The sequence below is a fragment of the Lotus japonicus genome, chromosome 2 (genome assembly GCF_012489685.1).
Source record: "Lotus japonicus ecotype B-129 chromosome 2, LjGifu_v1.2".
Classification (NCBI taxonomy): Eukaryota; Viridiplantae; Streptophyta; class Magnoliopsida; order Fabales; family Fabaceae; genus Lotus; species Lotus japonicus.
In genome coordinates this window covers 76584596-76648938 of record NC_080042.1, presented here as the reverse complement: position 1 = coordinate 76648938, position 64343 = coordinate 76584596, and the positions used below count along the sequence as shown (strand labels likewise).

Genomic DNA, 64343 nt, shown 5'->3' with positions numbered 1-64343 from the left:
TCTTAGAGAAACCGAAAAGATTTACTTTAAATCTTAAGGGGAAAGTTTTTATATTAAAAACGCTATTCAACCCCCCCCCCCCTTTCTAGTCGTTTTTCACACCTTCAACTTCCGTTTTTTTTTTCTTCCTGAATAATATTGTTCTACATTTTCTGGGTTTGGTTGTTTAGATGGTGGATGGTGATGGTAAAGATGATGAAAGATTAAATTTAGCATTTAAGATTTTGGGTTTAGGGATTAGGGATTATGGATTATTAGAATTCTTGATTAAATTTAAAGTTAAAATGTTTAATTTTCTTTTTTTAATCCATGTGTATTTTAAAAAGGCTTAATTGCACTTTTGGTCCCCCAACTTTGGTCTTCCTGCAAAAATCGTCCCCAAACTTCAAAATTAACAAACAAAAAAAACGTCCCTAACGTATACACCTGGTTGCAAAATTGGTTTTCCGTCCAATTCCATCCAAAAACTAACGAATTCTAGAATAAAAATTGATAAAAAATAAGAAAATAAAACAAAAACCTAGAAATTGATGAATGTCCATCTTCTTCAAAGAACCTTCATCATCATCTTCATATTCTTCTCTAGAAAACCCAGAAACAAAAAAAAAAAAATCATCAACCCTACCCCAAACATCAATTTCAAATTTCAAATCAACCATCAATTGAAGATGATCATCTCACAAATTTGTTTAAAACAAAACTCAATCTGATAATCATCTCCATATTTATACCAGGCGAGTAATATGAACCAAATCCTCTTCATCTTCAATCATCATCATACATCCAAGAATAAACCAGAAAAAACATGAAGCCACCACAACAATAAAACACATCCTTCCTTTGTCCCATTATCAGTAATTCAGTATATCACCATGCCCTCTTGGCATCTACCTTGATCCAATTTCCTTCCATCTTGTTATTACAGTAACGCATCAATATCCAAATATCAAAATGTTGAAAGTAAAAACATTAACAAATCTGTCTTGTTTTTCTCATAGTTCAAGCATTAACAAAGAAATCTCCAATTCAATCAAACAAATCATCTCCGACGATGATGCATTTGCCAGACTCTACGCCGCCATACCCAAAATTGGAAGAGGTCAACATTATCTTAACAGCACCAGCTACAAAATTGATGAAAATTCACAAATCAAAATACCCAACAAATAATTCCTGCCTAAATTCAAAATAAAAAAAGAAAAAAAATAATGGGGTCAAAACCTATATTTCCAATTTCCCCAATTCAAACTCTCTCTCTCAGCCCGATGAAGTCCTGAGACCTTCCCTGACGCTGTGGCGACTGAGACCTGTGCCTGCTCCTTCCATTGTGGTAGCGCTCCGGCGACCTCTCGTGCCTCGACCTTGACAACCTACTGTTCCTTTATCCGCCTTGACCCTCCTCCTCGTCGTTCTCCGTCCCCTTTCTCTCCTTCTGCTCAACAGCTTCCCATCCAGAACCCCTCCCTCCGCTCCTCTCGCGCTCACGTTCGGGTTGAGCTCTCTTCAAGCGCTTCATTCATGGAGAGGGGGAGCGAGGAGCGTGGTGTGTGGCGGCGCTGGTCACAGCAACAGAGGAGGAGCGTGGCGGCGCTGGACACAAGAGCATGGCAGCGGCGCGATTTTGTGGAGGAAAGAAGGAGAAGAGGTGGTGGTTCTGTTGAGAAGGAAGGAAACGAGGTCAGAAGGGAGAAGGATGTGGTGGTGGCGGCACGGCCGTGTGTGGCGGCGAGGCCATGGGAGAGATGAAGGAGGTGGCAGCTAGGGTTTTGTGTCTTGGTAGCTTCTGCTCTGATGGTTAATGGGTTTTTGTTGTTGGATGATAAATGAATTTCTGGGTTTTTAATATGAAGATGATGAATGTTTTAGAGACTTAATTTTTTATTAATTTTTTGAGGAATATTTCGTTAGTTTTTGGATGGAATTAGACGAAAAACCAATTTTGCAACCGAGTGTAAACGTTAGAGACATTTTTTGCTAATTTTAAAGTCTCGGGACGATTTTCGTAGGAAGGCCAAAGTTGAGGGACCAAAAGTGCAATTAAGCCTAAAAAAAATATAAGGCACGTGGAATCAATGGTTCAGCAAAAATTGAGCCACATAAGTTGGTAACACGAGTAGGGACCTATTTCGATTAAAAAATTTCCATGGATTCGAAATCGGAAAAATAAATAAATCAGCGACTTATTTTCGTACGGCAGACAATTTCAGGGACCTCCAGAGTATTTAAGTCTATTATCATACCAATAATAAGACATGTTACTGGTGCGATGTTCTCCAACATTATTTTGAATCTCATCGTGTACACCACCATGAAAACACCAGATCAGAGACATGATAAAACGCAATATATGGTAAAAAGAGAGGCAAAAAAGCTAAGCAAAGTTGAGGGAAACACATGCATGCTGGGTGTCTCATTATCCTTGCTGCTGTACCTAGGCTTTTGCCCTCTCTTTAATGATTTTACTTTCTATAAGGTCTATTCTCTAGTAATATGAAGAATATTTAGATTCATAGAGAAGTATAATCAATATACAAAACATTTTAATTCCACTTTGGGCCCCTGATCTTTCACAAATGAGCGATCGGGGCCCCCGTGTTTAAACGTAGCAGTCAGGCACCCCAACGTTTCAAAAACGTGCGATCGGGGCCCTTCTGTTATGTTCCGTTAGTTTGACTAACGGAACTAGTGACGTGGATTTTCTTTTTCATTTTAATATTATTTTTTTACCCAAAAATCCCCCCCCCCCAGATTCTCTCTCAATCTCGACATCTCTCCCTTTCTCACTTTCTTCTCCATTCTTCTCCATTTTTCTCACTTCATCTTCTTCTTCATGGTCGCCGCCACTGCTCTTCGGCCAAGCCACCACCGCCGCGAGCTTCCTCACGCGAGCTCGCCGCTGGCCACACCACCATCACTGGGCCTCCTTCTTCTTCTTCTTCTTCTTCTTCTTCTTCTTCTTCTTCTTCTTCTTCTTCTTCTTCTTCTTCTTCTTCTTCCATGAGAGCCACCGCCCACCATCACTGCGCCTCCTTCTTCTTCTTCTTCCATGAGAGCCACCGCCGGTCACACCATCACCTCCTCATCATCCTCGCGCGAACCTAAAGGGCAGCCACCATGGCCACCACGTGGAAGCCATCACCACCACGAAAACCTAGGACCGCCGCCTTCAAAGTCCGATCTACGGCGAACCGCTCACGATCTCGACAAACCAACACCACCGCTGTGCTCCTCTCCTCGTCCGCAACAAAACCCACAAATAAATTTTCGATTCCGACGACCTCCGCCGTGAACCGCCGTGCGCCGCCGCCGGAGGCGATTTCCGGCGACTCACCCTCTTCTCCTCTTCTCTTTCTCTTGCTAAATTAGGGTGAAATTAGGGTAAAAAATTGGGGGGAAGCGTGTTTCTGAATTAGGGGGATTTTTGGGTGAAAAATTTAATCTTAAAATGAAAAAGAAAATCCACATCACTGCTTCGTTTGGTCAAACTAACGGAACATAACAGAAGGGCCCCGATCGCACGTTTTTGAAACGTTGGGGTGCCTGACCGCTACGTTTAAACACGGGGGGCCCCGATCGCTCATTTGTGAAAGATCAGGGGCCCAAAGTGGAATTAAGCCAAACATTTATATACAAAATAGTATTAAAGAAAATGGAAAATGGGATGTGATGATTTATATACCCTAGTGATAGAGGGCTCTGTGTATTACTCCCATGTCTAATGGAAGTTGACAGAAAAAACTAAACAAAGCTGTGCACGCCGCTGCCAGCACGTTACATTCTTAATTTTCTTCTACCTTTTTCCATTTCCATTAACAAAACAAATCACGCTTGTGTCTCTTGTCTTGTTGATCCTCTTCACTTCTTCACTTTGGCAGAACTTTCTGCAAAATGCGGAGACAAAAGTCATTTCGGATAAGGTACACAACCTTCATGAAAAGTAATTAAAGTACTCTTGGATGTGAATTGTTAACTAAATCAACTTTATACTTTGTCAACAAAGAAACTTTCTTTGGCATTAGCAAGTGTTATATATATATATAGATAGATATCTTCACAGCCAATTGTCATGAGACTAATTTTTTTGAGTCTCAAATATTAAGTTATACGCTTTTTAGTTCATTGGTTTGAATTTCTGATAACAACACAAAACTGATAAAAATTACATTTATGCTAGTTAGTTTCTTTAATTTTTCCCCGATGTGGGTTGTTCAAGCTTATTCATGGGCTGCGCCTACCGTGGGTGGTTTTGAAACTGACCCACGGTGGTACACTTTTACTATTTGTATGATAAGACAATACTAACCTTCATTCTTAAATATTTTCCATGTTTATCCTTCACCTAAATTCTTTCTTCTTCATCTTTTTTTCATTTGTTACCACCGCCCCTTTCTCTCCATGTTCTTCATAAAACAACCAATCTTCAACAACCATGCTGCTCCTCCCACCGCCGCAAAACCACCCCAAACTACCCAGAGAAAGCAACGGGAAGCACCTGGGTTACAGAGGGGTTCGAATGCGGGCATGGGGCAAATGGGTATCCAAAATCCGCGAGCCCCGCAAGAAGAACCGGATCTGGCTCGGCACATTCGCCACCCCGGAGATGGCGGCGCATGCTCACGACGTCACTGCTCTCACTCTGCCATGCTCAACTTCCCTAACCTCGCAGGTTCATTGCCCCGACCCGAATCCCAATCGCCTAGAGACAATTTTGGATCTGAGTTTTGCTCTTGAACCCTTGCAATTTCGTATCTGGGTTTTGTCAATGCGATTTTGGATCTGGGTGAGAATTATGGTGGATCCATGGTAGTTGGATGAGGGCTAAGTGTAAGAGCTTCAATTTTTCATTTTATGAGTGGATTACCAACCCACGGTATTGCTTGGGAAGCCTACGAGCTGTTAATTTATTTTATATGATGCCTGAAGTGCTGATCTCATGGAAATTGAAAGGTTTTTTATGTAGTGGTCTTGCTTGTACAGTTTGGAATGCAATTGAGTTTATGGCCAGAATTCACAAACTGAATAATGCAGAACTGAAGGTCTGTCAGAGAAACTTGCATCTAGGAAATTAAGTATGCAAGGAGTGTTAGTGGTCTTTATGCCTACTGTAGCTTCGTTTTGTGATGTTGCTGAGATACACTCTTTGGTTTTTGGGGGTTGCCAAGTAGAAAAATAGGTACTGGACTTATGTTAGTTTGTGGCTCAATTATTTCCTCTGTTTTCTTAGTGTGGTGATTTTCTGGGAAGTTTGTATATTCTCCCTGTTTTTTCTGTTTTTCCTTCACTGTACTTACCATGGGTTGAGGTACCCTTAGTACCTCCTCAATACAATTTTGCTTACCTAAAAAAAAATGGTGGATCCATGGTGGTGGTGCTGGTAGGCTGAGGGAGATTCACGGTGGAAGTATAGTGGTTCAAGGACGGTAGTGAGGTTGAAGCAAGTATGGGAAGGGGAAGGGTATTTTAGTAAAGTTAAATATATTTAATTAATGAATTTTTATTATTATTAATTGATCTGGACCGTTCAAATAAAAAACATTAAATCTAACGGTGAAAAATTGAACTGAACGGTAGGCAAAACCTTATTCATGCATTCAATTCAAGCTTCAATCTTTGGTAAATTGAAAGTGAATGAGAAAGTTACAACTACACGTCTAAAAGAAAAGCTTGATTGGACTTGTTCACCACTTGAACTTGATAACTGCATCATTGGCCCCTCCAATTTCCAACCCAATCACGCCTGGTCTCCTTTCAATGGCAAATTTTCCCTATTCAGGTTGAGCACATACATAATTTTTGGCACTTTGTACTTACCAACAACAGTTGATTTGATCAAGTAACTACATCATGTTTGGATCAGATTTTTTTTTTCCCAAAATCAATTTTGAAACTCTAAAACTACTCACAAAAATTCTCTCGAGAATTGATTCTGATAAAAGGATTTTCACACCTATACTTAATATTGCGCCTCAGGAGCGATCTCTCAAAACTTATCATTTTACCATCTTTTGTTTGTTTTAAATTGCCGAACAAAATTACGGCAATAACAGATTTGAAGTCTTCATATCGGCATTGCAACCGCATTTGCAACCACATCAACATGCATCTGCCCGTAATTTCACAATACAACAATAATATCAACTGTGACCGCAATCGTAATTTATAATTATAACCTGTCTTTGGTCCACCGGTGAGAAACAAATTATGGTTCTTTTTGAAAATTCTTGCTTTTTAAGCAGTACATGTGGGGGGGTTCATGGCAGCAAAGCATCCACTCAAGACCACTCTTTCCTTATTTGCTACAACTGGCGAGGTACAGGGTCATGTGTTAACCCCATTGCCAACAAGTGTCAATAGCCCATTGCTATCTTCCACAATTTGGCCTAGTGGTTTTCAATTAAACTACAAATCTACAATATCTAATAGAATATGATATCCAATAGCCCAACTAAAGGTACACTGATTTGATGGACTCATAGTTGTTGATCTAGACATAGTGGCAGTAACCAGCACCATCACAAGTTGGTTCTATTCCTAACTCAATCACAACTCACACGCCCTTTGAACCAAATGAAACTTTTACTGAGACAACACAGTGACCATCCACTATAGGACTTTTAACTTGTATGATGCCTAACAAGAAACTTTATGGCAGCTTAATCATAGTGTCAATAAAGAAAAGCAAACCCTGTATTTATCTACTGTTAGGCACGGGATCCCCGACACCACATGCAGTTTTGTTCTTATTTTGGATTTAGATTCATTGCAGTTAAAGTAATCATAAATTTGGTGTGGAGATAATTTGAGCCAGTGGGTTAAAATTAATGACTCGCTCAAAATTTGAGTGCGTTAATCTGATTTTGATTGAATTTCTCTAATTTCTTAACAATATGAATTTATGATTTTTCTGACGACAAGAAATCCAAATTAATTATAACATAGACAACAGGTGTACGTGTTTGATTTGAACTTTAAAAAGATTACAGAAATTTATTTCACTAAGAAACATCTTTGTTAGCTACATTGTGTTGACTTGTTACTTAATCAGCATCATCATTAAAACAATCACTTGTGACAAGTGAGTTGTGACATTCTATAACTAGATTAATTCTGAACCCCATGATTAGTAATGTGCTATAATTTTTTGGAAGACCAAAGCCCAAAGGTAAAGCATAAAAAGAAGTGTAAATGGCCACATCATTGAAATCTCCCTTTAAAAAGATGACACAACTTCACTAACAAGCTAGAAGGTTCTTGTTCAAACTTCTAACCAAGGAAATGGATGTAGAGAATGTCTTCCACATGACTGGAGGAGTTGGCAAAACTAGCTATGCAAAGAATTCCTCATTACAGGTTCAATTCTTTCTCTCAACCATAGTTTCCTTGTTTTGGTTTAAAATTGAAATTTTACTTCCTTCTAATCATGTTTATCTCTTTATTCTGATTTTGACAGAAGAAGGAATCTGATAAGGTGAAACACATAATCATACAAACAGTTGAGGAGCTTTACCTTGCAACCACTCCCAAGAGCATAGGCATTGCTGATTTGGGTTGCTCCTCTGGACCCAATACTCTTTCAATCATCAAAGACATCTTTCAAACCATCCAAAACACAAGTCAAAATATCATGCATCACTCTGAAGAGCTTCGTGTATACCTCAATGATCTTCCAACCAATGACTTTAATTCAATTTTCAAGGCCTTGCCTGAGTTTCAGAGGTTGCTTAGGCAGGACAGGAAAGATAATGGGGTTCCTTCCATTTTCATGGGAGGTTACCCTGGTTCATTTTATGGAAGACTATTCCCAAACAATTACTTGCACTTTGTCCACTCCTCCTACAGTTTACACTGGCTTTCAAAGGTAATGTTACTACATTTCTTGTTTTTTCACACAAATGTCACTTGCACACTCCATTTTCTTCTGCACTATCCCTGCTTCTAGACTCCGTTTGGAAGAACTTATTTGAGCTTATCTCATAGTATAAGTGTTTATGTTAGTGTTTGAGATAGTAACCTGTTTAGAAGAGCTTATGTGAACTTATCTTATAGCATAAACTCTATGCAAATGTTTGAGAGAGCTTATGTAAATAGCTTCATGACTATCTATAAGAAGTTCTCAACATATTTTAATAAGATATTCACATTAGTTTATAAATAAGAGCTTAAGCTTACATGTAGCATATTTTCAGCTTATTTCATAAGTTTCTCAAATAAGCTTATGAATAAGCGCTTATGTGATAAGGCTTAATTAAGTTGTTTCCCCAAACACGCACAAGTGTGAATAGTTTATTACCTATCTATACATTGTTTTGAATTTATTTTCATAAGTTGTTCAAATTAGACTGAATAAGAGCTTAACATGTAACTTAATTTCAGCTTATTTCAATAATCTTCTCAAATTAGATTATGTATAAGCACTTATAGTCATAAACGCTTAATTAAGTTGTTTAACCAAATGCACCCTTAACTGTAGATATTGGTGGTTTATTTCATGCAGGTTCCTCCAGCACTTTATGATGAGGAGAAAAGGCCTTTGAACAAGGGATGTGTTTACATTTGTGAATCAAGCCCTGAAGTGGTACCCCAAGCATACTATGAGCAATTTCAGGAAGATTTTTCCTTGTTCCTCCGGTCGAGGTCAGAGGAATTAGTTGTGGGTGGAAGGATGGTGCTGATTTTTCTTGGAAGAAGAGGGCCAGAACATGTTGACAGAGGCAACTCTTTCTTCTGGGAGATTCTCACCCGGTCATTTGCTATTTTAGTCTCACAGGTACATTGCTAGAGGACATGTTATTGTTGTTACTTCTGTTTTTGTTATAAATAATAACAAGTTGGAATTCAGCACTGAAAGGTAAATTGAAGTTCAAAATAAGTATCCATTATAGAAACAACTACAGAATCTATAGGTGAAGAATAATCTGTTATGTGGATGTTTTATCATGTTACCATAGTGTTTAAGTGGCTTTTTGCATGACCTTTATTAATTGGTTGCTGTTTTTCATAATAATTGATAGTCTATCTTAAAAGATTTGGGTTGACATGAAACACTATCAACAAAATGATTGTGCTTGGATTTTAATTGGTGATCTTTGATGATTCATAGCATGTTTGTTTAACTGTGTGAATCCTGTTTAGATTCCTTTGGTAGGCAAATCCCACTTTTTGATGCACAAAAAACATCAGAGCAACATCATTTGAGTTTCTTTAGGTTCTGTTAATAGTAAAGTATAAACAAACACATCCTAAATTGTCACTTGCTAGTTGCTAGGATTGCTGTTACAAGCTCTCATGTCTCAAATAAGAAACTATACATCTTCCATCTCCTAAACTTAATTTCATGTAAGAAAAAGTAAAATAGGACTACATTTAGATATATGCAACCACTAACGCACATTAACAAATACTTCAAGAAATAAAGTGAACATTACTTTATTTATAAATTGAGATGAAAGTTTCTTCGCATTACACTCAACATATATCCACACACCATAAACAATAGATCATAGAGCAAGTAAAGGCACTAGTCAATCGTGTATGAATCTTTCTACAACTGATTGTAAAGTCATTATCAATTATGTGGAATAACTTCTTTGAGTAGTTTCCAGATTACAAACATTCTTGATTCTGAGGATATAAAAGCAGATCCAAACATGTTATATTGTTTTGTTTTCGTAACTTATAATCTTCTTTTTCTATTATGTAGGGAGAAATAGAGCAGGAGAAGCTTGATTCCTACGATGTGCATTTCTATGCACCATCAAGGGAAGAAATAGAAGAAGAGGTGAGGAAAGAAAGGTCACTGAAGCAGGAGAGACTAGAGATGTTTGAGATGGACAAGAGTGAGCAAGGGACAGAGGTTGCAAAGGCTGTGAGGGCCATCCAAGAATCAATGATCTCCAACCACTTTGGAGAAAGGATCTTAGACAGTTTGTTTGAGAACTATGCTAGACTGGTGGATGAAGAAATGGCTAAGGATATAAAACCCGTTACTTTTGTGCTAGTTCTTAGTAAAATTTGAATGTATAGATTAATATATGTATCACCACAAATTCCCAGAGGCTATTTTAGTTCGCAGTAAGTGTTTAAATTCCAATCACTTAATTGGTTAAGAATCTGAAAACTGTAACATGCTGTATGAACATCAAATTAGTCAAATGGAATGGCATTTCCTTGAAATATTTGAAGCATATACCATTTCTTGAATACAAGTTTTTCTGTTTTTCATTAGGCTTTCGAGTCATTTGACATAAGAGCACATTATCGCCACTAGGGGTGAACATGGGCCGGGTAAATCCAATGAACCCGCTCAACCCAATCCGATCCAATAGAAAAAATGCGGATTGGATCGGGCAATCGGGTAAGTCGGATGGATTTTACTACAACCCAACAAAGTTCGGATCGGATTTCGGATTCAGTTCAAATCCATCCAACCCAACCCAGAATCCATACATATAATAATAATTTTTATAATTTTACTCATACTTAGAGTGCTAGTATCCAGTGATGACTTTTTAAAACTTTGAGACTTAAGTATTTGTAGTTATTTGTCATATTTGAACTTAGAGTATTTGTTCGTAGTTATTTGTTACATGTTTATATATAGTTATTTGGCATGTTGGAGACATCTAAGTTCTAAGTGTCATGACATGACATTTAGTGTTGTTTTTCACTTTTTAGATACTATTTATATTAGATTGTTTCATGTCATTTGGTAATGAAGTTTTATGTTTTCATGATATTTGGCTATATGTCATTTATGTGGTATTATTTCTATAACTTTTTGTGTCTTTTTCATGCTATTTAGTATCTATCTATCTATCTATCTATCTATCTATCTATCTATCTATCTATCTATCTATCTATCTATCTATCTATCTATCTATCTATCTATCTATCTATAAACTATATAAAGGGAGAGTTTTTGCAGCCTTGAGGGCAAATCAGTCATTCAATACAGTAATACACATGAGTGAATATCTTTCCATGGACATATATGTAAATTTGAGAATAAATCAATCTTAACCATTGATTATTTTCTAGATATGCAATCACAACCGTCTGTTTCTTTCCCATCTCCACTCTTACGTTTCAGTCGTTTCAACTTTCAAGCAACACTTCCTCTCCTCTTGCGCTTCCGCCGTTTTAAGCTACACTTTCTTGAACTCCCAAACCTCACTCTTTTCCCTCACCACGCACCCATTTTTGCTTTCACCCATCAATATTCTCCGCCATGACGGCTGAGCAGCCGCCTGAGCCGCTGATATGGTTTGCCACGGTGTTGTCAGCCCGCTCAATTTTGCATCCTGAGGAGTAGTCATGCTTCAGAACACGTCTTCTCCGTTCTCCGCTAGGGTTTATTCGTTTCCATTCTGCTAGGTTTCGAGTCGCTAAATGGGTGAAGGTTGTCGTCCCCCGTGCGTCGTTCTGAATATGGCTTCCTTCACCGGGAAACATTTAGCAAGGCTTATCTTCTAAGCAAAATACGAAAGGTTCTATTTTTTTTGTTTTCTATTTCAATTTCATATTCAAATTCTCTTCTCCCTCAAGGAATTGCTAAGATCAGTATGAATTGTAGCTAGATTTAGGGGCATTCTTTCATTTCATTACGCTCTGTCCAATGCCTCTATCGCATAGTGGACATAATTATTCGTTTAGGCCATGCTTTGATATGTAATTTTTCCATCTTTTCTGCCATTTCAATTTGTTACTGCCATTGATGTGTAAATAAGGTAGCTGCAGTGGTTTTCCATCTTCCTTGCTTTTGAAAGTTCTGTTGAGATATTCCTAAATGTGTCCAACTTTTTAATTTTTTATGAATTCTTACTTTTTCTTTAACGAAACCATTACTCTTACGCCTCTCTCTTTCTGTCTTGAAGTGTGGAAGAACAAGTAAGAATACAGTTCATTGGAATCCATCCATTTGTGACCCTTTGGCTGGGACAAGCACTTGGTGGAAAAGCTTTCGCGAAAGTAAGTGCTTCATGTTGTTTGTGATACCATATGTTGAAAGCCCTTTGTAGTTTCTATTTTCATTCTTTGCTTTTCATACCATATCTAGCAAGTTAGTTCATGATAATATTAATCTGTGGACAACATATAGTGGTAATAATAATGTCAACTTCATTATTATTTTTTTCTAACAATTTCTTTCAGGGAGGATGTTTCAGTGTTGTTAACACTCTTGCTATTTAACCTCTTCCAGCATTGATTGCCATTTTGAACTGTTAGTTTATTTCTCTTCTGTTGTTGTTTGTTTGTTTTTTATTTTATTTTCTCTTTCTCTAGCTGGGTAGTTTTTTTTTTTAATTCCTTCTCTATGTGGCACTTGCATGTTGTTATTTCTACGAAATCAGGTTAAACATAACATCTCTATGACTATTATGTGAACTGGATCATTTTGAATTTTTCGTTTAGCCATTTGCAACCGTAATTTGTTTCTCTTTTGCTGCTATTGTAACATTTTTATTCAAATCATAAGGTTATACTTCTATATTGTGATGTCACAGATACTTCTCTTAAAGCATAGAGGTGAGAAAATATAATTGGGGCCTTTAGACTGCAGGCAGTGTTCTCATTTGATCAATTACTTGGAGGTCAGCAGCACTATCTCTAATTACTGAATTAGTACTAAATACTTTATGTATTATCAATCCGTTTTTACATCAAAGTAAGATGTGCATGGTCTAGGGAATCAATGGAGTGCCAAAAATTAAGAATGGTTATAATCCTGCCACTTGGATGTTGGAGGTTACGTTACATGCACAAGAAGCAGCTCTTGGAGTTAACTTCGATGAAATATACACCAGAATCCCATATCCATGTCATTGGATATCCATAATGGAAAACTTGATTTAGATGTTTGGAAGCAAACACTGCTTTTTAAGCTTTTGTTATTTTCTATGGTATATATCTACTCCTGACATGTTACTTTAATGTTGTATTTGCAGGCAATGGAATTTCTCAAGTCACTTGAGGTATGACAGTCACTTTAATACTCAAACATGTTGTTATCTTGGAAGGTAATTTTACTGCTGCAACTTACGCTGACACACTATAAGAACCAATTGGTCACAAATTCAATGTTTTAATCAGACTCACAAAGATATCTAATAAATAAGTTATATTAAAGGAGATGATTGTTTTCTAAAAAATATAGACATTAGTCACAGTATAACAAACTCAATTTTGATTTGGTTAGTACTAATATCAAACTCATCTTTTTGTTATTTTGATTTCCATTCTATTGTTTTCATGCTAATTCTTTGTTTTGGTTATGTAGCTCGGGATCCAGATGGTGTTCTATTGAAGGTTGAGATTTAATCTCCCTGTCACATTGATTTGATATTATTTAAAAAGGAAGAGCCTTTCAAAAAGGAGGTATTAGATTCATCGATTTTTATTTTGATTTCCATTTTATATTATTGTTTTAATGCTAATTATTTGTTTTGGTTATGAAGCCCAAGACCCAGGTCGCATCCAACAAGAAGAAGCCCCAAACGCGGTGAATGTATGTATTTTAATATGAGATTTCGCTTGGTGAAACTTTTAACTTTTAGTATAATTTTGTGTAGAAGCCTCTTAATAAAAGTGAAGCAGTTGTTGCTTCTAATGTGTTGGATAATAGTTTTGCTTTTGATCCAACCCTCAACAAGATTACAAGAAATGAGGGGGGCCTATATGGAGAATCAGAAAATCCTGCAACTGGGAATCAAGAAATAGACATCATGGAATCTTTTGACCAAGATTTACAACCAACCCAGAGAAGACTAGGCTGGAGGAAGCAGTAACACATGCATATACCGCTTTCAAAGTTTACTTGGTAGGTGTTTATTCTTTTGAAGGGGTTTACTCGATTAAATAGTTAATCATTATCACATCTGAGGGGGGAATATACATGTTTATGAGAGGAGAAATAGGAATGTTGCAAATTGTAAGAAGGGAATAGTAGTGGATGGTGTAACAGAATGTTATCATGGCAGCAAGGTATTGGAGAAGGCAATTATACAATAAGTAGAGTAGCATAACATAATTCTGGGAGTAAATTGGTGGCTTAGGATAAGAGGGGAATGTGTGTGTGTATCAGCTGTGATTGTTTTCTCTTATTTCTGCGTTATTTTTATTCAGTAAAAAGGAGAGGGATAACTATAAAGATGGGGAGAACGGCAAGGGGAAAGATAAAAATAGAGAGAAGGAGAGGGAGATAAATCAAGATAAAGAAAGGTCAAGAGATAAAGGAAGTAGAAAGACCCATGAGGAAGATCATGAATTGAGTAATGTTGATGATAAAGTTGACTGTCCTGAAAAGAGAGATGAGGAGGTTAGGTATGACATAGCCGTTGCTTTAGCTTGGCTCATTAATTTTTTTAATTTTTTTGCAATGTGAGATATGGTTTTGTTTCTATGTAATTAGTAGTGTTTGCTCAAATTCAGGTGTTGGTTTAGTTGAATTAAAGGGATAGGGATAAGGCAAAAGGAAAGAGAGAAAGAGAAGCATACAGATAGAGAAAAGAAGACAGAAAGCTATAGAGATGGGGAGAAGGACAAGGGGAAAGATAAAATTAGAGAGAAGGAAAGGGAGATAAATCGATTAAAAGAAAGTTCAAGAGATAGAGTAAGTAGATAGACCCATGAGAAAGATCATAAATTGAGTAATGTTGATAAGTTATGATTCCTTTGCTCTTTTTAAATGGTTCCTTTTCTCATAGGCTTATACCACATAGTACTGTTATGCCATAACTTAATTTTAACAAGAAAATGTATATATCCGCTTAGTCGCTTACAGTCTTTTACTAGAATTTGATATTCATACGCTTTTTATTTCTCGATATTGATCTTCTTTTGTTTGTTGACTTAAATTATAGAAGTTAGGTTGCTAAGTGTGTGTTTGGAAAACTTCTGCAGATCCACGTTTGGCCCTGATCCACGTTTGCAGAAGCAAGAAATAGTTGCTTTTGGATTTCTGGATCCACGTTTGGCCTCTCCTGTAAGACCCGGTGATTTATTTATGTTTTGTATTATTGAAGAATAATATAAAGTACGATGTTTTATTCGGTAAGGAGAAATTACTGATAAATTGTTACTATATCGGCTGTATAGTAATTTATTACGTAATTAATTATTACGTAAGGCGCGAGTAGTCGATATGCATGCATGCACATGCATGAAATTCGAGTAGTGCATAGAATATGCATAAAAGGGAATTTTCGAGACTTATATCTATTATATTGGAGGAGGAGATTTACTTATTTATTTGTTAAGTAAATATAAAGTGTTTTGGAGTTTTTATTTAAATAATTTTTTTAATTGGATTTAATGTTATTTTGGAAATAAGAAAAGAAAAAAAAAAGAATTGAAGATATATTTTCTTCTAGGGAGTGGCCGAAACTTTGTTAGGATAATGGTTTGGTTTTTCAAATTTGAAAATTATTTCCATGTGTTTAGTGTTTTAATAATAAAAAAAAAAAAAACAAATATCCTAACAAACTAGAAGGGGGGGACGGCCAAGGTTGTTAGAGGGAATTTAGGGGAGTTTGTTACTTGCTTAGTGGAAAAGTAATTAATTTGAATAAAAATTAATTAAAATTATATTTTTGCCCTTGGGCTTGGGCTAAAATGAAGGGTTTTATCGTATTTTTACCTCCACATCCTCCACTATAAATAGGAGTCTCTAGTGAAGGGAAAATCACAACTCAGAGCTCTCCAAATTTTTGTGAGTCTCTATCTCTCCCTCTCCAGAGTTCTTCTTGACCTCTATAGGAAATAATTCCTATAGTAACTAAGCTCTGCTTCCTTCGGGAAGTAGTGAACTCAAGTATTTTTTTCTTCTTGTTTACAAGAAGAAGAGGAAATATTGTTTGGTTTTAGGGGATGGGGTTCGAATATTTGAAGGGGGGAAATGATGCTCCTTTTTCCTTCAAATTCTAACCCTAGTTTGTTGGTCCGTGCAGGTTCGCGCACGGAAAGGTTAGATCGAACGTACTCGATCTCGCGTGGAAAGCGTAGCCAAGGTGAGGGCACTTCCGTCTAGAGAAGTCTTACTGCTTTCCTGCATGTGAAGTTGTATGCGAGTGTGGTTGATAACATGCTTAGTATTAGTATTCAATATTATGCTAAGTGATGATATGATGTATGATTTATTACTAAGTTAATATGATAAATTCTTAGTATGCTATAGAACTAGTTAGTTGATGTATGCTAGTTCAAGTATGCCTTATTTGCTAAGTGAAATTATGCATGATGTTATTTAATTTCAATAACATGAGATAAAATGCCTGTCTATTTACTTGAAGTAGTAACATGAGACTAGGATTTTATGATGTTTACTCGCATGCAAGTAAATTATGATTAGTGGAACATAGGTCTGGTTAGGACTATGAACCACTGTTCTGTCTCTAACGGAACCACTGTTCTAACGGAACCACTGTTCTAACGGAAGTCTTACATGCATGAGAACAGTGGTTCCGTTAGAACAGTGGTTCCGTTAGAGACAGAACAGTGGTTCATAGTCCTAACCAGACCTATGTTCCACTAATCATAATTTACTTGCATGCGAGTAAACATCATAAAATCCTAGTCTCATGTTACTACTTCAAGTAAATAGACAGGCATTTTATCTCATGTTATTGAAATTAAATAACATCATGCATAATTTCACTTAGCAAATAAGGCATACTTGAACTAGCATACATCAACTAACTAGTTCTATAGCATACTAAGAATTTATCATATTAACTTAGTAATAAATCATACATCATATCATCACTTAGCATAATATTGAATACTAATACTAAGCATGTTATCAACCACACTCGCATACAACTTCACATGCAGGAAAGCAGTAAGACTTCTCTAGACGGAAGTGCCCTCACCTTGGCTACGCTTTCCACGCGAGATCGAGTACGTTCGATCTAACCTTTCCGTGCGCGAACCTGCACGGACCAACAAACTAGGGTTAGAATTTGAAGGAAAAAGGAGCATCATTTCCCCCCTTCAAATATTCGAACCCCATCCCCTAAAACCAAACAATATTTCCTCTTCTTCTTGTAAACAAGAAGAAAAAAATACTTGAGTTCACTACTTCCCGAAGGAAGCAGAGCTTAGTTACTATAGGAATTATTTCCTATAGAGGTCAAGAAGAACTCTGGAGAGGGAGAGATAGAGACTCACAAAAATTTGGAGAGCTCTGAGTTGTGATTTTCCCTTCACTAGAGACTCCTATTTATAGTGGAGGATGTGGAGGTAAAAATACGATAAAACCCTTCATTTTAGCCCAAGCCCAAGGGCAAAAATATAATTTTAATTAATTTTTATTCAAATTAATTACTTTTCCACTAAGCAAGTAACAAACTCCCCTAAATTCCCTCTAACAACCTTGGCCGTCCCCCCCTTCTAGTTTGTTAGGATATTTGTTTTTTTTTTTTTTATTATTATTAAAACACTAAACACATGGAAATAATTTTCAAATTTGAAAAACCAAACCATTATCCTAACAAAGTTTCGGCCACTCCCTAGAAGAAAATATATCTTCAATTCTTTTTTTTTTCTTTTCTTATTTCCAAAATAACATTAAATCCAATTAAAAAAATTATTTAAATAAAAACTCCAAAACACTTTATATTTACTTAACAAATAAATAAGTAAATCTCCTCCTCCAATATAATAGATATAAGTCTCGAAAATTCCCTTTTATGCATATTCTATGCACTACTCGAATTTCATGCATGTGCATGCATGCATATCGACTACTCGCGCCTTACGTAATAATTAATTACGTAATAAATTACTATACAGCCGATATAGTAACAATTTATCAGTAATTTCTCCTTACCGAATAAAACATCGTACTTTATATTATTCTTCAATAATACAAAACATAAATAAATCACCGGGTCTTACAATACTCCCCCCCTTAAAATAGTTTCGACCTCGAAACTTAAGGGTCTACAAACAACTCGGGATGTGATTTCCGCATTTTATCCTCTAATTCCCAAGTCGCATCGCCCGTAGCTTGATTCCATACAACCTTCACTAAGGATACTTCCTTGTTCCTCAAGCGTTTGGTGCTTTTGTCGACGATCTTGATGGGCTGCATTTCCATCGTTAGATCATCCTTCAGCTGAATATCATCAGGTTCAATCACATGAGAATTATCAGCCATATACCTCCGAAGTTGCGACACATGCAGCACATCATGTATGTTGGATAGGAACGGCGGTAAGGCAATCCTATACGCCACGGGTCCAACACGCTCCGTAATCTGGTACGGTCCGATAAACTTTGGAGTAAGCTTCTTTGACTTGATCGCCCTTCCGACACCTGTCATCGGGGTAACCCGCAAGAAGACATGATCTCCAGCTTGAAACTCCAACTCCTTCCTGCGATTGTCAGCATAACTTTTCTGACGACTCTGCGAAACCCTCATCTTCTCTTGGATTTGCTTCACCTCTTCTGTGGTTTGCTGAACTAATTCAGGCCCAACAATCAAGTTCTCCCCATCTTGATGCCAACACAAGGGTGTACGGCACCTCCGACCATACAACGCTTCATAAGGCGCCATCCCTATACTTGCATGAAAACTGTTGTTGTAAGTGAACTCGATCAATGGCAACATCTCATCCCAACTGCCTTTGTGATCCAGTACACAAGCTCTTAGCAAATCCTCCAAGGATTGGATGGTCCTCTCGGTTTGCCCATCCGTCTGTGGATGATAAGCGGAACTCAATTTCAACCTGGTTCCCAAAGCCCGCTGCAAAGCTTCCCAGAAACGCGAGGTAAACCTCGGGTCTCTGTCCGACACAATGCTAGATGGCACACCGTGCAAGCGTACAATCTCAGCAATGTATATCTCCGCCAACCTCTCTACCTTGTAGTTCAGATTGATTGGCACGAAGTGAGCAGTCTTCGTCAATCGATCAACTACAACCCAAATTGCATCGAACTTCCTTCGTGTAAGCGGCAACGCCGTCACGAAGTCCATGGAAATGCTATCCCATTTCCACTCCGGGACATCCAATGACTGCAGCTTTCCTGCTGGTTTCTGATGTTCCACCTTCGCCTTCTGACACGTCAAACATGTCGACACATACTCAGCTACTTGTTTCTTCATCCCAGGCCACCAGAAATGAAGTTTCAAGTCCTGATACATCTTATTCATCCCCGGATGAATACTCAATCTGCTTTTGTGACCTTCATCCAAGATCAGCTTCCTCATTACTGCATCATTGGGTACACAAACTCGTCCCTTACAACGCAGAATATTGTCGTTCCCAATAGCGAACTCAGACGCTTTTCCTTGTACCACAAGCTTGCGCCATTCAATCAACCCTTCATCGGTCTCTTGTTTCGACTTTATCTCATCCAAGAGTCCACTAGACACCGTCACCATTCCAAAGCTCAGCTTCCCCGGTGCGAGTTCAACATTCAAACTCAGATCACGGAAAGCCTCCAACAATTCTAACTCCTTGACCATCAACGAGGATACATGTATAGCCTTTCGACTCAGAGCATCAGCTACAACATTGGTCTTCCCCGGATGATACTGTAATGAGAACTCATAGTCTTGCAGAAACTCCATCCACCGTCTCTGCCTCATGTTCAGATCCTTCTGATCAAACAAGTACTTCAAACTCTTGTGATCACTATAGATCGTGAACGTACTGCCATACAAGTAATGTCTCCAGATCTTGAGAGCATACACTATAGCAGCCAACTCCAAATCATGCGTAGGGTAATTCTTCTCATGGACTTTCAACTGTCGCGAAGCATAAGCAATCACCCTCTTCTCTTGCATCATCACACAACCCAAACCATTATGCGACGCATCACAGTACACGTCGTATGGTTCTCCCTCCTTTGGCAAAGCTAGTACAGGTGCGGTGGTCAACCGCTTCTTCATTTCTTGGAAGCTAGCCTCACACTTCTCCGTCCACGCAAACGGTTGATCCTTCTTTGTCAAATGAGTCAACGGTGCAGTCAACTTGGCGTAATCCTTCACGAAACGCCGATAGTAGCCAGCAAGCCCAACAAAACTTCTGATATCACTTGCTGTCTTCGGTTGTTCCCATGCCAAAACTGATTCAATTTTGCTGGGGTCCACTGCCACACCTTTGCTAGATATGACATGACCAAGGAACTTCACTTCCTCCATCCAGAACTCACACTTTCCTCCATTAGCATAGAGTTCCTTCTTCCGCAACACCTCTAGCACTTGACGTAAATGCTCCTCATGTTCCTCCTTACTCTTCGAGTAAATTAGAATATCGTCTATGAACACCACCACGAACTTGTCCAAGAATGGCCTGAACACACGGTTCATGTAGTCCATAAAAACTGCGGGTGCATTAGTAACTCCAAATGGCATCACGAGATATTCATAATGTCCATATCGAGTTCTGAATGCCGTCTTCGGAATGTCAGCCTCCTTCACCCGAATCTGGTGATACCCTGATTTCAGATCAATCTTCGAGAAAACAACTGCTCCCCGAAGTTGGTCCATCAAGTCGTCTATCCGAGGCATCGGATAACGATTCTTCACTGTCACCTTGTTTAGTTGTCGGTAATCTACACACAACCTGGACCTCCCGTCCTTCTTCTTTACCAACAACACTGGCGCTCCCCAAGGAGACACACTCAGTCGAATAAACCCCTTTGAAGAGAGATCATCCAACTGTTTTGCCAATTCCATCAATTCCGCTGGTGCCATCCGATACGGCGCCATCGATATCGGTCCCGTGCCGGGCATGATGTCAATGGAGAACTCCGTCTCCCTTACTGGTGGCAATCCGGGCACATCCTCCGGAAAAACATCCACATAGTCTTGCACTATCGAGATGTTCCGTACATCATTATCGTTTCTTGCTTCCGCCACGATAGAGTTCACGAACGCCGGTGAACCCTTCTTCAAATGGTACGAATTCAAATAATCCGTAACGCCTGAATCCGGAAATACCACGGCCTTGTTAGCACAATCCAAAAGAACATGATATTGCGCCAACCAGTCCATCCCCAGAATCACATCGAGCTCTTTAAGCCCTAAACATATAAGGTTTGCAAGGAACTTCCGATCCTCGTAAACCAACAGACATTTCAAGCATGCCGTGCGAGTAACTAAGCGATCGGCAGCAGGGGTTGTCACCACCATATCGAGAAGTAACTCTGAGGTTAGCAACCCTATTTTCTTCGCACACTCATCAGATATAAACGAGTGCGTAGCACCCGAATCAAACAAAACCATCAAGGAGATACCAGCAATAGTACACGTACCCTGAATAAGATCTTCAACACCCTCAGCTTGCTTGCCAGTAACAGCAAAGACATGTCCCTTAGCAACTGGACGTCTCCCCCTTGCCGTATTCAACACAGGTTCAGCTTTTGGCGCATCAGGACAGTTTGTCGAGATGTGCCCCGTCTTCTGGCACTTCCAGCAAGTAATCTCTTTCCCACATTCATTGGCATAGTGCCCTTTCTCATTACACTTGAAACAAGTAACATCTTCTCTCGGAGTTTTTGCTCCGACTTTGGTAGATGATGTCCTACCAGTTGCATTCTAATAAGGCTTCTTCTGACCAGCCCTACCCTTTTCAGTCTTCCCAGCTTGTTTCTGACCAGACCTGATTGGCCCTCCACTTTCCTGTCGGTTCCCTCGACGATTCTTCATGACCTCAACCTCGCGAGACTTCTCAACCAGTTGTTGAAAGACTCTGACTCCCAAAGGTCTGACGGACTCCTCAATTTCATCCCTCAAACCAATCATGAAACGGTTGCAGAGATACCCTTCATCAACTTGTTCTCGGAAGAAGCGAAAGTACTTCGACAGACTCTCCAGCTTGGCTGCATATTCCCCAACAGTCATGCTTCCTTGTTTCAGTCTGAGGAAACGGTTCTCCATATCATCTCTTGCAGTCTCTGGAAAGTACTTGTTCAGAAAAGCTGTTTTGAATGAATCCCAGGTAATAGCCACCTGGTTAGTCGTCATCAACAGCCTGGTGCTCCTCCACCAGTACTCTGCATCCTCTTTCAGCATGAAGGTAGCGAGATTCACCTTCTCTCCATCAGTTGTGTGCAAAGCTTCAAAAATCTTTTCCAGCTCTTGGATCCAAAGATCCGCTTTCTCGGGTTCAACTTCCCCTTCAAACTTTGGCGGGTTCTGCCGATTGAAATCAGTTCTCATCCTGACCTGATCCTGGTTCAGCTCCCGTTCCAACCTCTGCGCCCTTCTGGCATGTTCTTCAGCCTCTCTCTGAGCTTGGGCAGCGGCCATCGTAACACTAGCATTGGCCTGCTGAGCCACCACTTGGGCCAATTGAGCCATGGCCTGAGCGAGCTGAGCGTTAGTTGGGTCCTGTCTAGGAGGCATGATGTCAAACCTGCTTGTTGATAAAACCACAACCAAACGTCAGTTCCTCAGTCAGAGAGATCATCTAACAGTAAAAACTTTCAACCAAAGCATCATGGCATTGATACTCCACTCCAAATAAGATCACACTTCAAACATCTTAGCAAACAAGTCTACCCAATCTCACCGCGAAGTTTTGAAAACACATTTATCAAACAAAACACCACGAGTTCGGAAACTCGTAAGCCCAAAACCCTTAGTGCTCTGGTTTCTCAACCGGAGCTCTGATACCAATTGTAACATCCTAACTTGACGACTGGCCTCACAATAACAACACGAGTCTTTTCAGCGCGCTTTGTCCTCACTGGCGCGCTTCCCGGGAAAACTTCCCAGGAGGTCACCCATCACGATATTGCTCCAAGGCAAGCACACTTAACCATGGAGTTCTTATCAGTTGGGCTTCCGAAAAGAAGTTGCAACTTGTTTTCGGGAGCCCAACTCATAAGAACTCCATGGTTAAGTGTGCTAGCCTTGGAGCAATATTATGATGGGTGACCTCCTGGGAAGTTTTCCCGGGAAGCGCACGAGTGAGGACAAAGTGCGCTGAAAAGACTCGTGTTGTTACCGTGAGGCCAGTCGTCAAGTCAGGATGTTACAATTGGTATCAGAGCTGACCTCTCCCAGTACGGTGTGGTTCGAGGACGAACCAAGCGGAAGTTGGTGGGCCTGTGACGCCTTCAGCTGACGAGGGCGAGGATTGATCGCCTTCTATGTGGAGCGACGCACCACACCCGAACAAGAGGTATTCTGAGACTGTGTAGGGATGAACTATACAGTTGAGGAAGGCATATATGATTTGATTGTACTACCCATAACAACAAGTTGCAACTTCTTTTCGGGAGCCCAACTCATAAGAACTCCATGGTTAAGTGTGCTAGCCTTGGAGCAATATTATGATGGGTGACCTCCTGGGAAGTTTTCCCGGGAAGCGCACGAGTGAGGACAAAGTGCGCTGAAAAGACTCGTGTTGTTACCGTGAGGCCAGTCGTCAAGTCAGGATGTTACATCTCCAGATTTGAAACCAAACACACACTAAATGGGGCTTTCGTGCAGTGGAAGGACAAATAAGAATGCTTTTACTTTGCTCAGTACTTTCTATTTTGATATAATGTTTCAACTTATCCCCCTCCTAAGACTTTCTCCAAGGCATATAAGCTGTGAAAGAATCTCTCCCCTGAAAATTGAGCATGTCCTTGGAAACATCTCTCAATGTGCACATCCCCCTCTTGATTCCCTAAGATATATCAGTTGTGAAAGAATCTCTCCCCTGGAATTTGAGCATGTCTCTGGAAACATCTCTCATTTTACTTTTGTGTGCTTGCAGAAGTTGTCAGTGATTGAATTGTGAAACTGTATTACTCCATGTGACTAAGTAAACTGCTTTATTTCTAATGCAGCCATCTTCTTTATGGTGGAAGCCTCTTAATTTATGCAAATAAATGATGTGGTTTATCTAGCTTTACACATTGAAGTTTGAATTTTAGATAGGTCACTAGAGATTTATGGAGCATTCTATCAAAAACTTAGATTTGAAAAAAATGCATATTGAATTAAAATTCACCTCATACCATGGGGAAGACAAGTTTCATCCTTGCCTTTATCTTCTTAGCTTCTTTGCTCTTAAATTTTGCAATTATCTTCGTTGGATACAAGATGAATGGTCAGGGCAGAGAAAAAGAAAAGTAGTTTGCAAAGCAAGACAGTTCTTACTCCTTTGAAGAACCCAGCATGACTGAGCTTATTAGTAATGAGATCAGTAAATAGGATTGCAGTGTTAATGATGATAAATAATAAAATTAACAACATCATGTTTATTTGTCATCTACATATTTTTCAGTGTTGACTTTTATATTTCAGATGCTTGAATAATATAATTTCATGAGTGTGCTCTTTGTATCAGATCCTTGATCAATAAACTTTGAGGTGGAGACATAAAAATGGTTTATAGTGAAAAAGAACTTCATCTCATATCACCTTCAAAATTTATGATTATGATTTATGATATCTACATGATACATTTAAAAGTCTTTCTATTAACTCACCCTCTCAATTGGAAAGCGTCGAGCAAACTTAACAAGAAAAGCGTTTTTAAAGACAATGGGCATATTGCAACTCCCCTAGATAGTGATATTGTCATTCGTCATTACTTTCTAATTTCTATATTCCCAGCCCACACAGATTTTTATTACGTTAATAGAAAACCATGAAAAGATAAAGAAATCTTAAAAACATCGCATCATTGAAGTGTAATGGCTAAAACATAAACAACCAAAACTCCATTTATATGATATTTTAGATCTCCATAATGATGACACAAAAATAAAATATTTAATCAATGGGAGAAAAACATTTCCACTTCTACAATTCCATTTATATATGTGTTTTATTATTATACAAAAGCTATAAAATAAAATTACTTTTCTTTACATAAAGTTCATTTTGCACATCCACAAAATAAAAACAAACACATTTATCAAAAAAAAACTTTCAAAACTTTTCAAATTTCTGTTTTCATATATTTAAATTAATTTTGATCTTTTAATTCATAAATTATCTTTTAATAAACATAACAAAAATAATACATATTTTAAAAAATTTCACGCGATAAAAAAATATGAATATCCCCCGTGCATCGCACGGGTCAAAGGACTAGTTATAACATATTTAGTATTTTTCATAACTTTTTCTGAATTTATAATAATTTTTGCAAGATTTTTTAATATTTCAGATATATTATTATTTTAATATAGTGACCCAATAAATCCATCCAACCCAATCCAAACTTCGTTGGGTTGGTTCGGATCGGGTCCGAAGAAGAAATTCGTAAAATCCAACCCAACCCAACCCAGACAATTTTGATCGGTTCGGATTTTATTTTGACAAAAATCCATCCAACCCAACCCATGTGCACCCCTAATCGCCACAACATGACCACATCTACATCAGCAATTGATGACAGTTGACCAGAGTTGACTTGACCAATAACTTTATGAGATTACATTTGACCCATTATTTGTTAAAGTATTCTCATTTTGCACCCCACATTTTCCATAATTATCATTTGTCCCTTACACTTTTTGAAATTAGATCTTGACCCCTAAAAGTTCTTGTTTTTTTATTTTTACCCCTTTTCCTTTTCAAAATTACACTTCTATCCCTGTAATTTTAGAATTCCTTTTTAATCCCAAACTTTATAAAATATTCCCTATCTTTCACATTTCTTTAAAAGAATGCCTCCAAGAAGTCAAAATAAAAAAATAATAATTCATAACCTTGAAATTAGAAACCTAACAAACTCAACTTAACCAACAAAGAAATGTCGATTCAAAAATTAATGTAAGAAACATCCATTTATTATGAAACACAGAAGTTACAATCAAGTTCAGTTCAATAATTTCAGAGTGAACATTCCTGATTTTGAAGGACAATTACATGGTGATGAATTAGTAGGTTGAGCTCAATGAGGTTCCAGATGAACAAAACGTCAATATTGATGAAGAAGTTCAATCTAATTACACCAAGCAACCCACATTCAACGGGTACAAATGATTTTATATGGGTGTGCATCAAGGTAAAGTTCCAACCTAAGCATGGAATTAATATCAAATTTTGTATTCTAGAAAAAAGTTATTTTGCACTTGCAAAATGCAGAATTACAATTTATGTATTGCATTTTTAGATTGTGATACATAGTTAATCATAGAAAATACATACCACAATTTAATTTGTCATATATAACGCAGTAAGAGCAATTTTTAAAACGGGATGGTGGCATTATACTTAGGTTCACATGAATAGTTTTAATTGCCCATTAGATAAATTATCAGCCACATCCAAACATCTTTTCATACAAAACAACATTAATAATAGCATATTAATAGATCAAGTCTTCCCCCTAGATATCAAAGTGGTGTCAGATCTCCTACATGCAAGCTAGCATAAATTCAATCTCCACATTGAAGGAAATTAAAAGATGGCATTACAAAAACATATGTAATTTATTGAAAACTAAAAGGACACCAATTAACTTGCTCCAGTCCTCTCCATATCATCATCATTCATGCCATTGCTAGCTCCTTCATTCCTACACACATAAGTTAATGAAATTCTGTTAATTAACAAATAGTTAATATTTGGAGAATGCATAATGGATATATAATAATGATAAGTACTATTCTTACAACATGATTTTTACTTGCAGAAACTGAAGTGGTTGGGGAATTTGGAATGAACCTAGCCCACTGTAATTCAGTTATGCAGCACAAAGTTAGGACCATAATCTTGTGAGCTTCAAGAAGAAAGTGTAATAAACACTTACCAAAAGCATGTAATTCAGTTATGCAGCACAAAGTTAGGACCATAATCTTGTGAGTTTCAAGAAGAAAGTGTAATAAACACTTACCAAAAGCAAGTGCAGTGCTAAGTGCTAACCCTAAAAACCTACATATATATAAAAATGGGGGGGGGGGTGAAAAGATTTACATTTTTTGCTGCAGCACTGAAAGCTTCTCGATGTGGGATCTGAGGATTTGCTGCTTTGATGCGCTGTATCTCCTCTCTGACAATCACATCAAATCAACCATATATGGTGCACATGTTATAGTACTAAGAAAAAGTAAATAGAATAAGAGAATGTAATAGTTTGTAGTGGTAAACAAAACAAAGACAAAAAATACACATCTCTTCTGAAATCTGAACTCACTTCATGAAACGATTGTAAGCAGATGGGAGACGGTGCTTCTTCTCAGGTGCTGCAAAAAGAAAAATCAAATTACAAAAAAGGACACACATGAATGTTGTTGGGAACTGAGAAAGAAAATCATTTATAGAGAGTTCTGAAAAGGGTTGTTACGTTTGACAACAAATGGTGCTGCTTTAGGAGACACTGACTCGCTAGAAGTAGTTGGTGAAGAAGATGAAGATGATGCTTGCCCCTTTTTGGCATCACCGTAAAACCCCTACTTAAAAAAAAAAAGATGCTAACTCTAATTACTTTTGATGAAAGACATGTACTGATGTACATATGAGTCCAGCAAAGAAACTGAAAGAGAATACTAAAGAAGAAGCATTAGATTTTGACACAAACAACCTGGAGACTGAGGGTGTGATCAATGGTTTGATTTTGAGAATTTGGGGGTCTGGTGCTCAGAAAAGAGAGGTTGCTGCAGTGACCACACTTCACTGTCACAGTGTCCAGCAGCCTCTTGCATGGGATGCCAACCTGCACACCAAAAATAACACCAACAACATCACCCTGGGTATCTTATATAGTATGGAGTAATGATACTCAGACATCCAAACATTGCAATAACATCCAATAGATTATAGACACCTGGTCATACTTCTCTCTTGTTCTTCCTTTCTTATTAGATATTTATTGGACGTCTGTTATGTGGATGTCTACACAACATTGTCCTAAAGTTAGCCTCTTCAGGTTTTATGACATGTTTGGATGAAACTCTCTCTTCCATTCAGAATCAACTTTCAAGTTTAGAAGTGACTCACAAAAGTTCCTCTGGAGTTGATTTTGGTTTCAAACACCAGGTGTTTCCAAACATGTTATTAGTAACAATTTGCTAACTATTTTTTTTTAGTAGATGTATTTGTATTGTACAAGTTCAATAATATATAAATATTTGGATGGTAACATATATATAAATATAGAAAGAACAAACTGAATCACAAGGAAACTAGCTAGTTGAAATGATAGTTGGTGTTTGATAGTTTCTGCTATCGATCTAGTGATTAAAGGAGAAGTGATAACTACTTACAGCGAGAACAGTGTTACAGAAGTTGCAACGAACGTAGCAGAGGTGTTCAGATGGGGGAGCCAGGTCCATGGTGACTTTCTCAGCCTCGTGGTTCATACTTGGAAGGTAGGTGGGTAAGAAAGTTAAGAGAGAGGGAGAGAGAGTTGTAACTTGTAGGGTTTAAGCAATGGAAGATATGAGTGAGTGAGTGCATGACTGTGATATATTATATAGGAATAGGAAGATAGAAAGTAAGGGGTAACGTCAAAAAGAAGAGCTAGTGGCGTTTATAGTACAAGCTGCAGCGTTATTTTGCATGCTTTATTTGCAGACATATCAACACCAGCTAGCACCAAGCACTGACACTAATTAACCATCCACCTCAATGGCTAAAATATTCATTGTTAATTTATCCATCGCATGCACATAACATACACATGTACATGAGTCCTCAGGAACATGATCTCCAGTTTGAACTAAAAAACCCTATTCCAAATAGTAATTTTGTTAATTTCTGACTTTATGTATATACTGGTGTGCTTTTAAACCAGGTTTATCCATATCATTAAATTTACAACTTTTGAATAAAAAATGAAAACTAATCTGCATAAATTTTAAGATTTGTATTGTAGCGTGAGTTCTCAAGCGATTAATTTTCGAGAGGATTAATTAAGTGCATATTTATAGTAAGAATTACATATATATTTTGAAAATTAAAGGTAATAGATTTTGCAAGACAATGTGTGATTTTGAGAGTCATACAAGCTGAAGCAAACATATTGTAACCACAAACGAGAAAACCGTTTATTAGAGTCCGTTATGCATAAGCTGATGCTAGTAGGAAAAACACACATTTAGTATTGGCTTAGCGTCGTTGTTGTGGTCGACGCAAAAGAGAAAAAGTGTCAGCCTCTAGACTATCGCTAGCTAAGTTGATACAATGCACTTTATGATAAAGGTTGACGCTATTGTTTGCGTCAACCACCATACCGATGTAAATTGGCCGAAAAAAAATATAAATCATATAAACTATTGTTTGTGTGGGTTATGGATACATCAACCACCATGTCATCGCTAACCTTCCACGGTTATTACACCATATCATCCTTATATGAATCACACTCTTCCTCCGTTTACCTTCAGTACTCCATCATCTCCATCGCTGCCCACCCCTGCCCTCAACTCTTTGCCGACCTTGCCTCTCCCAGGCCTACATGTCCTTCCCTCAAACCCTTACACTCTCAAACCTTCACCCTAAATCTATGTCACCCCTCACATCTCCAATACCCTTGCCCTCTACTCCCCGTCAGTGCAACCCTTCCTCCCCTCAAACCCTAACGCTCAAGCCCTTACCCATACAGATCTACATGTTCCCACCCCACCTCTGCCTCTTCCTTCCTTGTCGCACCAATTCTCCCTTCTCCCTCCGTCTCTACCCTCAACTACCCGCTACCCTAACCTCTAAAAAAAAAGTAACATAACTACTATTTGAGAAGCTTTTAATTACTTCTTTTTGTCAATGTAAAAGATCTATAATTTTAGTTAGCTTTTAATTACTTTTGTCAATGTGTTATATTTTTCTTATGTCAAGTTACGATTATTTGTGCGATGTTTAAATTTTAAACTTGTGGTGACCAATTTGTTTGAGATGATTGAGATCTTCTAATAGCTCAACATACTTATATGATGGGCGCATTATGTTTTGATTTGGTTGCTGCTATGTACATTACATTTAATTTATTGGTTGTGATTTTCTATGCAATCTTGGTGATGACTTAATTCATTTGCTAACAGTTTGGAGATCCTAAATTGGTTCTCTCATGCATGCAAGCTAAACAATACAATAATTCAGATATTCTCCAAGTTTGACGTGCTATTTAGTGTGTGTTTGGATTTTAGTTTGCAAAACAGAGTTTGAGTCAATGTAGGTTTGCAAAGAAGAGTTTAGATGAATGTGAGTTTGTTGTAATGTGATTTATGTTTGGATACTTTTATTTTAAAAGTAAGTTTGATAAATTAATTTTGTTTGGATGATATTAACCAAAATCACTTTTATATTTGTGTTACTATACAAGTTTAAAATCAATGTACCAACCAACTTTCATCCAAAGTAGAAGTGAGGATTGAGTAAAGTTGAGTAAAAGTGCGTTTTGGACACAAAGTGAATTAATGTGAATGTGTCTTGAAGCCATCCAAACATAGTATATTGTTCAATATAACATAAACCCACATTGATTTACCCTAACTAAAAAAAATAGCCTTAGGCTGTTGAGAGCGACCAGTTTATGATCCCATAAACTGTGATTAAATGGTTTAACTCATCACCAATTTTGTATTGATAGCATATAGTGTCGGTATATACAACCAACACCCCAACATTTAAGAATTTGTGCGATTAACGTCTGAGGCGAATTGCGTAACTTAAAGTCAGCTAAATTGACATTAATTTGTAGTGTCAGCTGTACAACTGACGTACAAGTTAACTTCAAGCTATTTATCATTAGTTTTGACGTCGAAATTAAGCCAACACTAAATCAGCATTAACATCAGCTACTTTTGCCTGGTTGGGCTGACCAAAATAGCTTATTTTTAAGTGTTAGCATTTACTCCCTTGTTCCTTATTATAAGGTCATTTTTTAGTGTTTTTTTTTTCATAAATATAAGTCCATTTACAATATTAATGGAGCATTAATTATTTTTTTCCAAAACTATCCTCATATTTAATATGAAAGAGACAATGAAGTTTTGAAATAATAACTTAGAGAGAGAAATTTATAAGAAATTAAATAAGGGTAGTCTAGGAAAGTGAATAAATTCTTTTACAAATTTATTGCTTGTAACTACTTTTCTTAATCTAAGAGAATTAGGTAAAATGGACTTATATATAGGAACGGAGGGAGTACATTGACAATACGATTATTTTAATTATAATTAATAAACATCTATTATATATAACATAATATTACTCCATACATACATACAAATAATTGACCGAAGACAACTTGGATATCTCTGTTATAACGTACAATTATACTGGAATAGTTAGACAAAAAATAGTGGATACATTGCTTCCCCTTCGATATATAAAAAATGCAATGAGTGGTGCTAGTTAATATCTTCAAAACATATCCTGATAAACTATATCGGGAATAATTTATAGTAACTAATTAGCTTGCATCATTAGCGTATATAATGTTTTTTCAGGACATAATGTTTGAGTCAGGTGTCCATATATAGCTTATAAAATTTATACCTTTAATACATTCATCATATGCACATTTTCTCCTCCAACACAATTTCAACTTCTTTTTTAATATTCTTCTTGTTTATTCTCATCACATAACTGAATCATCATATTTCTCACTTCTTTACGAATTGAAGAAACAAAGTAAAATTGTAAACAAACGATATATTTTATATCTCACACATTTTTTTCTCATTTTTTTCTTTTACACTTTAGGTGTGGGTGGAAATAAAATCTGAACCAAGATTTTTTTCACCCTAACTTAATCTTCACAAACTAGTAATTTTTCACCGGTGAACCAAAAAAAATTTGGTTGACAAGTAAAAATTGATTGTCTTTAAATTAGTTTTGGTAGTTAGTACATAAAAAGTGTACTATAAATAACATGTACTACATATTATTTGTAAACATAATTCATCAATGAATTAAATCAGATTTTAACATGGTACACTATTGATTTTTTTCATATAGCATTTTTTTTTAAATAAAAGACTTTAAACATGTTAGGTTAAAAGGTTGGTTTGAATTATTGGTTGGGTCAATGGTTGAAAGGTTAAAGTAGAGGATATTGCAGGTATTTCAAAGACAGATTTAGCCATTTAGGTGTTTCATAAATACAATATTTCTTTTGTTTTATGCCACTAAAATTGTATCACTTTAAAAATGTTATTAAAAATGCAATTAAAGTAGAAGGCATTATAGCATGTTTGTGAAGATGATTTTCACTGCAAATAGAAACTTTGTTTGGATCGGATATGGTGTATAGAAGGATAATGACATTTTTATAGCTATTTCTGTAGCTAATTTTAAATTGGAGATTAGTTATTGGTTTAATTTAAGTATAACGTTTCATTTACACTCAGAAATTGGCTGGAGAAAAGAGCAACATATGAAGAAAAGAGAGAAAATAAAATATGTGATATGACTTATTTTCACATTAGATGATCCTAGTTCGATGTGATATGTGATATTAATCAAATTTGACTGTGAAAATGAAGTTAAAAATTTGATATTAAAGAAAAGAGAAAAATAAATTAAAAATGGTTGTGAAAATGAAGTTAAATCATAACTTTTCTTTTTACTAATTCAGTTAGTTTAAGGTTTGAACCTCTGTCATCGCAATAATCTGACTTTTCTACCACTAAACTCAACTGACCCCTTGTTGATAGCCCCATAGTATCTAATGAGAGACATTGATTGCTTATCTCATAGTATCTCAGCTATTGCTTGAGCATATCATGACTTTAGAAGGAACCTTCCACTCCCTTAAACCTAGATCCCTAAAACAAAACACCTTTGACTCCTTTTTTTTTTATAATATCATATGTACCTCGAGCAACCCTAGTGTCCAAAGTTGCGATCCAAAACAACTTTCTCTGTTTGTCATTGATTTATCTTTCCCACAAAATGCAACCCATAATGCTCCTACATTTCAAATGAGGAAAAGAATGGATAGGGACTGTCCGATTATTATAAATGTTTGCTTATTCAAGTTGCTTCATCCCACCATGCTACCCATTGCATGTCTCAGATGTGATTGCACCACCAGCTACTAAAGTAGATCGTAATAAACCCCATTGGAATTAGAAGCCCACCCAGTAAATACGGGACCAAGCTCAATGAAATCCATGCAAGCAGGAGGTGAAAAATCTCAAGAGAGGACTTCCAAGATACCATAACAAAATAAATTACCAATAATGAATGAACACAAAAGAAGTCAACTTTAACACATTTGGAAGGAGATCTAGAACTTTGATAAGATGAAGTTTGATGCTGAAACCATTAAATTTCTTGTTTTTCCCACATCTTGATCAACAATGGAAATTAGAAAAAAAAAAATTGCATGTTTGGATCAGTTTTTTCCCCTTAGAATCAATTCTAAAACTCAAAATTCACACTCAGCTTTTTTCGAAAAATTGATTTTGATTTCATAATTAAATTTTATAGGAAGCGAAAAAACAAGTGCTTGATTTCGAATAAATATCGTGCCAACAAGGTTACTCTGTTACGTACAAAACTCTGTCACGTATTTAAGTCATCAGCAAATGATTCGACCTGCTGCTTGATGACAATTGTGTTTCAATGTGTCTCGCAGAGTACATTCACCTCACATTTGACTTCAAAATCAATTGTAAAAGATTTATAAATTCTGGGGATCGATTGAATACTTTTAGCCAAGTTTCAAAGTTTGGATACACACAAATGAAATAGTGTGTGTTTGATTATTAATTTGAAGAAGTGCAAAGAGACACTCACATAACAATAAGCTAAGTGAATAAAATTCTTCATATAAACTGATTTGAAAAGTTTATTAACATTTCACTCAACTAATATTCAAAAACACTACACACACAAGACACTTGAAGCACATGCTATATATATATATATATATGCAAATATTTTTTTTAGTAATTGATCCACACAAAAATCAAGTTATTGTAAAAGTATAACATCAGAATCAAGGTATAGATCATGACATAAAGGTTGGAGCATGATAGGAGGGGAAGTTGAATAGTGAAGAGAGAAAAGCAAGAGAGATCGAAAAGATAGTGAAGAGAAGGGGCCCTGTAGTGAGATCCCCCTTTTTGTGGGTGCAGGTCTTGAAGAGGAAATGTGAAAAAGACAGGTGGTGGAGTCATATGTCAAGGTCATGGCAGAAGCAGAAATGAGAGTTAACAGGCAAGCCAGGAGATGGGGTGTATGTGTGGTGGGTGTGGTGTCCTTTTGTGATGGGACGATTCCACAAGTTTCCAAACAAGGAAAGAAATCTATTTCCTCACATGAGCCCCTACTTTACCTATGCTCGTATAAAACTATTTTCCCAAGGCTCTCACCTTTTGTCCTCATTGAACTATCTCCTTTCATTTTCTCTAGTCCGATGAATGCATGCCAGTGATTTCAACCTGTCTGCTATGACTGTGCTAGCTGCTGCTTCTGCTGCATTCACTTACTTAAATAAATTCAATCCAAGTATTCATTTCATTCAACAGATAGAGATTCCTTTCCTTTGAATCCCTATAGCACACGGCCCCTTTCACATCATGTTCCTACGTTTAGTTCTGTTTATTGACTTATTTGGATACAATCATTTTATCTATTGTTACCCCAATTTGTTATCCATATCGGGAAATTGGGATGACACACACCTTCCTCTCCTCTTCTTTAGTCCTTATCTCACCAATGCCAATTTGACAAACATTGTTGCCTACTTGATTTCATTAGCCACCTAATTTGAAGGGTATACGAGGTTAATTGTGACACTGACAAAGCACGGTCAATTGTAATGACAATCACGAATAATTCTCTATATGTTATCAAATGCTTATATTCACTTTTAATCCTTCCAGAATAATTTACTTTTCTACAAAAGATACTCCTATTAGTTTATCAAATGTACTTGCAAGTTGGGTTTTGGTTGAGATCACTAAGCACCAAAAGTTAGCGTCAACCCAACGCCAACGCTAATCGGTTAGCGCTGGCCCACCACTCATAAGTCGGTTTAGGCTGACGATAAAATCATGGACCACTTTAGTGTTGGCCTAACCAACATTAACTTGATATGGATCTTGTGACATCCGGGACCGATGAGAGCGAGGAGTCATCGTCGGTGCAATGAGAAGACACATAATAGGATCAGCTCATTGCAAGGTTTCTAGGCGAAGTGACACAAGAATGAACCGATTTCGCACCCAAATGAGATGTATTCTGAGTCTGTAGGTAGATATTAACGCTACAATAAGCCTTGCTTGTAGTTAATGTTTTACGAATTATAGGTTAAGGTGTTCGCGTCGGCATGGACAATCCTAATTTTTGAGGAATATTGGGCTAATTTCTTCTTTAAAACATGACAACTTTCTCCCTGACTGTACCTTCCGCTCTCCGCCTTCCTTTCTCATTGTTGCCTATCGTGCCTTTGCGTTCCTAGCCTCTATCCAGCCAACAATTCTTTTACTCTCTCTCCCCCAAAAAAAATCTTTCCCTCCCCATTTGCCTTCGCCTTGTTGTGCATCAGCAAGCCTGCGTGCCTCTGCCACCTCAGATCGTGCCTTTGTGAGCACATGTTGTGTCACTGCCCCGGTGTGCCTTGACTAGAACCCAACCTGCCTATGCTAACCTCATGTTGTGCCGCTATGACCTCAAGTTGTGCTCGTCGTGCCTCCGCGACCATCCTTTTAGAACTCAGGTCATATTGGTGTTTTTTAATGTTGTGGTCTAATTGTTGGGTTTATGATTGATGGGGTTTTGATTGTTGTGGAGTTGTATTTGCTAGGGTTCTAAAGGTTGTGGGGTTTTCTGATTGTTGTCGAGTTCTGTTTGCTAGGGTTCTAATTCTTATAGATTTTCTGATTGTTGGGTTTTATGATTGGTGGAGTTTCTGATTGATGGGGTTTTGATTATTGTGGAATTCTGATTAGTTAAGCAACATGCATTTCTTTTCTGGCACTATCTGGCTTGGTCAACGATGCATGATGGCGTTACTTTTTAAATATGAGGATGTTAGTTTTAATGTTCTTTTTTATTTAATCAAAATTAGATCTTGGAGTCAGTTCTCAAAGAAGGCTGTTGATTGTTTTTCCTTCTCAGGCTGGTGCACTAATAATCTTAGCGATGGAGCAAACAAATGCAGTCCTTCATATACACCATTTCAGAATTTGAAAATCTCTTCAACTAACTGTCAACACATTTAAATACACCAAATTCACATCTTGAAAATAATTGAAAGGCAAAAATGGCCAGAAACAAGATCTATGTATTTGCAAGCTTTTAATTGAAATCAAATAAAACTTTAATCTCAAAAAATTAACAGCAATGAAATATTGTAGGCTCAGCTTTTAATTCACCAAATCTAATGAAAACTTTGGACGATAGTGTTTAAAGAGCATCTCTTTTCTTTCTAGATTAGTAATAAACTTCATGGCAAAGCAAAAGAAATTCATTCGTGACTTCAAAGTCCCAACAAAGACCATAATAACTTGATATACCTTGTCCTCAAACACCTCAGCCAGAATTCCATATTCTTAAGGAGCAGCCATGGATCTTTTCTACCCTTTAATCAAAATCCAATCCTTTCAATATGTACATTGTATGCCTTTGGAGTTCCTTCAGAGAATCTTGATGGACAAAACAAAACTAGTAGACACCATTCTCTAATATTTACCTATTTTTATAAATGGGTCACGTCACAATGAACTCTTCTCTGCAGCAGCCTTTAACTTATTAACTTGGGTCAGAAGAGAGGAATTTCCCTCACAAGCCTCAGTCAATACTTTTAGCCTGGCCTCTAACCAAGTGTTTTCAAGCTGCTCATCCGTGTCGGATTTAGGTGACTTGTTATGGTGGATGAGGTTCAATAACATTCCCTGTAATAAAAGTTCCATCAGTAACCGTTACAAAAAGCACAAGTCTCACTATTTCAAATAATCTTTGAGTATGTTTGGGTACCGACTTATTGAAGCTTATCTACTACGAAATGCACTAGATAAGCTCCAATAAGTGCTCTTTGTCTCCGTGCACACTCGTGCAGTTTTAAATATCACTTGGCAGGCACTACCGAGTCCCAGCTGAAACATTACAAACAATTTGATAACAGAACACAAGCACATTCACTTGATATTATTATTTACAGCTAATAATTCCATTATTAGATAGGCTAGAAATAATCGCTTGATTGATAGTGTATGGAAACACAAATTCTTCAAATGAATTATATAAACGAGTATTAATTGATCAGGGTAAAAGCTTTCAAAACTTGCAAACCTCATGTCGTTGTTTCCCAGCATAATCCCGCAATAAAGATCTAGCAAGCCTGTTCCGCAGCAATAACTTATCCACTGGACAAGCATTAAATATAAAGGAAGACAGGTGATGGACAACCAGCGTATATGAAACTGTTCCTCGAATGACAGCCCTGTCAAGGGAATCAGAAACCCAGGACTTGGCATAAGCCTCCAAAATCCTTTCATTATCCTGCAGAAGAACAGTAAACAATCAATGTTGATAGGAGAAAAAAAACATTATACTCTGAATGAAATACTAGTATGCATTGCCAGTGTGATTGGGCAGGTGCAACCCTCTACAGACATGATTCAGGAACTGAAACAAGCTCTTGATACCATGAAAGAATGAGTAGCAGCAAGAGAAAATGAAAAACCACTGTAGATAACGTTCCATAATAAAAAAGCTGACAATGATCATGTTTTACCTCAGTAGGTTCAAGGTATCCTTCGGCCGCAGAAAAGCATTTCTCTAGAGGTGGTAAAAGCTCAAGAACGTGGGCATTAGACAGTGTATTCCAGGCAAGAAGTCGAGTGGAAGCTTCAACACAGCGGTGTAGGTAAAGTGAAATTTGCCGGCCAAAAATCATATCACCATAAGATATAGCAGAAAATTGCTCTACAAGGTCATCAATAACTATTGAGTAACCTTCATGAATCTCAGATTGAAATTTCAGGAACTCGATATCCTTTTTATCATCAGATTTACTCTGGTTTAACCTTGCCTTATCAAGAAGCTCACCATAAAGATCCTGCAAAGCCTCAAAAGTTTCCCTGTCCTGATCTTGTTCAAGTATTTCCATTCCAACAAGGAAATTGACAGATAATGAATGTAACTTCCATGTCAATGATACATGCTGAATAGGAGAAGGAATTTCAGTGTCTTGAATAGTCATTGCTTCAATACCTAAAACAAAGAAAAGTCCACATTTGGAAACTTCACGCAAATTAGCGAGATCATGCATGTCTGGGTCCACTCTATGTACACTATTGGCTTTTAGGGGACCAGCCCGCTTGCTATGGAAAATTGTTGAGATTGGGCTAAGGTAGAAGTGCAATGGAAGTGGTAGTTTCTGTTTAGCCCATTCTACCATTAAAGAATTGGAGCATGGACTTCTTGTGGAAGGCATATCTGAGTCCTCATATATGGTGTCCAAACAAGCATCAAATTTTGGATTGGTCTTAGTGCCCGAGGAACTACTAACATCCACAGTTTTAGACTTCACCTTAACAGACAACCATCTGCTCCTGAAATGAGACGATAAAGTTCTACTGAAGTGCATGTAATCCTCTTCTTCATGTTGCCAACCAAAGGTTTTACCCCTCCTATTGAGGAGAAAATTCTGTATACAGAGATCAAGGTACTTCAAAACAGAGACATCGAACAATAGATCCAACGTCTTTTCTAAAGCAACCTTATCCCTAGGCCCTGCAGTTAAATACAATTCCAAGGCAGTTTTAACCCTTTGCATGGTGGAAGTTGTTTCTTCAGTTTCAGGAACATCTTTCGATGCATTTTTAAAAGTTTCAAGCAAATAGATGAGAAATCTTGCATCTGTTTGCATCAACAAAACTGTTTTTGACCAAAATCCTCCACCAGGGGCACCCCAGCCAACTCCCACTCCTGGAGCCGGTCCTCCTCTGCCAAAAATCTCAATGGACTGCATGCAGTGCCACCCTGAAGAAACTGAAAACATGAAAAAGTTAAGCATAGACCTTAAGTCAACCAAACACCGACTAACTATGCCTTCCTTAAGCACTTTCTCTTCTCCCGAGAGTCTTTGTTCTTCGTATGGGAGACTACCAATGTCAGTCTTGCAAGACTGTATCAGATTATCCATGCTAGTAATAACCTTGATCATTCCATTTAGACAGCAGGTGGAAGCTAAAGACATTTCAATATCACCTTTCTGCCTCAAATAAATCAGCTCCTCCATAAAAGATCCACCTCTGGAATATTTTCCACATTTGGTCCCGGCAGAAACTGAGAAGCCCAAATGCCAATATTTGATGAAGTCAAGTCCAATCTTAGGGACAAAGTCCGGGAGCCAAGGCACAAGCCCATTACCTTCCGGTAGGTTTATAGCATCCTCCAATGTCACCCTTTCAAGCACTCTGAAGAGCATGTCAGTCACAGCTGCATACACCCACAACAAAGGAGTTGCAGAAAGATCTCCTAACGTGAAGTCACATATCCCTTCTTCCTGTCCCTCAAACAATTTAGATACTTCTGGATCATTTCTGCTCGCAATCCACTTAATAGCCAAGTCAACCATTGGGCGAACATAACTCCAAGACCAGACCTCTGCGCCACCACTGGACTCTGGAAGTTGATTGTTTAGACACTGCTGTGAGAATAAATTCGGAAGTCTTCCGGCCAAAGACTCCAGAACAAGGTATGTCTCCCTGGAGATCGAAGTAGATTCACAAAGAACATTGTTTTCGATAAGTTTTTTAAATGAAGGTGGATTCAACCAAAAGCACAGGGCAGGGAACATTTCCGAGAAGTAAGACACGCAATATCCATATTGAATGCAGACCCTCCAAAATTGCAATTGTTCAACAATCAGAGCTGACCCAAGTTTACATTTTTCTTTCCCTAACTTCAGCCAGTGGTCAATGGAAGGAGGATATTGATATAAATTCCAAGTCATAGCTTGAAAATACCCATTCTTTACAAACTCTAGACAAGTTTTCCGGTCTGACCGAGCTAAGACCTTTTCAAAAATCAAATGAAACATTAGTAATGATTCTCTATATGCAAATGTGGAAATAACATAACGAACATAACAAGGGAAAATAATACATATGAAGCTACCTATAAAGTAAAATTAAAAAAATGTCACTCACCTTCAAGAGTTTTACAGATTTTATCATAGAAGATCGAATTTCTATATTGTCAACAGTGAATCTGTGCACAATTGTCTGAATAAGCCTTTGGCACTTCAGAACTGCATTAGCACATGAAGGTGAATGCCTTACTATTGCAATCAGTATAGAAATTACACATTCTTCCAAAGCTGCTGAAGGATCAGTCTGCAACCATTAGAAAATAATGAATTAGACATGGAGGTTTGTAGATTATAAGCAGAAAATTCTACTTCAAAATCATGTCTTTCTACAAAGAATTTAACGGCATAAAGTGTTTCATCATAATTAATTAATTTTTACCTCCAAAAGATAACGAAGTCTGGGAAGGATTCCCATGCGAACTAGACCTGCAGTAAAATCTTGTCCAGCAACCACTATATCATCTTGAATTGTATGTTTTCCCTCAGTCTCATCATCCATAGAATCCTCGTTGAAGGGAAGAATATTAGAAGGTTTTGCACTATACTTCCAAAAACCCCCTGGAAGAAATCCAGCAGCAGTATCTGGTCTGCTCCTAAAAACTGGAGCTGTGTAAATATCCTTGTCACAAGTTGCTATCGTCTGGAAGTAAAACAATGGCAGATGAAAACACAATGTGAATTTTTCAATTTTGGTGCCATGCTCAAATGGATAAGAAGCTTGTAATTTGAAACAAAGAGTAATAGCATGAGATTAAAGAAGACAAATATAGAAAAGACATGTTATTACCTCTGAGATGTCAAAGTAGTTCTCATTCACATCACAACTCAATGCACATTGAACAACCTTGGCACATGCCAGAACTACAGAATTGTGGTTATCATCAAGACATATCCTGAAAAATCAGAGTATAATGCTATCATACAACACTCATAAAATGGGAAAAATAATTATACGCCAATAACATTTGAAAGAAATGAAGGACTCATCACAAGCTACTCTAATAGCACATGGATCACAACATAATAATATCATCTAACGGCAACATGTAAACATAAATATAAGATGAATAGTTATCCGTTTGGGATAACATCTTTTTGCATTTAGTATTTACAATAGAAGACCTCTCTAGCTTCACCAACATGTCTCTTTGTTATAAACTAAAGGGAACAAATCTAGATTCTCCCTCTTCCAATTGAATTTTACCTTAGTGCCAACACGAGCTCAGGTTCTGGACCAAGTGCAAAAGCCCAAACAGCCTTCCAGTCAACTGATTTGTCAACTTTATCCTCACTTTTTGTCATATCTCCAGTTTTATCAATGCATATATAGTGTAATGCCTTGTCAAGCACAGATGAAAGAAGATGCAATGCAAAGGCCCTTTGTCCGGGAATCTAAATAAAACGACATTTGGCAAATATTGGGTTACTAATAGGAAAAATGTCATTAAAAAAAAGTCACATTCATAAAAGTAAATCCATCCAAACTGTTCCAGACGTCCGATTTAAAGATGCATCAATCTGAAAATACATCAGTCAAAGCACATTCATAACATACCACACTTCTAGTGAGTGCGATTGCTTCTTTGATTGTATAGCCAGCTGCACCGGGATCTCCCTCAGTCCGCAGATAGTCGCGTTCAGTGACATTAGCTGTATATGACAAAAGAAATGTCACGCAAACAAAAATAAAAAATTATATTACACCTCCATCTTATTTCTAGAATACAGAAGATATCAATGAATGTACAAAATGCGCTAACATATGATGGACATCAATGCTAATAGTAAATTCAGAATAATTAGGACGTCAATGGATATAGGACGTCAATGGATATCCATGAACATTCAAAACTATATTCTCACCTCTATTTTATTTCCAGAAAAAGTTAAGTTCTGATATGCTGAATAACAACAATGACCAAACTATTAGAATTTGGGCTAAACTTAACTCTACTCAAAAGCTAGCTCAGTTGTAAGGATCGTTCAACCCTTTATAATGAATATTTTGGTTATATCTCTAGAGTCTAGTCAATGTGGAACCTTAACACACACCTTGGGAGCGTGAAGTTTGCAAGATTGGACATCTGCAGATGGCCCATTTATGAGTGGCCTAATAAACGGACTTAGATATGCTTCGATACCATCTTAAATTATGGGCTAGAAGTCCCAAAAGTTAGCTTAGGGGTGAGGACTTCTCTACCCTTTATAAGGACTATTTAGGTCATATCTCTAGTAAATGTGTGACCTTAACACAAACCAATGAAGTCTATCAACTTGGAAATATTAAAAAGCAAAGAAAACCAACAGCAAGACATTGATCTTAGCCTTTCTTTCGTTTCTCGCAGTGTTTCCTACATGCTACAAATGGAAAACCTTTGGTTCATGTGCATTTAGAAGTGTTGCAATAATAAAATGACTAAGGATTGTTGGAGAGAAAATTAATTCAAATACAAATTATGATATGTATATATTCAACTCTAAATCTTGGGAAAAGGCATAAGCTGTCATAATTGCTGCAATGTATAAGTTGAAAAACAATTAGTGATGTTTCATGAAGAAAAATATTCAAACATTACAAAGACATACAATCACTAGTTGTGCATTGATTTATCACACACTATAAGTGTATATGAATATATAGTGATATATGAATATCGCATGTGCTGTGCCAGCTGGTATGCCAGCTGGATAACAGTTTGTTAGAGTAGTCAGTTAGTTAGTTGCTGAGCTGTCATTCTGTTATGAGTCAGTTATGATTCAGTTGAGTCTAGAAAGCTTGCTTAGTAAGCTACTCTCTTCTCTATATAAGGAGAACATCTCTATGTACTGTTTACCAATTATCAATCAAAGTCATTCAGTTTTTCCCTTTTCTCTGTTTCTGTTAACATGGTATCAAGAGCTTAGATCCATGGAGAGTTCATCTTCTTCCTCTCTTTTACTTTCTTCTTCTTCTGCTGAACGTTCTCTGAATCACAAGATCAGCATCAAACTAGATGATACAAATTTCTACTCCTGGAAGCAACAAGTTGAAGGAGTGATTCGTGCTCATCATCTTCAGAAATTTGTGAATAGTCCTCAAATTCCACCAAAATTTCTCACTGATGAAGATTGCATCTCAGAAACTGTGAATCCAGCGTTCACAGAGTGGGAACAACAAGATTCAAGCCTCTTCACATGGCTTCTCTCGACTTTATCTGCTTCTGTTCTTCCAAATGTGCTTCGGTGTGAGCAATCTTGGCAAGTGTGGGAAGAGATTCATAGTTTTTGCAATGCAAAGTCACGCGCACAATCTGCACAATTGCGCAGTGAACTGAAGACGATTACCAAAGGAACCAAGACAGCTTCTGAATTCTTGCAGAGAATCAAGACTATCGTCAACACTCTCACAACGATTGGTGAGCCTGTAGCTTTCCGTGATCATCTTGAGGCGATTTTTGATGGTTTACCAGATGAATATAGTGCTCTCATGACTGTGATTTACAGTCGCACCACGTCTTTCACTATCTCTGAAGTTGAGGCTATGGTGATTGCACACGAGGCACGTTTTGAACGCATGAAGAAGAAGCAACTTGCTGATTCCACCGCTTCTGCACTTCTCACTCATGTGCCTCCGTCGCAGCAAGCTCCGGCGCCGCCGCCGCCTCAATCGATGTGGCTACCTGTGTCGCAACCACCGCCACAGGCTTCGCTGCAAGCATCGACGCCATCCCCGTGGATGCAAGCACCGCAACAACCTTCGCCACCGGCGTCGTCTCAAACGCCGTGGTTGCATGCGTCACAGCCTCATCCGGTGCAACAGCCACCGCAGTGGCTTCCATCACCGTCGCCATCTGTTCCCAATGCTTCGTCATCATCCGCGACCTCTGATTCCAATTCTGCATCTCGCGATCGCGAGGACTCTCGCGAGGACAACGAAGGTCGCAGTGGCTATGGAAGGGGACGTGGTCGTCGAGGACGCAATGTTCAGTGTCAATACTGCAACAAATGGGGTCATGAGACCTCTGCTTGTTGGTCCAGGCCTGCTGGAGCACCATCTTCCACACCTAATGCTGCTCCTACTGGGATGAAACCAAATCCAGTGAATTTAGGGTTTGCCGCCTCTCAATTTGGGGGTTTTGCTCCCTTTGCTAATTTAGGGTTCAACACACCTAATTTTGGGGCCAGTCCTTATTTTCCTGCTATGATTGGAGCACCAGGTCTCAATCAGTGGCCTCAATGGCCTTCAACTGCACCAGCAATGTCTCCATATGCTTGGACTCCTCAAGCTCCTACTATGCCTCAGTTTCCTTCACCCTGGAATCCAACAGCAGCAATGTCTAATTCATTTCCTGGCTTCACACCACGGCCTTCCTCTCAGCCACAGGCTCCACAGGCCACTCCTCAAGCCATGCTCACCACTGCTGCTCCTCAACACAATCCTCTTGTGTCTTGGTGTCCTGATTCAGGGGCCACACACCATGTCACCAACAATCCCTCCATCTTTGTGGATCATGTTCCTGCTTCAACTACACAGCAAGTTCTGATGGGGAATGGTCAGGGCATGCCAATCCAGTCCATAGGTTCTGCCTCTATTCCCTCTCTTTTCAATTCTAAGGCTATGTTAGTGCTGAAACAATTGCTTCTAGTTCCCTCTATTACTAAAAACCTTGTTAGTGTAAGTAGATTTGCAAGAGACAACAATGTGTTTTTTACCTTTCACTCAACCTATTGTTGTGTTCGAAATCAGGACACATTTGAGCTTCTTCTCACTGGAAGAGTTGGAGAGGATGGTCTATACTACTTTGACAGTCCATTCACTTCAGCTTCCTCTAGTTCTTCATCAGTCCAAGGTGTTCCAGCTTCTGTGTTTCAAGTGTCTCCGACTGATCTTGCTTCTCAGTCCCAGTTCAAGTCCAATAAAGCAGCAGTTTCTGCTCCAAGTTTGCCATCTTCAGTTGTTGATAAGTCTAGCACTATGTCTGCTAAGTCTACTTCTTTAGTAAATGATCAATGTAATGGTAGTAGTAGTAGTCCCCTTTATGATTTGTGGCACTATAGGTTAGGCCATCCACATCATGATGTTCTAAAACAAGCTCTTGTTTTGTGTAATGTTCCTGTGCCAGTGAATAAAAGTGTGTTTTCATTTTGTCAAGCTTGTTGTTTGGGCAAGTCTCATAGACTTCCCTCTTCTATTTCCACTACTGTTTATACAACACCTTTTGAATTAGTTTTTGCTGATTTGTGGGGTCCTGCAGCCATTGAATCCTCTTGTGGATTTCTTTACTTTCTCACTTGTGTAGATGCTTTCACCAAGTTTACTTGGATTTTTCCACTTAAGAAAAAAATCAGATACTTATTCCACTTTTCTTAATTTTCAGACCATGGTTGAATTGCAATTTAGTCATAAGATCAAGAGTGTGCAAACAGATGGAGGAGGGGAATTTAGACCTCTTACTTCACACTTCACCTCTCTAGGGATCATACATAGGATTACTTGTCCTCACACACATCACCAAAATGGGAGTGTGGAAAGGAAACATAGACACATAGTAGAAACAGGTCTTACATTACTTTCACATGCTTCTATTCCTTTACATTTTTGGGATCATGCTTTCCTTACTGCCACATATCTCATAAATAGGATGCCTACTACTACCTTACAAGGTCAAAGTCCTTACTCAAAGCTGTATGGTAAGCTTCCTGATTACAAGAGTCTTAAAATATTTGGGTCTGCTTGCTTTCCCTTTCTCAAACCCTACAATTCCAATAAATTGTCACTTCACTCCAAGGTCTGTGTGTTTCTCGGATATTCTTCAAATCATAGAGGGTACAAGTGTCTAGATCAAAGTGGTAGGATTTATATTTCTAAGGATGTTTTGTTCCATGAGCACAGGTTTCCCTATGCTGAACTTTTTCCTACTGATTCCTCTTCTACCTCTACTGATTTCAGTCCTAGTGTTTCTTGCAAAATTCCCTTGATTAGTTCTTCTTTAGCTTCTTCTCAGTCAGCTTCTTCACCACCCCAGGCTGCTCAGACCTCATCTTCATCAGAACATGCTTCACAGGTTCCTAGTCCATTGGTGGATGCTCAGGCTGACATAGGCAACTCAATGCCCCTTGCTTCTGCCTCAGGTGCTACTGCTGAGGCCTCAAGTTTCACATCAGAATCAGCACCACCTGCCACTGCAGCTGTTTCAGGTTCATCTGCAGCAGACAACTCAGATGACAACACAACTTCAGTACCTCCCCTCCCTGCAGCTGCCTCTATTGCTCCTCTTAACACTCATGCCATGACTACCAGGGCCAAGTCAGGTATTGTCAAGCCAAGACTTCATCCAACTCTTCTTCTTGCACATGTTGAACCAACAACAGTCAAACAAGCTCTTAAAGATGCTAATTGGCTGCAAGCCATGAAAGATGAGTATAATGCTCTCATGCATAATGCGACCTGGACCCTAGTTCCTCTCCCTCCTGGAAGGAAGCCAGTGGGGTGTAAATGGATTTTTCGAGTTAAAGAAAATCCTGATGGTACTTTGAACAAGTACAAAGCTAGACTTGTGGCAAAAGGGTATAGTCAAGTCCAAGGTTTTGACTATTCAGAGACATTTTCTCCAGTGGTGAAGCCCATCACAGTGAGGTTGATTCTGTCCTTAGCCATTTCCAGGGGTTGGGCCATCCAACAACTTGATGTTAACAATGCTTTTCTCAATGGAGTTCTAGAGGAGGAGGTTTATATGTCACAACCTCCAGGTTTTGAGAGAGAAGACAAGACAATGGTGTGCAAACTCCAAAAGGCTCTCTATGGCCTTAAGCAAGCCCCAAGGGCTTGGTTCCATAGGCTTAAAGATGCTCTAATTCAATTTGGTTTCCAGGCCAGCAAGTGTGACCCTTCCTTGTTCACTTATTACTCCACTCAAGGGTGCATTTATATGTTGATCTATGTTGATGATATAATCATCACAGGTGCTTCAGCCACTCTCATTCAAACTCTTGTGGACAAGTTACACTCAGCCTTTGCTCTCAAGCAATTGGGTCAGCTGGACTATTTTCTAGGTGTGCAAGTGACACATCTTCCTGGAGGTAAACTTCTTCTAAATCAGACTAAATACATTGCTGATCTCTTGGTTAAAGCAAACATGTCAGATGCTGTTGGTATCTCCACACCTATGCAAGGTGGTGCCAAGCTTTCCAAGCATGGAGGCACTGTGCTTACTGATCCTACTCTCTACAGAAGTGTCGTGGGAGCTCTCCAATATGAAACCATAACCAGACCTGAGATTTCTTATGCAGTAAATAAGGTTTGTCAGTTCTTAGCTGAACCTCATGAAGAACATTGGAAGGCAGTAAAAAGGATCTTAAGGTATCTCAAAGGCACTATGACTCATGGTCTCTTGCTTCAGTCATGTTCTCTGCAGCAGCCTTTACCTTTGGTAGCATATTGTGATGCTGATTGGGGTTCTGACCCTGATGACAGAAGGTCTACCTCGGGTTCTTGTGTCTTTCTAGGTCCTAACCTTATCTCTTGGGTGGCTAAGAAACAAACCTTAGTAGCTAGGTCCAGCACAGAGGCAGAGTACCGTAGCTTGGCTAACACTACTGCAGAACTCTTGTGGGTTCAATCTCTCTTGACAGAGCTGAAGATATCTTTCACTACTCCCACTGTTCTTTGTGATAACATGAGTACAGTTCTTCTGACTCATAATCCTATTTTGCATACGAGAACAAAGCACATGGAAATGGACATTTTTTTTGTGAGAGAGAAGGTTCAGAACAAGAGTCTTTTAGTGCAACACATCTCAGCTGAACATCAGAGGGCTGACATTCTTACCAAGGCACTTCTCCCTACTAGGTTTCTGGAATTGAGAGACAAACTGAATGTAGTTGACAAGTTACAACTAGTGTCACCTACTTCAGTTTGAGGGGGTGTATAAGTGTATATGAATATATAGTGATATATGAATATCGCATGTGTTGTGCCAGCTGGTATGCCAGCTGGATAACAGTTTGTTAGAGTAGTCAGTTAGTTAGTTGCTGAGCTGTCATTCTGTTATGAGTCAGTTATGATTCAGTTGAGTCTAGAAAGCTTGCTTAGTAAGCTACTCTCTTCTCTATATAAGGAGAACATCTCTATGTACTGTTTACCAATTATCAATCAAAGTCATTCAGTTTTTCCCTTTTCTCTGTTTCTGTTAACACACACCAAAAAGATCAAATGCAGAAAATCCTAAACCAACATTGATAGTACATACTACCACTAGCCAAGCAATGTACAACATGCAAGGACCATATACAGGATCAGGCTGCTATTAGACCTCAAAAGATAGATTGAAGAAAAAAAAATAAGAATATACAAGTCATACCATATGCAGATAGCGGTGCAGTTTGACTTTGAACAACATCCCCAGCCAAGGAAAATCGCAACTCCCTAATGGCCTCAACTCTATTGCTCCAAGCATTCCATAAGCTATTACTTGTGGTGGATGTAGTCTCTGTGCTAATTTTCTCATCATCTAGCTTTTGTCTGGATGGTGGTGTCATATTAGTATGGGAGATGTCATCCTCTTTATGCACACACTTTGCATCCTGAGAATTTTGAACATGTCGATTCACAGATTCAGAGCCAGTACCCATTTCTGATTTTAAACTACTGTGTTTCTTCAATTTCTCCTTCCCCCTCTTTTGTAGTACTTCCAGTAAAGCAGGACTTATCTTCTCCATTATCTCAGCCCGGGCTTCCACAATTTCCTCAGCTGACATTTGCTTGATCCGAGCTCGATTCTCAGCATCAATTTCCCCCTCAAAAGACATTGGTTCTTGTTCACTTCTAAAACTAGAACAAGAAAGCAAACTTGAATTCGAGTAATTTTTCTCCGGTCCTAGCACATCTAGAGAATCGACATTGTTATCAAGCGTTCTATCAGAGTGAATTCTCTCCAAGTCAGGTTTAACCTTATTTGACACATCTAGTTCCATGGAAGTGGCTGCATTGATAAACCCCCCATCTGAGTTATCTAATTGCATTTTAGCACCCAATTCCGCAGAAGCAAGGACATTATCATCAGACAATGTTGACGTTTTCTTGCCTTCATTCATACTGCCATTTGCATTCTTCTTTTTCCTTGTATTTCGGCTAAAGCTCGACACATCCTCTTCAGATTCCTTCCCAATGGAAGAATTATCATCCTGTGTAATCTCTTTCCACTTTCTAAAATCCATATCCTTTTTCCTCCTCCTTTGTACTGGATTAGCAAAGGCTGAAACACTTTCAAACTCCATGAAAGCTTTATCTCCTTCATCCTCAGCATCATTGTCACTATTATCATCACCATCGCCGTCAACAACCCCTTTACTACTCAGCGGACGCCAATGCTGTAAAATCATCAAAACCTAAGTATCAGTCCATGAAGCTTACACTTACTAGTTACTACCCATTCAATGGCCTATATTCACAATAAACTAAAACAAGTTAATATTTTTCCACATACCCTCTTCGGTAAAAGTCCTCACAAGCCTAAAAAACATAAAAAGACTATATTTTTCCCCACACTGTGTCTTCATTCAATTTAAGCATGGCATGACACAAAATTGAAAAGATTGAAGCTTTACAAGTAAAAGGGTAGTAGAAGGAGGATATAGAGCACTTACAGGACCATGGGAACGATGGCGAGCAACAGGGAAAGGAAGGACGGTGGGTTTGGGAAAAGAGATGAAGGGAGTGGAGTTGTTTGGCGAGTCAGAGATACCCTTTTCAACGATGGAACCAACCAAGTCAGAGGCATCTTGTTCGTTTATTTTGAGAGAGCTCGTGGTCAATACCTTAACCTTCTTCTTGGGATCCACTGCTTTGCCGTTTTGGTTCTCCATAGCACAGAGCTCAGTTCAGCAACACAACAACAAGGGCACTGGTTACAGTGAGCGTGGACTGGGAGGGAAGAAGAAAGAAAAAAAAAATTACACTCTTTTTAGCAAGAAAAACTGAAAAAGGGTGTCTATTTTTTGAGGAATTTGATGGTCTTGTCTTTCTTATGGTCTTTTACTTGGGCTTGACAAAAAAAAAAGAGTACTATCATACTATGGGCCTTTGATTTAGGGGTGCGGAAAAGAAAACCAATTTTACCTCAATGGTGTGTTTTTGGACGGGTTGGAGCTGACGTGGTGGCTGGGTGTGGATTCGTGTCACCCCATGCGAATGTTGCAATAAATTCTCCTTAGTCAAAGCGAATTCCCTTCCTCGCTTGTTGTCCCCCAATTTCCTGTCATGTCTCATATTGACAGTATCAACCTCAACTCGCATGTAATCAAGCGAATTCCAATAAGCAATTGATATGCCTAATACTAAACAAATATTGTGTTTTGCTAACATGTGAGGCCCCGCAAGATTCTTTGTCCTCTACATTCAAGGCATTCGCTTATGGGGACGCAAATTCAACACTGAAATCGCGTGGGGTGACGTGAATCCACCATCATCCGCCACATAAGCTCCAAGTTGTCCAAAATTACACCATTAGGGTAATTTTTTCCCTTTTTGGTAAAAAAAAATTCTGCATTATTCAAAATAAAATAACTCAATTCCACCCTGCCTACATTTAAAAACCCTAAAAATACTCCTCCATTTAAAATCACATTTTCCTCCCCCTCTTAACTATCCCCATTATGCACCCCAACTCAATCTCAGTCTCATTTTCACTCTTCACTTTCTTCTTCTTCTTCCACTTCACCACTAATCTTCATCACATTCAGGTAAGCATCTTCAACCTAATTACTTCCCCTCTTTCATTTTGCTTATGCTTCCTCCTCTCTCGTTCATTTTTGTCAGACGAAGCTTCCGCCAAACGACAGAAGGAGAAGTTCCCATATTTAATTTGTTCATCTGCCCACATTAAACCTACAATAAATAGAAATGTGCTTAAATTCTATTTTTATATGTTATAAATATTATATAGACAATAATTAAACTAAGAGGCTTATTAAGAAGTATTATTATGTAAGTAAAAATAATTCAAATAATAAAATAGACCGAAATAATGATTGGATATACAAATTTTGTCGACATACTTTCAACACATCATTTAGCAAACTGTTGCTAAATGGTGTGTGGGTTTGTTAAATTGTGTGTTGAAAAAATGTGCATAAATTTTGAATGTAATTGTATAAGAACTCTAATTAAAATGTTTTGTTGACATCAGTGCTTGCTGAATGTTGCATGCTTTCTTGCTTGCATACCAAACATAAGAATAAAAAATCAAACATTAAAAAAATAGAAGAATTTGTTTAGAAAAATAAAATTAAACAATTTTCCTTCTATGTTGACACTTGACACGACTCACATATTCTCATCAAAGCTTAGCTTTTTCTCATGCATGAACTTTCACGTGTAAGTCCTCCACAAGCCATACACCATGTGGTGATGTGAACCGCGTGTCTTATTTATTGTTAGTATTTTGGCATTAACATATAAACCAACCTATGATAAGTTTTAAAATGTCCTTGTCCTCTAAAGAAACAAAAAGAAAGGAAAGAGTCAACACGTTGATGATTGTATATAGTTCTTACTTCTTTTTTGGTGAAAGATGACTGTATAGTAATCAATTATCATTATATATGATTAACGAGAATACAACACCAACACACACATATATATAGGAAATGCTAATGCACACCCACCCTCTTTTTAAAAGGTGTGCATTAGCACTCTACACCTTTTTAGAAGGACAAAAAAACCAGTTTTACTTTTTTGAATATAATTGACTTCTAGTGAGTATTAAAGTAATTTAGCAATCAACATTTTCTCTCTCTTGTTCCCCCTCTTCTTCTTCCCACATCCAATCAGTGCAACACACTCCAATACATTTTCTCATCTAACCTTCTCTTCTTCCTCTTCTCACATTCTTCTTCCCACACCCAACCAACCAACATTCGGTGTAAAGGAAGAAAAAAAAATTGATTTAGTTATATTAATTGAAACGTTTACCATCAACCTGGAAAGAAGAAAATTGGAAATAATTCAAATCTCTTCTCTTTAGAAGCTTTTTTTTGCTACGCGTGGTAGGCTGGTAGACGTTTCAATTTTCATCTTGTTTTTCCAATTTTCATCTTTCCAATTTTCATCATTCAAGCAATTCAAGTTTCTACTGTAATCATACACATTAAAAAAGTAATCCAACTTATTTTCCTTCTTCAAAATGAACCTAATTGAAAAAGAGATAAGAAATTAAAACATTTCATAAATCTGTCAAAACCCATGAAGTCCACATGGGACGAAAACAATGAACGATAAGTGGTGAGTGTGCATTAGCATTCCTCATATATATATATATATATATTATTAAACCCCATCAGTTGAACTCAACATTGCATCTTTTAAATAAATGGTTGAAGGTCGGATTAACGACTCTTGTGAATAGGAAAAGTTTCATTAGTCAATCAATCCCTTATTGCTTTGTGCATTGATCCCGTGATGATGGATTAATTTCCTGATTACATGACATGAAAATATAGTTAAGAATAATTTTGTGGTTGGTATATGAAGACCGATCGACCACACGTGAATTGGGAAGCTCAGAATATTTTGCAATGATGATTCAATATTGCAAATCAATATGTGCTATGTGATGATGGAATCCACTGCAAGAAGTGGAAGTTGCATTTTACTAATCTAAATTAAAATTCAGGGTTGCTTCTCGGAATTTGCTTACTTTATTATGGCCACTGGTGAGGTTGTAAAGGGATTCCCTGGTGCATAAGGATGCAAAAACACTTGGAACAATACCTAAATGGGACATTTTTTTTGTAGAATTCCCTTAAACAAGAAATTATGCAAGGTGAAGAATAGCCTTAGACTTTTCAGATCATAAAGGCAAAACTTTGGCAAAATTGGGAAAAGGTAACAACACGTCCTTAAAGGATATGAACACTCATACTTAATTTAATCCACTCATAATCATGCCTATATTTTTTCTCCCTTGAACCACCGAAGAGCCCACTACCTAAAGATTGAACCTTAAATTATTGAGTTAACCTTAATAATATCTACTTTATGGTGTCCTGATTCTGTTTTGCATCTTCTTTTGACTCTTTGAATGCACCAAGCCTGAAACATGACCAAGAACTTGTTTTTTTATCCTAATTCTGCGTGTATTTGTTTTATATTTGAGCGCCGAACACGAACACAAACATAATTTCACATCTCTTACCGTATCATTATCATGTTAAGCTTAACGTGAATCAAAATAACAAAATTTTAATGTGTTTACTTCAACGTGGATCCACATTGAGTTATATGGAAATCCAAATGCACACTAAAACCCTCCAAAATACAACTGTTGAATTAAACATCTAGAGTAGTTAACAAAAATCCCCAAAAAATTACTTATGACTACAATACACTTTGACTATGACTGAGTTCTACTCTCACCAAGAAAAATAGGAATAGAAAAAATAATATAATAAATGATTTGATAAAAATGAAAGGCATCAACTTTTCACGCGAAAAAAGACATGAACCTGAGCTTCACTACCATGCAGTCTAAGGCAGTTCACAAAATTCTTAGTGTATTGCCATACATAGTTCCACTATTAATCAATAACTATCGGAGGCCGATCAACTAAGACTATATTAGGATAATCATTGACACCAATTGAACATTTGCAAACACTTTAGGACAAAGTGAATGAAACTATTACGGTTTACCGTGATGAAAGTTTGTTCATGTGGACATTCAACTGGTACTCAAACACACTAAATTGTTTGCAGTTTTGCACAACTTAACCCAAATGGCTCCTTTTCAACATGTTAGAGTGATATCTCTAGTATACAGTTGAATTTTCTTGGCTTTCTATTCCCCCAATCTGAATTCCATTACCATGGTTAGTTAAAGATATTCCTCATCATTGATCCCATTCTGTGCCATAAATGAACCAATACACTGATAAAACAGTTCTACTAATATAGCATTACAATATAGGTATCAAACAATTAGACATGTTAATGACACTTTAAGCCTAAGAAGCCTTTACACGGTTGGGAAACAATAGTTCTCCATTTCCCACTTTACCAAAACAGAGTTTCTCTGCTGCTCCACCCTCTGAAGATTAGAAGACAACTGAAACAGATCAACACTAGTTCCATGTTCAGAGGAAAGGCAATCTTTGTTATTGAATGATTCTAATGGTTGGCAAATATCATCTCTTTGGACTTGCAGAGTGCGACCAGCATCAGAAGAAGGCGTTGTGGATCCATTCTTGATGACTTCCTCAGAGTTTATCCTCAAAGGAGATGCAGAAACTTGGTCATCTTTGAAGGCTCCCTGAAAGATAAGGGGGTTTCCTGTTAAGTGGCGTGATGGATTCTGCGACGATGGAGTTGACAGAAGAGAGAGAGCACAGCTAGATAACTCCTGATCAAGTGTGACGGGTGCTGCTAGTAGAGGGCTGCAAAATTCCTCTTCCAATTTGACATGTTCACTATGATAGATTTGATCCTGCTTCCCTGAGAAAAGGATGCTACTTTGAAATATGTCTTGAAAGGAAAACTGGGGTATGTTCTGTAATGAAGACCCCAGAAACTTGGTGCCTGGTAACACATTGAGTGAAAGTTTAGATTCATATTAGAAAAATATGAAGATAATAACAAGTATGAACACCAAACATCCAACAGAAAAAAGCAAGTAAAGGGCACTAATAATTTCTGGCCTAAAAACATAGATCTAGGCATCTAGCAGCAGTAGTTCCAATAATTTTCTTGGGCACTATTATTTTCAAAATGGGGTATGTTCTGTAATGAAGACCCCTGTGCTTTGTTTAAGTAATCATATATTACTCTTATGTGGATTTACATTTCTCATCCAATTTAATTATTGGGTAGGTAACCTCAGATTATAGAGAAAACTTCATCCTTGTGAAAACATTCCAACAGTGAACTTCTCTTGAGATTATGAATTGAATATATCTTTTAAATAATACCCTGTCAAGGAGAACCAATCATCAACACAGGTATGTTTGACGTGAACTTTGGGTATAAAAAATTCTAATAGACAAACACTTTTTAAATGGTCCACGTCATTCCCCGGGACCACGATCATGAGAAGATAAAGTGATAACATAATTTAAGAACCAATATGGACAAGGAATATAAAAGAAGCTTTCAGTGGAGGAGCTACCTTAGCTTGAGTTGACCCAATTTTCCTATAGTATTGGCCAATCTTACTGTTATATGAAGATACATTTCACTTTCTTTAAATGGCCTTATGCTCTAAAGAACAAATTATAGCATAATGATTAATTTAGTTATGCACTATTTGACAAAGTTCATGACATATCTCCTCTATAGTGACAAACATGCATGATATCTGTAGTTTATGTTTAGAGGCAACTATAGAAAAGGCCAAAACTGATGTAGACTTGTGCCCTTGAGGATCAAGTAAATAGATTTCTACTACACAGCCTGTATACAATACCATGGGCTCAAAGAAAAATATAACAACCATGCAGAAGAGCGCATAGAAGACAAAAGAAATATATAAGCAAAAGATTAAAAAATAACAAGCCTATCAGTGTCATATCGTGCTGCATCAGCTAAAAAGTTAAAAATTCACATCAGTGTTCAAAATTCTTTTAGTAATTAATTAAGAAATAGATCAATTCTACTGGCAGTCCTCCAATACGTAGTTATATAAACAGATACACCTAAGTACCTAACCTTCCCACAAAATCCTAAGTAATATGGTTATGAATGCCTCCTGATGAAGAAATCCAGCAATTTTTAAGCTATGCATGGTGATTAAGAATTAAATTTATATTGACTTATTTTATGCACCAAACTTATCAATTCTTAACTATATTTAAAAGTGATTATACTTGCTCAGAATATTGTTTATTAGACCCCTAAGCCTTATTAACAACTCAAATTTACTGCAAATATCCAATCAAATGTGATTTAAAGTAAGCTACTCAAACTTAAGAAAACGGGTTCCATCATATGATGAATTTTAATGTTTGCTTACCTAGTGGGTTCTAGATTATATGATCTTTTGCCTATATCTCATTCCTAGTGTGGGAAAATTAACATCAGATTGAAATCATCATAAACATCATGATATCATTTCTGAAATAGCTCTAGTTTTTCAGGTTACTGTATTGACTGCTTCATGGCAAAATCATTTATTCATGGGTACATCAAACTTTGAAAAAATGTCCAACTGATTATCAGCCACAATAAAATCTAAGAAAAAACGGTCAGGGTTTTCTCTATGTGTTTTTCTTTGTGAACTACCTACCCTAATTCTTTTCCAAGCATGCTCCTCTGTGAACCGTCTAACACTTCACACTAGAGCATAATTTACTAAACATTATAAGTGCCTCGAGCCCTAGACCTTATTGAATGAGTTTTCCTTGTCTTTCTTTAATAAAACTATTACTAACTTATATCTTAAAATTTCATTTTTCCTTTAGCCTTTCACATCTGAATATTCATTTAAATTGTATTTAACTATTTATGCCAAGGATGTTAGATATGAGGATGGTCAAAATACAAAAAAGTGCTTATCAAGTTACCCATGAAACCCAAAGGTGCTAAATGACAAGATACACACCAAGAAATTACCAATATAACAAAATTTTCAATTGGACAAGAAAGCAAAGTTTTAAAAGTAGAAACTTTTGAAGTTTGAATTCTGTCTTATCAATGTTAATGAAGGTCCAAGCTGAATGGATTTTTATACCTTGATATGACTGAAGAATTGTGTGTTTGTTACCAGTCATGTAATCAAACTGGGGTTTCCTTCGACGTTCATTGTGTCCAGCTAGACGTCTGCGACAACTGCGCTTACCATCATCAAACTCGGCCAGCAAATGAAACCTAAAATAACAACATAAAAAAGGTGAAATTCGATCCAATAAAAACAATGAAATTCAACTTGTAAACATTAACATCAAAGCCAAGAAGATATGTCACCTGAATGCAATATAATTAATCTATGCTGTATTAGATACACTGATTGATCAGAAATTGATTAATTAGCTATTGTCGTTGTCATATTAACTAGCACCACATTTGAGGTAGGTAAAGAGAACACTATAAAAATACAAATCCATAGAACCACTAGGGAAGCCATATGAAACTAAAAAATATGAGAAGCACTAAGGGCCTGTATGGTTTAAGAATGTGCGATCTATTTCTATTTTCTAATTTATCATAACTGCAACAGTGTTGCTTCATGTTCACCCTTGTTTAATGATTTCAGTAACAGCATTTCCTGTAGAGATAATTGAAAGTAGTAAACAATATCGTTTCTGTACTTATTAGTGAAACAGACAATAGGAACAAAAAACATTTCTTTAAACTAAATAGACCCTAATACTTTTAATTGGAATTGCTATGGCATCAACAGGATTCAGATTCCATAGCAATTAACTAATCTAAGGATCTTATCTAATATCATGAGATCACCACCTGATTGTATGAAACGTATAACAATGAAATTTTAACACAAAGGAACCCAAAAATATACCTGCTGCACTGTTGACAAAACCTCTGTTCAACGCCATTGACAATAACTTTAGGTGTCTTGGAGTGAACATCACAAACTTTATGCCTTTTGTGGTAATCTTTTGAGGAGCTAAGATCCTTGTTACAACCAAAAACTTGACACACAGGAGCCTGAGCAGGTAAGCTGGAAGTCCGAGCTCTCTTTGCAAGCGCGGTGGTTGGGTGTCTAGATGTTAAAGTGAACCTTTCTCCTACATCTTCATTGCTTGCACCTTTACAATCTGCTAATCTCCCTAGCTTCAGATCAATCAGTGAGGAATAATGAGTTTTGGATTCAACTAGAGAACTAAAATGCTGTGACTCAGATTCTTCATCCCCCAAGGATGAATCCAAAGCAATAACATGGGTGGAGGAATTCCCTCTTCTACTAGAATTACTGTCTAGTTCACAGCTTGATGTCTCCAGAGGAAATCCCAAGTCCACATACTCCATGCTTTGAACTACCTCTCTGTCTGATTTGAATCCATCTCTCTCAAAGTTGCAAGAGGGTTTGTTGTCCCATTCAACCAATGTTTTTGTACTTCTCATAAAAGCATCAAGGGAAAAATCCACTTCATCAGGGAACAAATAGCCTTTCTCTTCAGGGACATTACTCCAAGATTCCATTAGTACCACTTAATTGAAGCCTCGGAAGCTAGTAAGTAATAAAGAAGCCTATGCCTATCACAATTGGAAAGAAATAGATTACTCCTTTGCTAAAATCAAAAGCTTTATATAGATATATATTCATTTTATCACACCAAATTCAGGCATCTTCACACTATAAAACACAAACCTATAGCTATAGCCAAATAAAGTACATGTACATAATAAACTCTAGGGAAACAAGATAAAAGAAACCAGTGAACAACATGACAAATTCCCCAATACTAATGTGAGAATAAATGTTTCTACCAAAATAAGAGGAAAAGAAAAGAAAATACAATCAGATCCCTCTTAGTATTATAGTCAGAAAAATCATAATCCACAACTGCTAGCCAGAAATAGCATCCAAAAATCTAAACTTTTTTTAACATGGACATTGAGAGTTTGACAATCAGGTAAACCAAGTAATCAAAAAGACAAATTTCAAAAGATTGAACAAAATCCAACCCAAAACTCTAATCACATTGAAACCCCAATTGACAAAACAAAAACAGTGGAAGCTCAAACTGCAGAGCTGCAGAAGAAAGGCATGAAATGAGCATGCCCAGATAAGAATCAGTTGAAAGGACTCATTTTTCTTCAAAGGGAAAACGAAACAAACCGCTAGAAAAATGCAAAACTGGACAGTAGTTGACAGATTGAGGAAAATGAAATGAATTGTCCATCTACCTGGTTCATGATTCTATCTTTCAACCAACACGGTTTCTCGGGGAACCAAACAGGATCCATGCAGTAAAAGAGGTGGTACCTTGAAGGAACCTGACAAGTGGTGGCACCTTGTGAGTGGTTTTGGTTTTGGCACACAGCAGAGTGAACAGTGAGTGAAAGAGAGAGAGAGAGAGAGAGAGGTTTTCCTCAGAACTGTGGTAACGTTGTTGAGGCAGAGACAGCATGAGTCAGCATGATTTCCTCTACTACTACTACCTGAAGGAAATGTTTTACCCTATATATATAACTTACCTAGTTGACTAACAATAAATATTAAACCCTAATTACAGGCGTAATTACAAAGAGAATAAATAATATCTTATTCTATCACACCCCCGCAGTCGAAGCGGAAGGTTCACCGACGCTGAGACTGGAACGAAAATCATCAAAAAGAAGCCGAGGTAGGCCCTTGGTAAAAATGTCCGCAATCTGATGACGGGAAGGAACATGAAGGACGCGAGCCTGGCCACGCGCGACCTTTTCCCGAACAAAGTGGATATCCATCTCAATATGTTTGGTACGCTGATGGTGCACGGGATTCCCAGAGAGGTAGATGGCACTAACATTGTCACAGTGGACCAATGTTGCCTGAGAGAGAGGAAAATGAAGCTCCAGAAGTAAATTGCGGATCCAGCAGGACTCGGAGACAACATTAGCAACACCGCGATATTCAGCTTCAGCACTAGATCGAGAGAGAGTGGGTTGCCGCTTGGAGGACCAAGATATGAGGTTGTCACCGAGGAAAACACAGTAACCAGAAGTGGAGCGTCTGGTGTCAGGACAGCCCCCCCAGTCAGCATCAGTGTAAGAAACAAGCTTTGCAACCGGGGAGGGATACAAATGTAGCCCATAAGTCAATGTGCCACGAACATAGCAGAGAACCCGCTTGAGGGCAAGCATGTGCTCGGTGTGGGGTGCATGCATATGTAAGCAAACCTGCTGAACAGCATAGGAAATGTCAGGACGAGTAAATGTGAGGTACTGGAGGGCACCAGCAAGGCTCCGATATAGGGAGGCATCCTCACAAGGAGTCCCAGAGGAAGAACTGAGCTTCTGCTTGGTGTCAACCGGTGTAGCAGAAGGGTTGCATGAGGCCATGCCGGCGCGAGCAATAATCTCAGTAGCATAAGTGCTCTGACTGAGGAAAAGGCCACCTGCATGTCTAGTGACAGCGATGCCAAGAAAGTAACTCAGAGGACCGAGATCCTTCATAGCAAACTCGGATGCAAGAAGTGTCATAAAGGATTTGCGGAGATCATGCGATGATGCAACCAGGATGATGTCATCAACATAGAGAAGTATGTAGGCAATATCAGAACCCTGCCGGAAGATGAAAAGAGAATGATCTGAAGTGCTGTGCCGGAATCCAATAGAGGAAACATAATCAGCAAATCGCTGATACCAAGCACGAGGCGCCTGTTTCAGACCATAAAGGAACTTCTTCAGACGGCAGACATAGTCCGGGTGGTGAGGGTCGCGGAAACCCAAAGGCTGATGCATGTAGACAGTCTCATGGAGATCACCATGCAGGAAAGCATTCTGGACATCCAACTGATGTATGGGCCAGGATCTGGAGAGAGCAATGCTGAGAACTGTCCGGGTGGTAGCCGGTTTCACCACGGGGCTGAATGTCTCATCACAATCCACACCTGCAATCTGAGACCTGCCATCACCTACAAGACGAGCCTTATACCGCTCAAACAAACCATTAGACTGCTTTTTATGGCGAAAAATCCACATGCAACGAATAACATTAACATCACAAGGACGGGGAACCAACTCCCACGTATTATTTCTAATAAGAGCATTAAATTCAGACTGCATAGCGGACTTCCAATTTGGATCGGATAAGGCTTGTTTTGGGTTACGAGGCAAGGGTGAGATGGACGGGTCATCAATAGAGACCGAAAGACTAAAAGGCTTTTTAGGTTTGGAAATGTCGTGCATGCTACGGGTAGTCATGGTCCGTACGGGTGGTGCAGGAGGGACCGGAGGCAAGGGCAAAGGTGAGGGAGAAGCGGTAGGGGAGACGGGAGCCGATAAGGGAGGCGAAGAGTCAGTGGGACTCGACGGCTGGACCGAAGGGTCAGGTGGGCGGGAGGATACGGTTTGCCAATGGTGGATCAAGGAAGGAGGGAGGTCCTCGGTGAAGCACTCATAAGAAGGGGCAGGAGTCAAGGATAGGTCAGCAAAGGGAAATCGGGTTTCATAAAAAATGACATGCCGCGATATTAAAATTTTTCTGTGTGACAAATCATAACATTTATAACCTCTGTGATTCATCGGATACCCTAGAAAAACACACGGAGTCGATCGTGGTTGCAATTTGTTTATTGTAGCGGAAGGAAATAGAGGAAAACATAGACAACCAAAGACACGTAAGTGGGAGTAGGAAGGGTCGCGATGATACAACAGCTGAGTAGGAGAATCATTCTAAAGAGTCTTGCGTGGCAAAATGTTCAGAAGATATGTTGCCATTTGAAGGGCATGATGCCAAAATGAAGGAGGAACTGACGAATGAGCGAGGAGGGTGCGGATCATGTTGTTAATGGTGCGAATTTTCCGTTCTGCTTTGCCGTTTTGAGAAGAAGTGTGAGGGCAAGAGAAGCGAAAAATAAGGCCATTAGCATCACAATACCGATGAAAGGATTCATTGTCATATTCACGTCCATTATCACATTGAAGACATTTAATATTTGCTGAAAATTGTGTTTTAATAAGTGTAGCAAGAGTAGTAAACATTTCATAAACCTGAGATTTCTTGCTAATCGGAAACGTCCATAAAAAATCAGTGTGATCATCCAAAAACAAAACGTAATAACGATGACCAGCAGTACTTAAAACAGGAGACGTCCATAAATCACTATGCAAAATATCAAATGGTCTCAAAGTAATAGTTTCAGATGAACTAAAAGGCAACCGGACATGTTTGCCTAAAACACAAGAGTCACAAACAGAACTAGAATGCGAAGGTTCACAAAAAATAAGTTTATTATTCCTAAGATGGTTTAAAGCTGAGGAAGCCGGATGACCAAGTCGATTGTGCCAGACACTAGAAGCAAGACCAGCAAAGGGAGAGGAACGAGTGACTGGGTAGAGGTCGCCGAGGCTGTTACATCTCAGGAGAGGCATCCCCGTCTTGAAGTCAGACACCGAGAATCCAAATGGATCAAAAGAAACAGAAACATTATTGTCAGTAGTGAGTTGTCGCACAAAAATTAAGTTTTTAATAATTCGCGGAGTGTGCAAGACATGATTGAGTGCTAAAGGTTTGTGAGGGGTAGGAATAGAAGTGTATCCTGAACCCTGAATTGGAATGCCCTGACCACTACCAACTATCAGTTTCTGATTTAAATGACTTAAATTAGAATAAGACGTGAGAGTACCTTGAGATGCCGCAGTATGGGACGAGGCGCCGGTGTCCATGTACCACGTGGTGTCTGGAGGAGTCAAGGACATGGTGTGCATGGCAGCAGCGATATCAGTGGGTGCTGGAGAAGCAGTAGCGGTGTAGGCCTGAGGACGCAGACCTAAAACGCCGGGTTGCTGCGGAACACCCATGGGACGCGACCACTGAGATGTAGGGTAAGGACAAGGAGGCATGCCCCAAGGGGAAGGAGCCCAACCAGGGGGAGGAGCCCAACCCCATGGATTCCAGGATGCCTGCGGTGGTGGGCGCCAGGGTGGAAGAGATGCAGCAGAGGAACCAGAGGAGCCAGATGATCCAGGATAACGGGAGCCACCTTTCTTCCTAGGTTTACCAGAACCACCCTGATAATTGCGATTTTGCCCTGACCCATAACGATGGTTGGAGTGGCCCTGATCGCTGCGGTAGGTGGGGCGCTGCTGAGAGGAGTCAACGGAGGCCGGTGGACGGGAAGCAGAGGTGTGCAAAGCAGTCTGAGAGGCCGGACCTGACATCCTGGCGAGACCAGATTCCTCTAGAATCAACATGGAGCGGACCTTGAGGAAAGGAGGCAAAGGCTCACTCTGACGGATCAGGGTGGCAACACCACGGAAAGGCTCAGTGAGACCAGAGACCAACTGGAGAACAAGACGATGATCACTAACAGGGGCACCAACATTCCTCAACTGATCAGAGATATGTTTCAGACGCTGACAATAGGCCGAAACATTAGGAAAATTCTCCATGCGAGTGGAGATGAAATCCTGGTCGAGAGCGACAGCACGAGAGTTCTGATTGTCCTCAAACATAGAAGCTATGCGGTTCCAAGTAGCCATAACAGTAGAACCTTTCTCCATAACAGTGGATATAAGGTCAAAGGAGATGGTGGAATAAATCCACTGTTTGACAGTAGAGTCAAGAGTGGCCCACTGGGCATAGGAAGCATCGGTGCGCGCAGGAGGCTCAAAGTCAGCTTGAGGAATGATGTGGTGAAGCACCTGAGTGGCGTGAGCATGAGTTTCAAACAATTCAGCCCACAAAGCATAATGATCCTTGTCAATCTCGAGTTTGAAAGGAATGTTGTTTTTGATGTTGGTGACAGCAAGGGCCGGATGAAAATCCGACTTGGGAGAGGAGGACGACGGCGCCGTGGGCGTAGGGACCATAGTGGTGTCGTTGGTTGGAGAGCCAGTGGTCGAGTCGGAGGTAGCCATAGAAACAGCAAAACAGAATAAAAAGGTAAATGAAATTGGTTTTTTTTTTTTTTTTTTTTGCTGGAGCGGTTGGACCGGGTGGATTGAATCGGTCCGGTCTGGTGAACCGGTGGCTGGCGAACCAGAAGCAAGGGAGGCAGACCCGGATCTTGAGGTGGGTCGGGTCTCTCCTCTACAACGGAATCGGCCTCACCTAGGTTGTGAGGCGCAGATCCGAGAGAGGGAGTGGCCGGTGGCGGCGCGGCTGGCGGAGAGCGACGCGTCTGACGTGCGGCGGAGCGGGCGGTCGGGGCGGTGGTTCTGGCGCGGTGGAGGGACGCGCGAAGAGAGGAAGAACCACGGGCTGGGCAGACGCGCGGCTGGAGGGGAGGAGCGACGGCTCGGTGGCTGACGGACGAGCAACTGAGCGGCGGCGGTTGGAAGAGCGGCGGCGGCGGCCCCTTGTGAGGCTGCAGGCGGCGGCTAAGGTTTTGTGTGGTTGAAGGAGGAGAGGAAAAAAAATAATAATTAAAATTAGGTCAGAAAAGGAGAGGATCTGAACCTGCTCAATGATACCATGAAGGAAATGTTTTCCGTGACTATTATTGATAATGAAATACCCTATATATACAACTTACCTAGTTGACTAACAATAAATATTAAACCCTAATTACAGGCGTAATTACAAAGAGAATAAATAATATCCTATTCTATCACTACCAAACCAAAAGTATGTTGTTGTGGTCTTTTTGTAGCTTTTGAGACACCATTGTAATTCCATAATTGCACAACTCATTTGGTTCTATTTACATAAACACTAGCATTGAGAAATGAGAAGGAAAATGTTTGGTAGACCAACGAGATAACGAGATCTTTAGACATTCAAATAGAGAAATAATGAATGTGAAATATAATTA

The 64343-nt window shown here is 38.5% G+C and overlaps 5 protein-coding genes across 6 annotated transcripts; 1 reads left to right on the top strand and 4 right to left on the bottom strand.

The window, feature by feature from the left end:
- Window positions 1-7179: 7179 nt before the first annotated feature.
- On the top strand, window positions 7180-10221 carry LOC130739714 (probable methyltransferase TCM_000336). The gene is made up of 4 exons (XM_057592096.1): window positions 7180-7350; window positions 7451-7858; window positions 8495-8767; window positions 9701-10221. The coding sequence occupies exons 1-4, from the start codon at window positions 7276-7278 to the stop codon at window positions 10013-10015; spliced, it is 1071 nt and encodes a 356-aa protein (XP_057448079.1). The 5' UTR covers window positions 7180-7275; the 3' UTR covers window positions 10016-10221.
- An 11320-nt stretch (window positions 10222-21541) lies between these two features.
- Window positions 21542-22351, bottom strand: LOC130737052 (uncharacterized). Its single transcript, XM_057588821.1, has one exon. It carries the CDS (start codon window positions 22349-22351, stop codon window positions 21542-21544), a length of 810 nt encoding a protein of 269 aa, XP_057444804.1.
- A 3851-nt stretch (window positions 22352-26202) lies between these two features.
- LOC130735694 (protein CRABS CLAW) lies at window positions 26203-28382 on the bottom strand. Its single transcript, XM_057587602.1, has 7 exons — window positions 28162-28382; window positions 27480-27611; window positions 27243-27348; window positions 27093-27141; window positions 26873-26948; window positions 26572-26631; window positions 26203-26474 (listed from the first exon to the last, which is right to left on the bottom strand). The coding sequence occupies exons 1-7, from the start codon at window positions 28255-28257 to the stop codon at window positions 26469-26471; spliced, it is 525 nt and encodes a 174-aa protein (XP_057443585.1). The 5' UTR covers window positions 28258-28382; the 3' UTR covers window positions 26203-26468.
- Window positions 28383-36283: 7901 nt separating this feature from the next.
- On the bottom strand, window positions 36284-49909 carry LOC130739713 (transcriptional elongation regulator MINIYO). The gene is made up of 10 exons (XM_057592095.1): window positions 49575-49909; window positions 48290-49298; window positions 41506-41600; window positions 41155-41342; window positions 40738-40843; window positions 40330-40590; window positions 40009-40194; window positions 37587-39875; window positions 37142-37351; window positions 36284-36744 (listed from the first exon to the last, which is right to left on the bottom strand). The coding sequence occupies exons 1-10, from the start codon at window positions 49791-49793 to the stop codon at window positions 36565-36567; spliced, it is 4743 nt and encodes a 1580-aa protein (XP_057448078.1). The 5' UTR covers window positions 49794-49909; the 3' UTR covers window positions 36284-36564.
- Window positions 49910-53796: 3887 nt separating this feature from the next.
- LOC130739712 (squamosa promoter-binding-like protein 6) lies at window positions 53797-59026 on the bottom strand. Of its 2 annotated transcripts, none has more exons than XM_057592093.1 (4): window positions 58789-59026; window positions 57437-58134; window positions 56648-56784; window positions 53797-54501 (listed from the first exon to the last, which is right to left on the bottom strand). In XM_057592093.1, exons 2-4 carry the CDS (start codon window positions 58078-58080, stop codon window positions 53942-53944), a joined length of 1341 nt encoding a protein of 446 aa, XP_057448076.1. In that variant the 5' UTR covers window positions 58081-58134; window positions 58789-59026; the 3' UTR covers window positions 53797-53941. The 2 variants fall into 2 exon arrangements, with proteins under 2 accessions (XP_057448076.1, XP_057448077.1); XM_057592094.1 differs by having other exon boundaries at window positions 58868-59026.
- Between the last annotated feature and the right edge of the window lie 5317 nt (window positions 59027-64343).

What these genes read in the sequence shown, in the direction of transcription:
- LOC130739714 (XM_057592096.1), top strand. Translation starts at nt 7,276, where the DNA reads ATGGATGTAGAGAATGTCTTCCACATGACTGGAGGAGTTGGCAAAACT. An exon ending in CAAAGAATTCCTCATTACAG is followed by an intron (nt 7,351 to 7,450) that starts GTTCAATTCTTT and finishes TGATTTTGACAG; the next exon opens with AAGAAGGAATCTGATAAGGT. An exon ending in GTTTACACTGGCTTTCAAAG is followed by an intron (nt 7,859 to 8,494) that starts GTAATGTTACTA and finishes TATTTCATGCAG; the next exon opens with GTTCCTCCAGCACTTTATGA.
- LOC130737052 (XM_057588821.1), bottom strand. Translation starts at nt 22,351, where the DNA reads ATGCCTCCTAGACAGGACCCAACTAACGCTCAGCTCGCTCAGGCCATG.
- LOC130735694 (XM_057587602.1), bottom strand. Translation starts at nt 28,257, where the DNA reads ATGAACCACGAGGCTGAGAAAGTCACCATGGACCTGGCTCCCCCATCT. An exon ending in TCTGTAACACTGTTCTCGCT is followed by an intron (nt 27,612 to 28,161) that starts GTAAGTAGTTAT and finishes TTTGGTGTGCAG; the next exon opens with GTTGGCATCCCATGCAAGAG. An exon ending in GCTTACAATCGTTTCATGAA is followed by an intron (nt 26,949 to 27,092) that starts GTGAGTTCAGAT and finishes TGTGATTGTCAG; the next exon opens with AGAGGAGATACAGCGCATCA.
- LOC130739713 (XM_057592095.1), bottom strand. Translation starts at nt 49,793, where the DNA reads ATGGAGAACCAAAACGGCAAAGCAGTGGATCCCAAGAAGAAGGTTAAG. An exon ending in AATCTGTAAAACTCTTGAAG is followed by an intron (nt 39,876 to 40,008) that starts GTGAGTGACATT and finishes ATTTTTGAAAAG; the next exon opens with GTCTTAGCTCGGTCAGACCG. An exon ending in CTGGGAAACAACGACATGAG is followed by an intron (nt 36,745 to 37,141) that starts GTTTGCAAGTTT and finishes CTTTTATTACAG; the next exon opens with GGAATGTTATTGAACCTCAT.
- LOC130739712 (XM_057592093.1), bottom strand. Translation starts at nt 58,080, where the DNA reads ATGGAATCTTGGAGTAATGTCCCTGAAGAGAAAGGCTATTTGTTCCCT. An exon ending in TTTTGTCAACAGTGCAGCAG is followed by an intron (nt 56,785 to 57,436) that starts GTATATTTTTGG and finishes TTGTTATTTTAG; the next exon opens with GTTTCATTTGCTGGCCGAGT. An exon ending in AATTCTTCAGTCATATCAAG is followed by an intron (nt 54,502 to 56,647) that starts GTATAAAAATCC and finishes ATGTGTTACCAG; the next exon opens with GCACCAAGTTTCTGGGGTCT.